A 72089-nucleotide genomic window follows, 5' to 3' on the forward strand; every position below is an offset into this window, starting at 1 on the left:
TTTGTTAGTTGTAAATGTAGTTGATTATAAGATACTTTCAGCCTTAAACACATAGGCTTACACCATTTAACACTACCAACCTGTAATACATCTGACTAGACACACACTTCGGAGTATTGATGAAAGTTGTGCTACAAAGAGATTTACAAGCGAGTCCAGTAATTCGCGCGTCCGGTAATACTGCGCAGCTGCAATAGCTTACTTCTGTATCGAAAGGTAAAATCGTCTGCTACCACATTTACGCTTGAAATCGGGACATTTCTACAAGGGACTGGCTTTTAATCACTAAAGGTAAGTAAATAACAGTAATTGACAGATAAATTGACAGTTTTATGAAAATTCGTTTTCTTCAGACTTTTAAACCTTTTTCTTCATTATTCATAATTGGATTTAATATGAAACACTCTTCCTTACATTGATGTAGTGATTTTTGAAAATAATCTGTGCCCTAATACGCTACCATACTTCGGATCTCCAGGTGGATGTTATGCGCATCAGTTGCTGCGCAGCAAGCGATGTCGTCAGAACGCCGGTAAGGTCAACCGTATGGCATAATGCCACGTTATAATCTTATAGTCGTCAATAAAACTTATATTTCTAGGTAAATATGATGCATATCAGCATGTTCAGTCACGTAAACCACACAAAAAAAGAGACGTTAGTTGCCGTGTTGCGATCGATGTGCTTAGGTGCGCGGAATTACGGACGGCATTGTAATATAACAACATATTTATCAGTGGTATAATTCAGGTTTCAACTTTCAATAGAAAGTTTCGAGGATACCCAAAAGTCTAAACTAAAGTTAAAATATTATATTGTTCCATGTTGGGATATTTCCAGAAAGAGATTATTCAAACTTACGATGGGCCCTGGATAATGCTTCAGTTTGGAAAACTTTCACTCAACCAATTGCATGAATTGCGAGAAAAAGGCTTCAAGCATGTTAATATTAAGGCTTACATTTTTACTGAAGACAATGACAAATACCTAACAAAGTAAGGACTTGAATATTTTTGACAAAATAATTCTTTCTTCACAAAGTCACTTGCCAAGAAACTTTGCTTAAAATCCTAATATCTCTATATGGCTGAAACAATGCTGATGCGACATTAAATTTCTAACTCACCTATATTCCTAATAAATTACAAAAGGTACAACTTAATAAGGAAACGGAAACTATGACTGTAAACTGTGTAAATAAAAATTCAGGTTTTTCCTGGATATATTCTCCTGGCAGGTCACATTTGGTCAACCCAGCCCAATCTCCTCCCGACGCCTCAAACAGGTTACCATGGTTACTCTCTAATATTGCCACAAATCTTTGCTTAAGAGATCTATGTTCAGTGTGAGAACAATGCATAAAAGATATTGGAATCTGAATATCATAAAATAGTTAAACAGAAACGGACTGATTGCGGTCAGTATCAACTGCCACAGGATTCCAGCTTGTCCTTCAGCTGTCCGGTCTGATACAGCGCCTTCGTCTCAGAGCAGCCTCCGATGCACTCCCCGTTGACAAACACTCTTGGCACCTGAACAAAAAGTATGTTCTGTCAGTGCTAGAAATAACAATGTCACTGGTTTGATAATACAAAGGCTTTTGAAAAAACCTTGAATACCTAATGTCATTAAGAATGTGGTCAAATGTAACATATGGTATACTTGGGATTACACCTCCTCATTAAAGTGTGGTACACAAAGTATGTCATCTAGTTATCTGGCTTGAATTTTTGATGGAAGCCATGGTGGTTGAGTGGGTGAGGTCGCTGACTTTGTGTGCATGTCATTAGGTGCCTGGCTCTGATGGTTCGAATCCTGGCAAAAGTGCTAGAATCTGTACTTTATTGAGAAAGTGTAATTCCAAACATAACATATCTTACTTTTGAACCGTGCAAACAAATTCTACCAATAGACAAAGTATGTGACAGGTAAATTTTGTGTTGGGCTGGTAGCTGCAAATATGTATAGGTACTTATGGCCTGCAGTGGATTTTACATGTGTGCTTGTTTGTTGTTTAATGCTGAACTCAGCAATATTCCAGCTAAATGGTAGCAGTCTGTATATAATCGAGCCTGGACCAGACAATCCAGTGATCAACAACATGCGCATCGAGCTACACAACTGGGATATGATGACATGTGTCAACGAAGTCTGTACGCCACCTGATCCCAGTATTCGCCTCTTACCACATGCATGGGCTGCTGAAAACCAATTCTAACCCGGATCTCTGCAACGAATACACTATGAGGCGAATATGGTAATTTGCCTGGGTTAGGTTATTGTATATGAAGGTTAATTCATGAATACTATATTATAATATCAAAGAATTTAACATAACAAACGACATGTTTGTTTGTTGTTTAACATGCAATCAGCAATATTCCAGCGTTCTGTAAATAATCGAGTCTGGACCAGATAATCCAGTGATCAACATCATAAGCATCGATCTATGCAATTGGGATACGATGACATGTGTCAACCAAGTCAGTGAGTCTGACCACCGATCCCATTTGTCGCCTCTTACGACAAGCATGGGTTGTTGAAGACCAATTCTATCACAGATGTTCATGGGTCCAGAGAATATGTGAATGAATTGTAACAGGATTAGTCTATACCAACCGTTCTAGCCTTGGTCAAGTATTGCAGTATATCCTGTAGCTCCTGTCCATCATGGCGGATATCCAGTTCCACACACTGAAAAGGCACATTCATGTTCTTGAAAATATTTTTTACTTCTTTGCAGTATGGGCAGTAAGTCTTAGAGAAAACCATCACGCAGTTTTCTGTGATGAGCCCTGCAACCTCCCTGGCCTCCTTCGAGTTCATGTAACGGGGAGGGTCCGACTTGGAGTGGGACCCACCCATTGTGCCAGATGATTATCAGCTGGGGAACTATGCTGGTAAAACTGTAAATAAGAAAATACAATAATTAATTACTGATGTCATGAAGGAAAAATGCTACAACATGTCAAACATAATATAGGATTGATCTTTGAAACAAGTTTGTTGTTTGTCAGTATTCTAGCTATCAATAGCTATATGACAGCGGTCTGTAAATTATCAAGTCTGGACCAGACAATCCAGTGGTTGACATTGAGAGCATCAATCTACACAAAAGGGAAATGATGACAAACATCAATCAAGTCAGTGAGTCTGACCACCCTATCCTGTTAGCCACCTCTTACAAGCATGGGTTGCTGAATGGGTAATGAAACAAGTATCCCAGAGAGTATTAACAATGATCATTAGGTTTGCATTTGTATGCCAACTAGGGCTGCGCAATATAACCGGTTTACCCGGTATATACCGGTTCAGAGATGAAAACGATACGTATTGCGATACGCTGACTGAAAACCGGTATTTTGACATGCATTCGAAAAGACTTTGTAACACTCGGAAATCTTCGGATATTTCCGTTTTATAAATTGTTCCTTTCCTTTTTTATTTGTGCCAAATATTATTTGCGCTTTTATTTTGTCATGGTTAAAAGTTTTTATTAAAGCTTAATCAAGCATGGTGATTTTGTTGTGGTTTTGCTTTATAAATCAAGCATTAACTCGATTATAAGTAGTTATTTGTTAAAAAAGAACTTCTTGCAATATATTGCAATACATATCGCAATATATGCTTTCGCATCGCAATATATTGCAATATGAAAATTCTCTGCAATACCCAGCCCTAATGCCAACAACAATTAATTCTGTTTTAAAATAAACATATTGACATGACTAGACTTGAAAGAATAGATATTTTCATGAGATGAGATATTTGTCAAACACACTTAGAAATGTTCAATGCTGGTGTTGGATTGGTCATATTTGGTAGGCCCATTTTGAAATCAAATACAATCCAGAGAAGGGAATATAATTGGAAGACTAAGTATTTGGAGCCATAAGAAAATGTTTTCATTTGAAATGACTGTGTCCAAAAAGAATAATGAACATTTGAAAACATGGTTTACATTAACATCTAAAAACATGTACAGGTTTTAAAGTAAAATTGGATTACTGAAGCATAATTGTATGAATTTCATATATGTTTTCAACCTGTTGACCCTGAACATGATGATTGTCACAAACAGAACTACCAAGCAAAAACAATTAGAATCCTTCTTTGGCATACCAAATACACAATCTCTACACCAATGTGAGACGGTGAATTGGCCCTGGCAATTCCTGAAATACTGCAATAATTTATTAAGCAATTGCAATTTGATAACTGATGTCATAGTGACCATACCATGGTGACATACTCTCAATTTCCTACGAGGTACAAATTGCAGTGTCATGATCATGTAGACATAAAATGAAAATTTGATCTCATTATATTGATCACTAAACTGCCAGAATCGATTAGTATGGATGTCATACATTTGCTTGCTTTAAGCATGTTAAGAGAAATATACACAGTTGAAATTTAGGTTTCACAGTATATTGTTCTCGGCAACTTCATATTGATGCAAATGAATGAAGAAAACAACCCGGTCGATATATAAAGCTCTCCACTGCTGCATCAGCTCAGACGTTACCACAATGAATATTTATAAGAACATTAAAAACACCATGCCCTTTAAGTCTATAGTCATACCAAACATGTAAGCCTAACAGTCCCATAGTGTCAGCTTCTGCGCTAAATGTACTAAACTTATTATTAATTAATGAGCATATATCGAAAGACCTAATCATGATGAAATTATGTATTATGTCATCGGAACTAACCTTCCAGAGAACGTGCGCCAGGGAACACCTTGGTGATGATATTTGACCTTTGCCTAATCGGTGTCTGAAAGCAGGAACTTAAACGATAGCGCATAAATACCCCGAAAGAATGCAAATATCGAAAATCGATGTCTGCTCGAGTCGGAAGTAAGGGCAGGTTACTCTATTATTTTAGCAAGGGAAATAACTGAGCGATGGCCTTCTGCTCAATAAAATCCGGAAAGATAAAATATATAATACTATTACCCTACCAACTATATTCTACCCAATTATTAATATCGAGAACAAACCTTACGTGAAAATGTGATTCATCCATTCACTCATTTTTTCATTTCATCAAAGACGTATCTACGTCTTTGATTTCATCTACACGCTGTAGTTTCAATGTAGTTTAGATCGATTCTCACCCATTTACAGCCATCAGCCTAAAGCATATGGATATGGAAATTTAATAACGAGATTTCCTTCATAACGGTAAGTCATGGGCTATTTAAAACGGAATCCAGTTAATAAAAGTGGGTTCATATGGACATCACTGGTTTTATAAGGCAGTAAGTTAAAAAGTCATTGTCACTAACTGATACGGTGAAAGAGAAGGGAAACTTTGATCACTTATACTGGTTTAAGAGGTAAATCAAACTGAAAGAGACCACTGCTAATTAAACATCGGACAAGTAGTCAAAGCAGACCACTGGTGGTTAAAATGCATTTCTGAAATATGAAAAATGAAACAAAGACCGTATGTCTTGTCATATACAAAATGTTTATGCAGCAGATTCAAGCAGTGTGCGAAATAGTTTCCAAATTTTACTAGCCAGTCGGGCTAGCTATGTCTGAAAGTTACTAGCCCACAAAATATTTCACTAGCCCGAAATTTGTATATAGACATGGGTTTCATCATTAAGCTGCTAATATAGTTAATGTTTTTCACTCCATAATCTTGCATGACAAAATAAAATTTCACCAGACAGACGGGCTAGTAACTGTGGAGATTTACTGACCTGACTGGATTTTTACTAGCCACGGGCTAGCGGGCCAGTGGCTATTTCGCACACTGGATTCAAGACAAAACCTTTTTGTCAGTTCGAGCTTGGTGATTACTGGATTACATAAGTTGGTTGGTTGTTTAACTCAGCATTCAGCAATATTCCAGCTATATGGCAACAGTCTGTACATAATCGAGTCTCAACCAGACAATCCAGTGATCAACAGCATGAGCATTGATCTACGCAAGTGGGATACGATCTTATGTATCAACAACCACCCGACCACCAATACGCCTCTTACGACTAACCCGAAAATCTCAGCTGGTTTTCTTGAATCTCTTTTGCAGACGGTCGATTGATTATCGATGTTTCTAATTGATTTGTAAAAGCCTTTCTCTTATCAAGACAAAAGGATGTATAAATGAAATAAGGAAGCAAATTTCATTATGACAGTTAATTGACAAATTCCTGACAAATGGGTAATAATTTCAGAATAACGCCTTTGGTTTCACAGGTTAGATTTCATTATAGAAATTGAGCGTTTGACTGGCGGTGTGCATTTGTAGGATATATTCCTTTCCGTTTGTATTTACTTTTCGAATAACATCCTAGACTCGCTGACTTGATTAATACATGTGGATTGTGTTGATTGGTACTCACGATGTCACTCATTTGTTCAAGTCAGGCCTTTTCTGACCGCTGTAATAAAGGTGGACTATTACTGTTTGTATTACACAAACAAACGAGCTCAACTTGGTCTACTGTCATTGATTTGCCATGGACTTGTCCGGTTATATTATCTCCCGCTAAAATACAAAGTTATATTTTTTATGTTTGGATACTAACAATAAATCCTTTACAGCCATATAAGATAGAATTTCGAAATAACTGAATTTTCAAAAAGGAGAAGGAACCTGAGTGTAAACGATACCACACTGCATAGCTTCTATAAAACATCATATGTTGTTAGGTTATACGTATTTGTATGCTGATCATGTGACCTTGTACTTGCCTCAGATGTAGACGATTATAATGATCGGAAAGAAGGCAAATTAGTTTATTAATTTTCTCAAGAATCATCTGATGTAAAGGACAGCTATTCCTTTGAGGAGATCATTAATAGTTGTCGTTATGTGGGTGAAACCAGAGGAAGTTCTTTTGGCCAACGCGCTGTGGTAAGAGTTTACGTTGCAATGTTTATGTGTCGGATGTCAGATAAGCCCACTTCCGGTTGTTTATGACATAAATAAACAGCTGTGTTTACACCTCACTCACTAGCTGTCATAATCACGCGCTTACATATTTAGAAAATAATCCGTCAGTTAATTCCACTGAGCTCTGTTAAAATATATCTGCTTAATAGAATATTGCTTGAAGCAGTATTTCACTTCCTAAATTCACGTCACGATAGTCACGAACTTTCGCACAAATTAAATTTTGTTGTATCATGATTCTTGTCATATCTGTTTTGGACATTGGTGTTGTTAACATTACTTATGACAGTCCTTTATGCTCGAAATTCAAATATATCGAATGTTTCTGAAGTGGTGACATCAGCCATTTCTCAACGATATCATTATGAATAATGTTAAAAGTCACACAAAACTGCACCAGAACTATTTTTCAATTTTCGTTTTTCCGATTAGGTCAGTAGAAGTAATCGTATGGGTAAGAGTTCCTTACGTACCCCCACCTAATTTAAAAAAAATACAAAGATATACAAGGAATGAAAAATACCTTATAAAATAGGAGGGGGTGGGGGGTGTTAGTAAAGAACTCTTTCCATCGTATGGTTATGAGATCAATGATAATGCCAAAAATGTAAATTCAGCATGGTATACTCACATAAATCTCCATTGACATGCTCTAAATGGTGCTCCCTCACACTCAAGTAACTGTTCACAGAACATACTGTCTTCCCTTCAGTATGTGGGGATATGTTTCTGTACGCATATTTCCTGCACTGATCATGATCAGGAATACAAATTTCCCTTAAGTGGGTTCTTTGTACATATTTGGGAGCCCATAATTAATCTGAGGCCATCTGACATAGGATACTCACAGTAATATTAACCCTTTTTAATTTTATCACAATTATCATTGAATAAATATTTCAGAATGATCAATTTAACAGTTTAACACCATATTTCACTTGCTGAATATGTTGATGTCATTCCTGCTAATGTACTTAAAATTATTTGGAGTGTCTATCAAGTTTATGTTTATTGGATTAGTTTATCACACCAATAACACCATTCCTTGTAAGGAAAACAATAATGGTGACACACGTTTAGGCTTGAAAAATTGAGATTTAAAATGTTTCTACATACATATTGATATAGGGTTTCATGTAATGCATAAATCCTTCATATGACTACTGATTATCATGATAATAGTTTTCATGAGTCATGTTTGATGCAACATATGTTTGAAAGCCAGTGAGCTCCGACAAAGTATTGAAGGAACATTTACATAAATTGCTCATTTTTGCCATTGCTGCATGTTTCTGTCAGCAGAATGTTGACGTTATTGCTTATCAATATCTTTTGAACATTTTTTGTACATTTTGTCACATATCCTATGAAAATCGAGAGTCATCATGACTGCATATTTTGGGCACAGTTTCGATGTGAAGCAAACTCAAACTATTTAGGATATGTCAAGAACTGTAAATTTCGTTGCACCACAAAGGCTGGGAAAGCTGCTCACAATGCATTATGTCGCTTGTTTGGCCATCCAGATGATTGTTTACATCTGCTGTCATAAACTGTTAGCTGAAATATAGCTGAGTGGTGTGCAGAAACAAACTTCCAGAAGATCCATGGTGAGAATCCTAGCATGGGCTTGATGAAAATGTGAAATGTGTGGTCACGACATTGGCAGTATGAGCCCATGCATTTTCATATCATACACGGGAGTTTGACAGACTTGTAGGAAAGTGGTATTACATATTGAGAATAGTTGCAAATAATTTATAGAACAAGTGGGACTAATGCTTAGTCTCTGAATGTATAGTAACAAATAAACTCATTTAAATTGAAAAGGGGCTTCAGTGAGATGGGAAATTGAAGAGAACATGAACATGAACCTGAGGAAATCTAGACTTGCTTCATTTAGGGCTTTAACATTGCAGGGATGGCTAGGGAGTAGGGAAAATAATGTGGTTCAGGGACTGTGAGACAGACTAAATACAAGACTTGAATGACCTTGGGATGCGAAAAGTGTGGCTCTTTGATCCTAAGGATCCCAGTGTTTGTGCCCTCAACCATGTCATCCTCCAAGTTCACAGTGTATGAAATAAGGCCTGTCAGACCGCCTGAAACAGGCTATATTTCTGATGGACAGTCTAAATTTACAGCCAGCCAGCCCGATGTTCTGGTACAAAATTTAGATAACATGTTCCATACATCTGAATAACTTTCTTTGGATTGTCTGGTCTGGTTAAATCCATTTTGGGCTGGCAAATGTCTGGCTGGACTTTTTGATTATTTCATACACTGAAGTTCATGTTATGGACCTCAGTATAGATTACAGTATAAAGAAAGTCTGTGCCATTATTTTTGTGGATATTGTTTGCAAGTCTTTTTTGAGTTCAATAGCAACTGCACTGAAAAGGGCATACCATGGATGAAATGTTTCAGGTGGTGAAGAAATGAAACAGAATTGTGGTTGAGATCTCACTGACTCATGAACCCACATATCCTACACTGACTCATGATAGTCAACATGGTCAAAGTTCGCTCACAGTTAACAGTCACGCCGAAGATCTGAGTTTGATTTCCACAAGTTGTGAAATGTTGTCAGAGGTTGTCAGCTCTTGATGCAGACATTTACTGTATCAGTGTAAAAGCCCCAAGATTCCATGTGTAAGAATATGTAGGTCTTTTCCCTGACATTTATGTTCAGTTATTATTATTATTATTATATGGGTATTTATATAGCGTTGTAGTCCATCCCACATGCATGCTCAAAGCACTTCTTTGTTTTTCTCTCAATCATTAGATGTCAATCTCAGCAGCACATCATATTATCAATCTCAACACCTGGGGATCATACAACTCTTGCAGCCACTAGGCGCACTGAGTTAATGTGATTTTCCCATCCTTTTGAGGTACCCATTCACAGCTGGGTGGACTGGGACACATAGTCACAGTACTTTGTCCAAGTCTACTGCACGTTACTGTATGGGTATACGCCACTAGGTGTTTGCACATGTTCATGTGGCCCCCATCTGGTCATATACCAATGGATTCGTGGGTTCTTTTAAGTGCACAGGGTTGTGTACTGTACACTTGGGGTTGTGACAACACTGAAAGAGTCTGCACACAAAGTTGACTCCAAGGTTTTTACACCCGGTCACAGGCGGGCTCGATCCCGACACCTCAACCTCGCTGGATCACTAGCCTGGCGCCTTAGCCAGCTCACCCACCGCGCCCACGCATTTCCATTGATTGTTCGTATTAGCAGTCATTTTTTGGGTGCAAACTGCAATAGCTACACATTCTAGCAATGAGTAGAACCATTTGCATTGAAAAATGAAATTTACAAGAATGAAATGAGATTGGCTGAAAATGTTATTTAAGTGTGGTTCCTAAAGGCCAATAATTAAGTATCATGTCATGCCCATGTTTGATTTTCAGTACTCAACGTTTTGTTCAAGCATGTTAAAATAGACAGCAATCAAGACATTATGAAATATACAAGGCAGCATAATTTGAATTGTTGTTTTTTATTTGAAACTGATAATTGAGAAAGAGTTTGTACTTAGTTAGTAATACATGATGTGGAATGATGGGACACAAGGCTTCAATTTTGAATGAATCATTGAATGATCAGAAATGTAATTTTGATTTTTTTTTTATTCTAAGCTGATAACTGAAAAAGATTCTTTGCTGAGTTAGTTAATATTTTTGTTTGTTGTTTAACGCCACACTTAGCAATATTCCAGCTATATGGCGAGAGGTAGTTATGAAAGAGACGGAAGTGTCAACATCAGTTCTAAAACAAGTCTGTGGTTGTGCACAGGTCCAAAGTGTTTGTCATGATAGAACAGCGGACGGTATGGTAGCCCGTAGCCTAGTGGTTAAAGCATTCGCTCGTCACGCCAAAGACCTGGGTTCCATTCCCCACATGGGTACAAAGTGTGAAGCCCATTTCTGTTGTTTTCTGAGCCATGATATTGCTGGAATATTGCTAAAAGTGGTGTAAAACCGTACTCACTCAAAACATAACAGAGTTAAGCTGGGTTGTGAGGCTTGCAACAAGCTTGATAACCCACACCACACATGCTTCAAGAAACACATGAGGTATGTATTGGCAATGAAATCATGAAATAATGTTCAGAAAAGATTAGCATTTGAGGAATAAAACGAAAACATGCTCTGAGATGCTACACAGACCATATGTTGCTGTGGATCAAGGTTGAGTTCTTTCCTAGCGTGAATAATATTCCCCTTGGGTGGAGTTGACATATTGTTGTCTAGACTGAGTGAACATGGTGAATCAGGTTTTGTGCTACAATCAGCAGTATTGTTAGTGATAATTCACTGAGCTGTTCAATACGTCCAGCTGTGGCATTGTCTGTCACTGGTCTGCTCCTTCTTATTCTGCTCTGTTCCACTTAATTCAACCAAAAACTGCTCTCTTCCACTCAATTCAACAAATTTCTAGACTTTTCAACAAAATTCTGCAATTTCCAACTAAAATGCACACTACAAAGTTCTGCTCTTTTCCTCGACACAAAATTCTGCTCCAATATTCTGCTCCACAAATTCAATTCTGGACCACAAAATTAAAGTCCAAAAATCAAATTCACTCCACAAAACTAAAAAAAACAAACTAATACTAGTCAGTGATTAAACTATTCCCAACGCTGCTTTGTACAACAGCAATCACTGCATGCATGAAGTCTCTCAACAGCGCTCATCAGAACAGTTCTGTGGGGAAAAAAAGCAATAAAAGTCTCAAGGCAAATAGTAGCCCAGAGGGGAATCGTGGGCTGAAATCAAGTGCATTCCAGTCACTGGGTATTTATTTCTTTTTTTTTAAATAAAACTCAAATTAAGCAAAAATAACTGTGAATCCATAGCTTTGACCTTTCAGAAAATTGCAAGCAAATGTCAAATGCTGTTTTGGGCATGTCTCCAAAGATGAAGTTAACTAGCCAGCCGTTGGATGTTGATTTTTTGTCGAGGACATGTCGATGTACGGTTTCCACACTAAGAGCAATAAACCTTCAGCACAGACAGCTACCACTTCAGAAATATCAGAATACGATATCCTATTGATTATTTCCTTCACTCGCCTGAAGTACGATTACCTCAGAGTCGTAGGGCGGAAAGTACTGCTTGTAACCCTTATCATGCTTATGTTTTGCAGGAAAAACAAATGTTACTTTGGCATATTTATGCTTCTACCTGCTTTTACAGAATTATTAGTTAATGTTTAAAGAACCAAATTTACAATTAAATTGACTTTTAGATGGAAACTACTGATTGTAGCCTTCAGCATGCTTATATTTTACAGAAAAAACTTGGTTACTTTGGCATCTGTTCTATATTTCTTTGGTTTATGTCTTCTACCTGCTTTTACAGAATTTTTTTGTTAATAAATTTAAAGAAACAAAATTTAGATTAAGTTTGAGTCCAAAAGACAGAATTGGAAACCAAAAGTTTGTTTTTATTGTCCCACTGCAATAACTTTGATGGTTTGGGAATTTAAAAGATGACAAGTATCATTGCCAATGTTGGGCCAACGTCCGAATGCTATCTGGGTACTGGACTCGCATTTGTGTGTCGCGTAATACTCTGATACAACATGTGCTGTTGAAACTATGATTTACAGTGAAAATATCAACCACTTGCATTTTAAACATATGTATTTTTACAGCTTACCCTACAGACCCATTTATTCCCAATAAAATAGAACAGTGTCCCGCTACAACTATAACATCAGATATACTATTATTAACGTTCACGAGAACCCTAACAAACCATTATGAAAGTGGTCATGTGTGTTCATAGGAATGAGAATCAGACATTATTAACTGATGCCATTGTATAACCAGGAATGGTATCCGTGGTAACTATGCTAAATGCATTGGTATTTTTACAATGTAGCAAAGATGCATTTACTGATATTTGAACATTGGCAAGTTTATAATCTAAATAGATATTCTTACATCTAGATTTAAAACATTGTACTGACTTTCTTATGTTCATCGTTAGATATTATCTTTAATTTTTTAAAACCAGCTTCTTGACATGTTTTATTGAAAGTTTTAAGTGCAGAAAACTCAAAAAGCTGGTTGTCAGGTGTTTATGCTTGTCAGATAATTTCAAGTCAACATTTCATAGTTTTTTGCTGCTTTAATGCTTGACATTTCCAGTGGGCCTTAAAAACTCTTATCTTTCCCCATGATGCTTTTGTGCTGTGTAATGTTTTTTTTAGTTCAGACTACCTAAGTTTAGCAGGCTTAGCAAACTATCTCTAAACCATACAAATATCTGGAGTGTGGCCTCATCCTGTTTAAAAATAAAATACTGATTGCCGGACAACATGTCTCATTATTGATGAAAAGGTCACACCTGTGGCAGATGGTAGGTTTAACCCTTTGTCTGTATTGATGGTGGGTGCACGTAGTGGTATATGTATAGTGTCCTTAATCTATCATTAAAATCTGCATGTGTTAACTCTTATATTTGACAGCTTTAACGATGATGACCTTCTGAACTTTCTGTTTTAACTTGAGGGAATGTGTCTATCCCTAAAAAGTAGCAATACATAATGGGGAGAAAATGGACTGTGTTCATGATGGTGATTGGAAACCTGCTGCCACACAAATGCACCCTATGATCAACGTTTCTACCTCTACTGCCACTCTGTCGGACTAAACTGTGTTAAAGACGAGCTCCATGGCCTACTTATCTGTAGAAGATATTCTGAAATAAGAAAGAAGTGTTTCACAACCCATCGAAATGTCTGTCTGTCATAATGGGGAAAAGATGGATTGTGATCATGATGATGGGACCCGTGCAGGTTTGGGTTAGAATTGGGGCGGTGGGGTAGCCTTGGAAGGTTTGGGTTAGAAGGCCGGGTTCGATTCCCCACCCTACAATGTGTAAAGCCGATTTCTGGTGTCCCCCGCCGTGATATTGCTTGAATATTGTTAAAAACGGCATAAAACCATACTCAGTCAGTCGGGTTAGAATTGATCTTCAGTAACCCATGCTTGTCGTAAGAGACGACTAAAGGGATTGGGTGGTCAGGCCAGCATGTCATCGGTTCCCAGTTGCGCATATTGATGCTCATGCTGTTGATCACTGGATTGTCTGGTTCAGACTCGATTATTTACAGACCACCGCCATATAGCTGGAATATTTCTGAGTGCGGTGTGAAACTCACTCCCTCACACTCATGATGATGATGATGGGAATACCCTGGTTTGCTGCCAGTGCTGCTGCTGTGTTGGTTTACTGCCAAGAACACAGCCCTTCTGACACTGGGTTACGCAGAAGGCTGCAGAGTTGAGGAGTCCTCAAGTTCTTGGTGGGTTCGACTAGGAAGTCATTTCTGGTGTCCCCCACCGTGATATTGCTGGAATATTGCTGGAATATTGCTAAAAGTGACTTACAAGCATACTCACTCGACTTGGCAGCACTTCCTTGGTCAAGTCTCATTCTCTGTCTGGGCTGCATCTAGAGGGAACAAAGGCCCTGAGCTAATGGAGAGCCTTACCAACCTGACTGTGCCAGGATCACAAGAACCCTTTTTGTTGCATATATTCATTTTTATATGTAAATAAGAATATTAAGGTCATATGTTGTGCTGGATTCCATTTAAGTGAATGGTCCTGGCACTATAATTATAACAGTCTTTGGGCACAGAATTTCGCAGGTAGCATGATCAAGATGGTGGTTACAGATAATAGTCAGATAGTATGGTGGTATGCTTGGTACTTGGAGCTTGTTTTTGAAATGTCAGTAACTATTGTCCAGTTAGGGTATTTTTGCTGAAATGCACAACTGCCCGGATACTTATCGATGGAAGCAGATGATGTTATTGATAGTTTTGTAATGGCTCACTGGTCATCTGCTTCACACAGATGTTTTCCAGTCTCACTGACATCAGATCTTAGTGCTAACTGTGGCTAAACAAAAATCTCAGGACATCCAATTACAGTCATGCCATAATCTCCTCTTCTGAAATTTGACTGACCAGTGAAGCGAGTAACTAGATCATGTAGACAGTGGACATTAACAAGTCAGGAGATAGACTTCTTGAGCTGTCTTGAGTTTTAAACTTGAGACTGTCTATAGGCTGGCAAGTTGTGGCGCACTCAGCTTTTATGTTGTCAAGACTCTGAAGCTCCACTGTACTTATGTACATAAGTGTTTTATTGTTTGAAATAAATAAGAGAAGAAAGTGCTTAAGAAGTTCTTAGGGCTACGAACGTTTCGAGAATAGCTAGCCTGATTCTGATTAAGCGCGGTGAGCAATCACTTGGTGTTCGGAGACTGGGCGATTGCTTTAACCAGTAGGCTGCCCCACTGCCCAGTATGTGTTAAGTGATACCCTGATGTGATACAGATTCTATGCATCTCGACCTCACATCGGTAGAGACCAAAAACATATTGTGTGAATGGAGTCATTTAAGCCGACACCATCTATACTTGTATACCGTCCTTCAATTCATCACCCATGAAGGTCCGGGTGAGAATGTTGATCTTCAGTAACCCATGCTTGTCATAAGAGGCGACTAATGGGATCGGGTGGTCAGGCTCGCTGACTTGGACACATGTCATCGTATCCCAATTGTGCAGATCGATGCTCATGCTGTTGATAACTGGATTGTCTGGTCCAGACTCGATTATTTACAGACCGCTGCAATATAGTTGGAATATTGCTGAGTGTGGCGTAAAACTAAACTCACTCACTCATTCACACTTTCAATTCTTTGCTGATACCAAATTACCATGAGAATCAGGTTGCTTCAAGGTTAATGGTTGGCTTGTCAGATTGAAAACTTGGGTTCAAATGCCCAAATCCTGTAATGTGTTGAGTCCCTCTGCCATGATGTATTTGGAATATTGCTTGAAGCCACAGATCAATAATTTTGTCTGCTCAGATTACCACGGATACCAGTGTCCATCTCCTGTGTAGTTGTTGTAGTATACTTTGAACCTAGTGTATGTGTTTTACCATTGAGTATTTACCATGTTTACCACCATTAATTATTATTTATTAATTGTTTAGTTTGTGTATTCAGTATATATTAACTATCATAGGTTCATTGTATTATTCTGATGCTGTTGATCACTGGATTGTCTGGTCCAGACTTGATAATTTACAGACCGCTGCCATATAGCCTGAATATTGCTGAGCGCGACATTAAACACCAACCAATCATTGTATTAGGTATTTTTGCCAAATAAGCAGGTATTTACCTCCAGTCCTGTATTTGAGGGTCCCTTGGACTCATATTCTTAATTTCCAGGGGTCCTTGACAACAATATGGGGGTTCCAGACACTTAAATATTATTATTAATACTGTTACTGTATTGTGTATCATGATCATCGCATTGTTACAGTAATTAAATTGCAAATAATACCATAACAGAGCTAGTTGCAACCGCAGTGATAACTTATTGTTACTTGATTGGTATTTTTACCAAAAGTATTTGGACTTTTTCTGCATCCCTGTGGATGTGCTAATAAATTTTGTTGCGTCCATTGTCAATTTTTATGTGTATAGGACGCATGAATTCCTATACGAATTCCTATTCGCGTAATTCTGCGCAGCAACTGATGCGCATACTATCCACCTGGAGATCCGAAGTATGGAAGCGTATTAGGGCCAGATTATTTTCAAAAATCACTTCATCAATGTAAGGAAGAGTGTTTCATATTAAATTCAATTATGAATAATGAAGAAAAAGGTTTAAAAGTCTGAAGAAAACAAATTTTCATAAAACTGTCAATTTATCTGTCAATTACTGTTATTTACTTACCTTTAGTGATTAAAAGCCAGTCCTTTGTAGAAATGTCCGATTTCAAGCGTAAATTTGGTATCAGGCGGTTTTATCTTTGATACGGAAGTACACTATTGCATTACCGGACGAGGGGAATTACCGGACTCGCTTGTAGCTGTGTAAGGTTGTGCGATGGTGGGATAGCCTAGTGGTTAAAGCATTGGCTTGTCACACTGAAGACCCAGGTTCGATTCCCCACATGGGTACAATGTGTGAAGCCCAGTTCTGGTCTTCAGCAACCCATGCTTGCCGCAAGAGGCGACTAACAGGATCAGGTGGTCTGGCTTGCTGACATAGTTGACACGTGTCATTGTATCCAAACTGCGTAGATCGATGCTCATGTTATTGATCACTGGAGTGTCTGGTCCATACTCGATTATTTACAGATCGTCACCACATAGCTGTAATATTGCATAGTTCTTGGCGATCTCACTGTCTCAGAAAAAACATCAGATTTTCCAGTCATGAGAATGGGGTCTTAATGACCTTCTTCACTTTCAGTCTAATGAAAGTAGAATTGAGCTGTATGTTTTATATACTACCCAAGAGAAGTAAAGGAAAACCCATTGCATGACTGTTTCACTGTACAGTCCGTTTGAGGCAAAATGATACCGATGAATTGCAGTCTAACACATAAACAAATAGACATAAAAGAATCAAACCAACGCGGGAGTGCAATAAGAACAACTTTTCGCGCTGTTCCTTTAGTTGCCACTGCACCCTTGTAACAATCTTTGAAAATGCACAAATAAATGATGACAAGTTTCTTAAACAACGTTTTTATTTGTTTCTAGAGTTGGTCTGTTGTTTTTATTGCACTCCGCGTTGGTTTGATTCTTTTATGTCTATTTGTTTTTGTGTTAGATTGCAATTCATCGGTGTCATTTTGTCTCAAATGGACTAGTAGTCAGTATTATTAAAGAGTTTAGTTTTTTAGATTAGGATAATATTTGGTGATATATTCTTGGGTATAAATTTCTGGGTCCAAGGCAAGCAAATGTTATATTAGATTGATTAAAATCAAGCGTTCACACCTTATACTTTAATTTACAGAAATGTTGGTTATATGTAATAGGCAATATTCGTCATATTCAATGTTGATAAATTTAGTGATTCAAACAGCCATATGTTTATGCATTCAGTCTCAATTTGTATGTCAATATATTGCGTCGGTGAGAAAAGAAATATACATTCAGATATAACATCTGCAGCTGATACATGCTGGAACTGAAGTAGGTGTTCATTTCATTCTATGATGATCTGTTTTGTCACGAAGGCATGAGTCAGGAATAGCATAGATAGACATGATATATTAAGTGCTTCAATCAGTCATATTTTCATTCAGCCATATTCATGCTACATTTGTATGTGCATAAAATGCAATGTATTATGTCTGATTTGGTTGACACATGTCATTGTATCCCAATTGTGTAGATTAATGCTCATGCTGTTGATCACTGGATTGTCTGGTCCAAACTATTATTTACAGACTGCTGCCATATAGCTGGAATATTGCTGAGAGTGGCGTAAAACTAAATTTAACTCACTCACTCACTCTTTTTGTCTCTGAGGCAAAGGAAAGAGCAGACATGCTTGTTATCATGTTGGGTACCATATTTTGTGAGTGAAACCTTTATCAATGTTCTCAGAAGTTTATGTGTCTGTATTGTCTCATTGGCTACTTGTTTTATGTACAGGGTCACAGAGAGGGCAAACCCATACTTCATCCTACAGAAGAGGAAGGGATATGGCGGAGGAGGTCTCACAGGGCTACTTGTTGGGACCCTGGATACCGTGTTGGATAACAAGGTATATATCCTAGGATAAGGGTGGGATATTGTGGTCTCACAGGGCTACTTGTTGGGACCCTGGAGTGTTGGAGGTCTCACAGGGCTACTTGTTGGGACCCTGGATACAGTGTTGGTAATGTCCTCTGGATTGATAATTGTGGAAGCGGTCTCACAGGGCTATATATACCAAGGATATCCTAGGATAAGGGTGGGATATGGAGGTGGTATCACAGGGCTACTTGTTGGGACCCTGGATACAGTGTTGGATAACAAGGTATATATCCTAGGATAAGGGTGGGATATTGTGGTCTCACAGGCTACTTGTTGGGACCCTGGATACAGTGTTGGATTGGGATGTATCCTAGGATAAGGGTGGGATATTGATAACAAGGGCTACTTGTTGGGACCCTGGATACAGTGTTGGATAACAAGGGATATCCTAGGATAAGGTTGGATATTGTGGAGGTGGTCTCACTGGGCTACTTGTTGGGACCCTGGATACAGTGTTGGATAACAAGATAGATATTCTGGGATAAGGGTGGATATTGTGGAGGTGGTCTCACTGGGCTACTTGTTGGGACCCTGGATACAGTGTTGAGTATGATAACTAGGATAAGGTAGATGTCCTAGGATAAGGGTGGATATTGTGGAGGCGGTCTCACTGGGCTACTTGTTGGGACCCTGGATACAGTGTTGGATAACAAGGTAGATATCCTAGGATAAGGGTGGGATATTGTGGAGGAGGTCTCACAGGGCTACTTGTTGGGACCCTGGATACAGTGTTGGATAACAAGGTATATATCCTAGGATAAGGGTGGGATATTGTGGTCTCACAGGGCTACTTGTTGGGACCCTGGATACAGTGTTGATAACAATGTATATATCCTAGGATAAGGGTGGGATATGGAGGCGGTATCACAGTGCTACTTGTTGGGACCCTGGATACAGTGTTGGATAACAAGGTATATATCCTAGGATAATGGTGGGATATTGTGGTCTCACAGGGCTACTTGTTGGGACCCTGGATACAGTGTTGATAACAATGTATATATCCTAGGATAAGGGTGGGATATGGAGGTGGTCTCATAGGGCTACTTGTTGGAACCCTAGATACAGTGTTGGATAACAAGATAGATATCCTGTTATAAGGATGCATATTGTGGAGGCGGTCTCACAGGGCTACTTGTCGGGACCCTGGATACAGTGTTGGATAACGAGGTAATGTCCTAGGATAAGGGTGGGATATGGAGGCGGTATCACAGGGCTACTTGTTGGAACCCTAGATACAGTGTTGGATAACAAGATAGATATCCTGTTATAAGGATGGATATTGTGGAGGCGGTCTCACAGGGCTACTTGTCGGGACCCTGGATACAGTGTTGGATAACGAGGTAATGTCCTAGGATAAGGGTGGGATATGGAGGCGGTATCACAGGGCTACTTGTTGGAACCCTAGATACAGTGTTGGATAACAAGATAGATATCCTGTTATAAGGATGGATATTGTGGAGGCGGTCTCACAGGGCTACTTGTCGGGACCCTGGATACAGTGTTGGATAACGAGGTAATGTCCTAGGATAAGGGTGGGATATGGAGGCGGTATCACAGGGCTACTTGTTGGAACCCTAGATACAGTGTTGGATAACAAGATAGATATCCTGTTATAAGGATGGATATTGTGGAGGCGGTCTCACAGGGCTACTTGTCGGGACCCTGGATACAGTGTTGGATACTTGAGGTAATGTCCTAGGATAAGGGTGGGATATGGGAGGCGGTATCACAGGGCTACTTGTTGGAACCCTAGATACAGTGTTGGATAACAAGATGTGGAGGATCCTGTTATAGGGGACCCTGGATACAGTGTTGGATAACAAGGTAATGTCCTAGGATAAGGGTGGATGTTGTGGAGGCGGTCTCACAGGGCTACTTGTTGGGACCCTGGATACAGTGTTGGATAACAAGGTAGATGTTCTAGGATAAGGGTGGATATTGTGGAGGCGGTATCACAGGGCTACTTGTTGGAACCCTAGATACAGTGTTAACAAGGATAACAGGATAGATATCCTGTTATAAGGATGGATATTGTGGAGGTGGTCTCACAGGGCTACTTGTTGGGACCCTGGATACAGTGTTGGATAACAAGGTAGATGTCCTAGGATAAGGGTGGTTATTGTGGAGGAGGTCTCACAGGGCTACTTGTCGGGACCCTGGATACAGTGTTGGATAACAGGTAATGTCCTAGGATAAGGGTGGTTATTGTGGAGGAGGTCTCACAGGGCTACTTGTTGGGACATGGATACAGTGTTGGATAACAAAGTAATGTCCTGGGATAAGGGTGGGATATGGAAGAGGAGGTCTCACCCTTACATGGCTGTTTGTTCAGACCTTAAACACAGTGTTGGATCACAAATCTGATACATGTGGAGCTGGTAAAGATGTATGTGGGGTTGGTTAGGATATTGAAGAGGTTGTCTCACAAGGATACATTTATAGGTACCTGGATGAGTTTAATCACTGTTGTTAGCAGATGAAGGTATAACCATTGCATTCCTTCTTCCAGACATATCCGTACCGGATTCTTCATCAGACACCAGGATCTGAAGTTAGTTACTGTGAGTAAATACCTTCAGTAAAATTACATTGATATGCTACCACAATAACTTGTCCTGTTGAAAAACTAGTTAGCTAATACTTGAGAACTTGAGGCAGTTCTAGGGATGTACCACTTCCTTACAGCAATGACACCATGAAGATCTGGGTTAAAATTGATCTTCAGTAACCCATACCTGTCGTAAAAGGCGATTAGCAGGATCAGGCTCGCTGACTGGGTTGACACATGTCATCATTTCCCAGTTGTGTAGATCGATGCTCATGCTGTTAATCACTGGATTGTCTGGTCCAGACTCGATTATTTACTGACCGTCGCCATGAACATGATGAAGCTGGAATATTGCTGAGTGCAGTGACTAAACTCACTCGCTTATAATGTTGTTCAATGAATATGATGATTCAGTGTAGATACTATTGTGATGAAGGTTAGGGGGCGGTGGGTAGTCTAGTGGTTAAAGCGTTGGCTCGTCACACCGAAGACCCGGGTTCGAAGTCCCTACATGGGTACAATGTGTGAAGCCCATTTCTGGTGTCCCCCGCCGTGATATTGCTGGGATATTGCTGAAAGCGGTGTAAAACCAATCTCAGTCAGTCAGTCAGTTCGTGATGAAGGTTATCAGTTATCCTCTTGCTCGATACCAGTGATCACATAGCGGCAAATTTCTTTGAGAGGCATTTAGAAGTTGGAGCAGTAAGGAAGGATAACAATATATTGATAAACAACTTCTTTATCGCTGTGAGAGCAACATTTCGATGTTAGAACCTACACCGAAACATCGCTCTCACAGCAATAAAGAAGTTGTTCATCCATATATTGTTATCCTTCCTTAGATGCAAATTGCTGATGCATTAAACAACAAACAGTTGCATCACCTTCCATAATACTGACAGGCCATGTTAAAAGAACACTATATCATTAAGTGCTGCTCTGTGTTCATGACAGATTCATGGTGATGATGCTGTAGCAGATGTTGGGTTCCATATAAAACTGAAACATGATATCGCCAACTGTGGACATGTAGGCTCTAATGTTGTTCAACTTTGCGTCTGCAGCTGTTGCCGTGGCGACCAACAAGCGGGAAATCAGCAAGGACTGGGAATGGCTGGAACAGCATCTAATGCAGACGCTTAGTAAATACCAGTGTTTGTTTATGTTGTTTTTAGGTTTACAGTGACAGCCATGAGACTGTATTCTAACAAAACTTTTAAAACAATCTGAAATCTTGTCATGGTTATCATGGTTTTTATGACTATCCCACAAAGTTGGAATTTTTTTTTTTAGATTCTGTCAAAGAGACATCTTTTTATTACATCTGAACATGCTGCAAAGCCTCTTTTTCAAACCCTGTATGAATACTTACATGTTCTCAGAAGAATGTATCATCAAGTAAGAAACTTTAACAAATATTGTTAAAAGAAAATGTGTCTGAAATGTGTATTTTATGTTTTTATTATGCCTCTTACTGTGCAGGATTTGTAAATCTGAAGTTGTTCAGATCAGTTTTGATCGAACTTGATAGTCAGCTGACCATGGCATATATATTTCCATTTTGCATGAAATCAGAGTTATTTCCCTTGTGTATGTCCTCTGTACATTAGAGTTACTTCCCTTTCTTATCCAGGTGCCTTTGAGAGTGACGAGGAGTCAACAGACTTTGTACGTTGCAAGATTGAGAGCTTGCTGGCCAACAGGGTTGTGCTCAAAGAAGGTCATTGTTTTAACCTTATATTTCCATAGGGCAACAGTGTAAACATTCTGAAGTCAGTTATTAAGTGTACCAGAAAGATTGCAATTTTCTAAACCCAGTATTAATGGAATTAACAGTTTGAATAAACCTATAACTGGATTATTCTTGAAGTTATATTTGATGTTTTGATATATTTGTTGATCACTTCTGTATTTCTTTCACAGATGAGGAAACTGAGAGGTTCAAATCTGCTACCAAGAAGTTCAGGAAATTATTCAATATGCCAAAGGAAGAAAAACTTGTTAATTGTAAGTGTATCATTATTTGTTTCATCTTTTGATTATTGTCCCCCGCCGCAACACGGAACAAGGGACTATGTATTCAGCAGCGTCTGTATGTACATACGTCCCGATTCTTGTTCAAGGTCACCATTACTGTTTGACCACTTTTATAACTCTTGTTAATGTGATCTCTCATGATCTGTTGTACCCAATGTCTTCCGATTTGGTGACAGCCTACATTGGGGATTATGCAGACACCAGTCGATTTGGGTGACCTTGACCTTATTTTCAAGATCACCACGACACGACCACTTTTCAAACTCTTGTTAATGCAATATCTCGTGCACTATTGTACCCAATGTCTTCAAATTTGGTGACAGCCTACATTTGGGATTACACAGACACCAGCTGAGTTTGGTGACCTTGACCTTATCTTCAAGGCCACCATGACACTTTGACCACTTTTCAAGGCAAGGTGCCGAGACAGGGCTGGATGTATCAGAGAGTCTATGATGTCTGTTGATGATATTTCAGACTATTCCTGCAGCTACTGGAAGGGCAAGGTGCCGAGACAGGGCTGGATGTATCTGAGTGTGAATCACCTCTGCTTCTACAGCTTCCTGATGGGCAGAGAGGCCAAACTCATCCTCAGGTGGACGGACATCACGGTCAGTAAAACCCAAACTCCACTGCTTGTAGCTCACCTGGTCCAAATGTTGTGATGTTTGTCACTTGCCTATGTGCCAACATTTATGTTCTTGGCATGATTCCAGAAACTAGATGGCTTGTTCATGATGTTGAAGCTTCAGATTAAATAATGGATTCAGCTTTGGCGTCTCTAGAAGTTTACTATGGTTGCCATGTCAGCAATATAAAAATTGTCATGTGTGCCTAATACGAAGAAAATTTTGTATATATGAACTTAAAATATGATATACGATACACATATGGCATGTGGAATTGCATCCAAGTTTGATTTAGGAGTGTATTGACTGTTGCCCCAGCTGCATATTATTATGACATATACAAGGGGGTGGTTGGGTAGCCTATTGGTTAAAGTGTTCGCTCATCATGCCGAAGACCCGGGTTTGATTCCCCACTTGGGTACAATGTATGAAGACCATTTCTGCTATCCCCCACCGTGATATTGCTGGAATATTGCTCAAAGAGGTGTAAAGCTGAACTCACTCAGTCACTGTGACATATTCATGCTGTTTGTTGTATATTATTCATATCTGTTTGATCTGTGTACTTGTTTACGATGAGCTATATCTTGTATTGGGGCAGTGGGGTAGCTATGTGGTTAAAGTGTTCCCTTGTCAAGCCTAAGACATGGGTTTGATTCTTCACATGAAGCTGCTTCTGGAGTTGCTCCTGCTGGGATTGAGTGACATACTGAGTGAGTGAGTTTAGTTTTACGCCACACTCAGCAATATTCCAGCTATATGGCAGTTGTCTATAAATAATCAAGTCTGGACCAGACAATCCAGTGATCAACAGCATGAACATCGATCTACGCAATTGGGATATGATGACGTGTGTCAACCAAGTCAGCGAGCCTGACCAACCGATCCCGTTAGTCGTCTCTTACGAAAAGCATGGGTTACTGAAGATCAATTCTAAACCGGATCTACATACTGATTAAAGTAGCATAAAATCCAACTCTCTCACTCTCCCACTCTCTCACTCTCTCACTCTCCCACTTTCTGCTTCCAGAAACTGGACCGAGGCAACAACATGTTGTTCCCCGACAGTGTCAAGGTGTCGACCCGCGAGGCTGATGTAAGTACACACTCACATATGGTAATCCAGGCAACTTTCCAGGATACAACACCATGTGCCACTTGTTGGAAATTGGGTGGGTGAATTTAGGTCTCAAAGAAAGGTTATATGAAGTCCCTGACATGGGTTATATTATATCCCTCACACAGGTGAGTGTAGGTCCCCATCATGAGGTAGATTTGGTCCCTAACATGGGTTAGGTCCCCTACACTCTACTGCTTGTTGGGGGCGGTGAGGTAGCCTAGTGGTTTGGTCCCGGTTTGAATCCCCACATGGGTTCAATGTGTGAAGCCCATTTCTGTCCCCTACGTGAAGTTGCTGGAATATTGCTTGTGGTAAATCCAAAACTCAGTCAGTCTGCTGCTTGTTGTAACAACTGACTTGGATGGGGTGATAACACTTTGACATTGTTCACTGCATGTCAGTAATATAACACAACACTGTTTCTGTTTTCAGCACTTCTTCTCAATGCTGCTTCACAGTAATGAGTCCTACCGCCTGATGGAGCAGCTGGCCAATATGGCCATGAGACAGTGAGTAGTAGGAACTGTTGTTAATATATAGAGGATATTTGTAAGTTTGTCTCAAATAACATGGTTATCTCAGTGGATGACCTGATAAATTTGATATTGTCATGAGTGGTGCAGCCATGAGGGAAAGTGTCAGCGTTGTCAGGTCACTATATATGACCAGGGTTCACAGGGCTTGAAAAAGCCTGCAATTTGGACTTTTTATCCTAAAAAGGCCCTCAATTTGTTTCAGCCTTGAAAAGGCCCTAATTGCCAGTTATTTGCCCTTGAAATGGCTCTATATTTATTAAAACATGTCAAGTTATGATTTTACAGGAAACTAATGCATAATAGAAATAGCTTGCAATGACAGTGGGTGTAATTAATCTTTATTGCAAAGTCAAACTTACCCAGTGCAGTGATGTAGCTAAGAATAACTTTCTGTCTGATGGTCGGTCCCACATTGACCAACCTTGTGTGTATTTAACTGCTTTTGTGTTATGTCCGTTTCTGTAGTTCCTTAAAATGGTTGATTGGGTCTTGAAAAGCCCTAAAAAAGCCTTAAATCTGATTGCTGATAATCTGTACAAACCCTGATGGTGGACTGAGGAAGCTTGTGATGTCACATCAAATTCTGTTTTGTCCAACTGCTGTACAGTCTGATAGCTAGAGATTATGACCAGTACTGAGATCAGTTGAGTCCAGCCTAGGTAATCACATTACCATATACTTTGTTCAAGGCTATGTAACAAATTCATTATACCTTTCATGCAGGAGTGATCTTCATATGTACACTCTACCTGCGTGCAGGTTGTGCAGCCCAGTGGTTAGTGTGTTTGCTCCTCATACCTAAGGCCTGGGTTTGAGTCCCAGTGTGGTACAATGTGCATGGTGTGAGAAGCTCATTTTTGATGACTCGACGTGATGCATCTTGACACATGCTGAACTGCATTTGATACACAGATATTTTTGTGGCAGTGCACCTCTAATTGCTGTTGATATTTTTCAGATTGATGCAAGAGGGTGGATTTGAAGAAGATACTTCCATTTCCACCAGAACCAAGTAAGTTGTCATGACTAGAAACTTGAAGATTAGGGTTAGAATTGGTCTTGTCGTTAAAGGGTATCAGTGGGTTGGGATTGTCAGATATATTGACTTTTTTATGCACATTTTCTTGGCATCATAATTCATGACCTTCTGGTATGTTTGTAGACGGAAGACCTCAAGGAAGATGTCATCGCTCAAAAGGGACCTTGATGCTAGAGCTCGCAGTGAGGCTTTCAGGTAATTCATCATTAGGAAATCTCATAAAAATCTCTCTGATACTAGTACAGCGCAATCATGCTTTTCTATAGGCTTCCAGTGTGAAGCATTCAGACTAGTGTTTGTGTGTCTTATCTCAAAATTTGGCAGTTCTATATGAAACACTATGAAGTACACATTACTGAATTAGGGGCAGTGGGGTAGCCTAGAGGTTAAAGTGTTTGCTTGTCACATTGAAGGCTTGGGTTGCATTCCCTGCATGGTTACAATATTTAAAGCCATTTCTGGTGTCCCCTGTCATGATATTGCTGTAATGTTACTAAAAGCAGCATAAAACCCAACTCAATCACACACTTACTCAACTCTTTGTTCGAGAATCAAGGTGCCCCAATATGGGCGTGGATCATTGATCAGACACTTGATTGTCTGGTCCAGTCTGAATGATTTGGCCGTATTTGGCTAATATACTGCCAAGTATGTTGTTAAAATAATTATCAAGCAAGACAGTTAATGAATCAGCTGATGTTGGTTTCAGACAAGCGCTCCGGCTGCCAGATGGGGACAAGCTGGATGGGGATGAAGAGTGTACGCTGTGGACGCCCTACAACAAGCAGCACGTGTGGGGACGGGTGTACCTCAGCAACAACTACCTGTGTTTTGCTAGTCGGGTTGGTATCCCAGTAAGTTGCACAGTTACCTCCCTTGGCTTTGGTGCTTTCCATCTGCTATTCTTAAACACCATTTCTGTCACAAAAATAACAGATATCTTTGATCAAGACTATTTCTTTTGGAATTAGAAGAGCAATAATATATTTTTGACATCGTTACAAATAAATAAATTGGTCATCATCCTTCCTTGCTTCACAGTTTTGTGCCCAAATCGCCATGTTTGATCCGTACTGTATGCAGTCCGACTGTGCATTCCTGCTGCACGTGATTCACATTTGGTAAAAGTTAAAAAGATCAGATGTAGCATATAAAGTTCCACCCATCTCACATTTCATATTTAAAAAAAAAATATGTTAAACCCTCGGTAAGGTTAATGAAGGCCGATTATCTTTTCAGTGAAAGTGGCTTTTTGAAATTGTTGTTTTATCAAATAGGAAAAAGAAAGTGAAGACTTCATCTGAATCTGAACGTGTTGTGGAAATGCTTTAAAATCAAGTCTGAATTTCCATTACAGAATGACTGGCAAATTGATTATATTTAAGAAAAATTGTTATTTTTACAATTGAACAAGGTAGTTAATGTCAACCGACAGCCAATCATGTTTAATTAAATCTGATTTTGTTGACTAAGCTGGTGGAGATGCATCTTTTATCTTCCTCTGCTATCCTGACTTTCTTTCCCATCCCACACTTTGAGCATGGTCTATGTATGTATGATTGCCTCTGTGACCTGGTGGGGTAGACAAGTGGTTAAAGCATCCACTCGTCACGCTGAAGACCTGGTGTAGCAGGCCATTCCTTCCCCGGTCTAAACTTTCCCCAGGGAGAATCTGGCCTAGGCCAAACTTTCCCCCGGGGAGGTTTTGTCATAGGATATTCTTACAGTGGGGAAAGATTGGGCTTGGCTAAAAGCGTCCCCCTCCTCCTGGCCAAACTTTCCCCCCTGTTTAAACTAGGATATTTTGTTCTGTTTAAAGTGGGGAGATTCTGGCCCAGCTAGGCTACTTCTTCCCCACCCTTGTTCTTAAATCAAAAGGGGAAGATGCTGGCCAAGCTAGGCAAATTCTTCCCCACCCATGTAAATTGTTAATGGAACTTGACGTTAACATGAATATCTTATCAATGTGTTCACGTGAAAATCTATGTCTTGTTTTCGTTTCTGACATTTTCAAGACGAACATAAACATGAAAACAAGAAATAGCCTAGCTTGGCCAGAATCTACCCCTTTTGATATAAGAACAACGGTATGAAACAAGTAGCCTTTAAAGTTGATTCAGGGGTGGGGAAAATTAAGCCTAGGGGAGGGAAAGTTTGGCCTAGGCTAAAGTTTCCCCGGGGAAGGTTTGGCCAGGGGAAAAGTTTGGCCCTGTTACACCGGGTTCAATTCCCCACATGGGTACATTATGTTAAGTCGATTTTTGGTGTCCCCGCTGTGATGTTGCTGGAATATTACTAAAAGAGGTGTAAAACCATACTCACACACTCACTCTGTGGCCTAGTGGATAGGGTGTCTGCACTGACTGGAAGGTCAGTAGTTTGATCCCCATCCATGTGATACCAGAAGATGGGAAAGATGGTACTTGTTGTTATCTTGACTGGTCATCAGTGGGATAAAACAAGGACTGGTTGGTGCGGAGTCAGTATCTCAGTGGACTAGCACTCACCGGCATTAGTCTGGACAAGTGCAAGCTGTCGTTTGTTGAATGGTTATTGTTTATTGTAGGATATTTATATAGCACATATCCACGCACTAGTGCATGCTCAAGGCGCTGGTGTTTTTTCCCTCGATCATTGGATGTCAATCTCAACGGCACATCTTATTATCAATCTCAACTCCCTGGGGAGCATACAACTCTTGCTGCCAGAAGGCGCACCGAGTTATTGGGGCTTAGCCATCCTTACGAGGAACCCATTCACAGCTGGGTGGACTGGGACCCATAGTCACAGGACTTTGTCCAAGTTTACTGCACGTTGCTATACCCACAACTAGGTGTATGCACATATTCATGTGGCCACCATCTGGTCATATACCAACAGATTTGTGGGTTCTTTTAAGTGCACAGGGTTGTGAACTGTACACTAGGGGTTGTGACAACACTGAAAGCGTCTACACACAAAGCTGACTCGAAGGAGTTTCACCCGGTCACAGGTGGGCTTGATCCCGGCACCTCATGCCCGCTGGATCACTAGCCTGGTGCCTTAACCACCTCGCCCACCACGCCAAGGTCTCCTGGCATTTGTTATATGAGTGTAATTTTGATGTTCCATTTTTTTATGCCATACTGACTAGTGGTGTTCCGATTAATTGAAATAATTGAAGATTGGTCACAGTGACCAAACGACCAAGCAATCGATCACATTTTCTCATAATCGAACATAAACGATTTTTGAACTACCTTTTTAGTCTTTGAAACATTTGACAATGGAACACATCGTTGAAGTTGTCAGTGCCTGAAAACGTGTTTAATTCACAGAAAACTCACTTCACTAACTAAAAAGCCATGACTGAATATTATTTGAAGACTTCAGGAAGTTTATGTTCATAATATATAAGTCATCACCTTAAAGTAGCAAGTTGCATCATGTGATGCATATCTGCAGTAACAACCTGGATAGGAAAATCTGAAAAATGACGCTAACCAGTATTTTTCGATGATTGTTCGTTGGTAATGAAGCAATCATCAACTGTGAGATTTCAACCAATTCCCAACACTAATACTGACACATAAACCTTCTTTGCAGGTACGTGACCTTGTGACTGTTATAATCCCCCTCCGTGACATCCTGGTGGTGGAGAAGGTAGATAACTCTGTGTCTGGAAACCTGATACAGAAAGCACTGCATATAACAACCAAAGGCAAGGTGAGTTGGGACTGGTAAAAAAGAAATGATCTTCAGCAACCCATGCTTGTGGTCAGGCTCGCTGACTTGGTTGACACATGTAATCGTATTCCAACTGTGTAGATCAATACTTATGATGTTGATCACTGGATCGTCTTGTCCAGAATTGAAATAATAAAGACTGCTGTCACATAGCTGGAATATGTTTGAGTGCAGCGTTAAGCAACAAACAAACGATGTCCTTGAATTATGGGATTCAGAGGCATAATCAAGGGAGTGAGTGAGAGAGTGAGTATTGCTTAACACCGTATGAGCAATATTGCAGCTATTCGCGGCGAGCATAATCAAGGGTACCAGTCCTCTAGTCTAAGGTACTGCAAATTACAAGAGTTTCATGTGCTTATATCTGAGATCAAAGGTTAGAATCTCAGATTCTTCTCAGTTATGATAATTTCTTGTCTGACATGCTGTTATACAACTGAAACAGTGTTCAAAGAAGCATTTGTTTGATTCATTTTTGCATTCACAGTGGGCAGAACTGATCGTCAGCATTGCAGAGTTCTGTTTTGAAAATGTGAACAAATAAAATGGTGAGGTTTAGGATATTCAGACTAATAAGAGTAGGATTGGATGAACTTGTGTTACTCCATCTTTAAGGTTTAAACAAGAAGGTCAACAGACAATGATAGAAGAAATAATGTGAGATTGATGAAAACTTGAACATGTTGTTACCTTTTCTTTCAGATGAATTTCACATTTGCGCAGTTTGACGACAGGAACTTCATCCTGGAGAAGATATCCGACTTCCTCTCGAAGCAGTCAATAAACAGAAGGTAATACTGAAAATATTCAGTGATCAAACAGGACAGCATTTGTGTTCTTTGATATTACATCAATAAATCCACACTAACGTTGGTATACGTTACGTCTGAAATATAAGACATTAGTTTTGTCTGACATCTGACTTTTGATCTGCACCAGAACACCTGGGCCTAGATTTTCAAAGCTCTCTTATTTCTAAGATAGTCGTAAGTTGATGTTAATGTATGGCACTTACGACTATCGTAGCGCTAAGAGAGCTTCAAAAATCTAGCCCAGGTGTCCAATCATTCACTCACCCTGTCTGACTGACTGTTGTCTCTCTGTTTGACAGCAAGAGGAGGAGTACCAGCACATCATCTGACGGGAAAGGAAGCATCTCTGGTAAGACAAAAAAACTTTACGCTGAGGTGGGAATGGTTGGTTGGTTGGTTTATTGTTTTACGCCGCACTCAGCAATATTCCAGCTGTATGGCAGCGGTCTGTAAATAATTGAGTCTGGAGCAGACAGCCCAGTGATCAACAGCATGAGCATCAATCTACGTAATTGGGATATGATGACATGTGTCAATCAAGTCAGTGAGCCTGACCACCCGATCCAGTTAGTCGCCTCTTATGACAAGCATGGGTTCCTGAAGACCAATTCTAACTCGGATCTTTGCGGGTAGAGGTGGGAATGATGCAATTCTTGTTCCCAACTAAATATTAAGTAAAAATAATGTCTGAAATGTGATAGAGTAAAAACACTAATCTTCTTGAATGAAAGAGTTAACCTGCTGCAGTTTACTTTGTACCCATTGACTGAAAGTGTGAATTTTAACCTCATTGTATCACCATGGTTACTGTAAATGTAGATTGTGTACAAACACCTTTTTCAGAGGAGCCTGCTGAGGAACAGTTTCAGCCAGCACTCATCAGTCTGTTTTGTCGCAGAGACTCGGATGAGTTGTCTTCCAGAGAAACAGTCAAACAACACTTGTGGGATGTGTATTTCTCTGAATATGGCAGGTGGGTTGAGACACCAATGTCAAGGTCAAATGAACCTTTGTCTTGATCCTATCCACAATATCATTTAGGAACTGCTGGAGCTCTTTTGGAGATTTGGAATCGCTGTTCCTTAAATTCAGATTGGCTTAGGTTATGGATCTAGTAATTCTTGCAAAATCATTGCACATGTCTGCAAATGTGTTCCTCCAGGGAATCAGGTGACACAAATACCTAATGGTCAATAAATCCAGTCTCCATGGTTAGATGGATGGAGGTGGTGAATACCAGACATGTGAAATATTGTTGAGGGTAATAGGTTGTGTTCAAATGTCAAAATTGCTGCAATTCATAATGTAGAGTTACATCCCTTAGATTTGCCAGGATCTTATATGGATGACTGACTGACTGAGTTTGGATTTACTCCGCTTTTAGCAATATTCCAGCAACATCACGGCAGGGGACACCAGAAATGGGCTTTCACACATTGTGCCCATGTGGGGATTCGAACCCGGGTCTTCGGCTTGACGAACCAACGCTTTAACCATTAGGCTACCCCACCGCCCCTTATTTGGATGAGGGTAATGGGTTGTCCAGTTGTCAAAATTACTGCAGTTCATTGTATAGAGTTGCATCCCTTAGCTTTGCCAGGATCTTATGATGACATTTCTCAGATTAAGATCAACACAACTATCGTAACCCTTCTATGCTTTCTGGGTACATCACAACCACGTGTCTGATAATGCCTGTTATACCCCTCCCCAGGGGCATGTGTTCATACCGCACCCATCGGACCCTGGAGCTGATCCTGAAGGGCATCCCAGACAAGTACCGAGGGGAGACATGGATGATCTTCTCTGGCGCCCTGAATGAGGTAAGGCTGTCTCCTTGGTGTAGTAGGTAGAGAGACTGCACAGAGAATGGCAGGCTGGTGGTTTCAATCCCTGTCATAATACAGTGGATGACGTCGTCTATGTCATAATACAATGGATGACATCATATGTCAATACAGTGGATATATGTCATAATACAATGGATGATATCATATGTCATAGTACAGTGGATGACATATGTCATAATACAGTGGATGACATCTATGTCATAATACAATGGATGATATCATATGTCAATACAGTGGATATATGTCATAATACAATGGATGATATTGTATGTCATAATACAATAGATGACATCATATGTCATAATACAATGGATGAAATCTTATGTCATAATACAATGGATTACATCATATCCCAGCTAACATCACGTAACTTGGCTATTACTGGCCCAGTAAAGTCAGAACATCAGGCCCATTTGAGGCATTCCAGAACTGGGCCTGTACTATTTTGCACATTGGCGTTGAACTGGACCAATACAGGCAAAGTAGTATGGCCCAGTACACAGCCGTAACGGTGGCAAATTGGCCCTTTACAGTATGGCCGGCACTGGCCTGGTTAAGTTTAACACAGTTTCTACTATTTAAAACAAGCTGCTGATACGAAAACAAACTCTGAAAAGAAAAAAACCAGAAAGTTTATCTGTATGAGTTTAATTCATGAAAATAGATGAAAACATGATGCATGATTCTTTCATTGATTCAGAGTTCCTTGTCCTTCTGGATCAGCTTGTTCAACAGAAGTTTCAAAATTCAATTCACCTGATACAGTCTCTTTTTTAAGTATTTTCAAATTTGATTTACTATTCAGTCTTTCGATTTGTCCAGTATGACATGATTATCAAACAATACTATAATATAGTCCATATTTTGAATTTATGTTTTTGAATAAGGCATGTCAACAGGTTTTCCATGATCTAACAACATGACATAGATACTGAATGTTTCAAAATGTCCTTGTTCCTGCGAAATTCATACTGCATGTGTTATTGTTCAAAATTTAGCTCAACACTTAACCTTAGTTGAAAAAGTAGTCTCTATAAGTGATTCACAACAAATACTGTTACATTTTAGTGTCACTGTGATTAAGTCAATTTACATTCAGAAATGTGGGAAATGCCACACTCTACCTTTTGGCCACCTCTCTTGAGCAGACGACATGGTCCTGAGATAATCCCTCACAATTCACCAAACAGGAAGTGCACTGCCTGTACTGGGCCAGTACTGGGCCGGCACAGTATTGTGGTGCAGTATTTACAGTAATCACCCATATGGGGCCAGTACTGGCTCTATGCTGTCGTACATTATGCCAGTACCAACGGAACAGGCCAGAGTGATGTCAGTACTGACCCAGTTATGTGATGTTAGCTGTGATGTCATAATACAGTGGATGACATATGTCATAATACAATGGATGACATCTATGTCATAATACAATGGATGATATGTCATAATACAATGGATGACATCATATGTCATACAGTGGTTGACATCATATGTCATAATACAATGGATGACATCATCCATCATAATACAATGGACGACATATGTCATAACAATGGATGACATCTTATGTCATAATACAATGGATGACATCTTATGTCATAATACAATGGATGACATCTTATGTCATAATACAATGGATGACATCTTATGTCATAACACAATGGATGACATCTTATGTCATAATACAATGGATGACATCTGTCATACAGTGGTTGACATCTTATGTCATAATACAGCAAGTGACGTCTATGTATTATATGTTTGTTGCTCAATGTTGGATGTGATACCACTCAGTGATAGAGACATGGTTTTGTCTTTAAGATGAACACCAATCCCGGCTACTATGCAAATATTGTGAACCAAAGTAAAGGGAAATCCACCATTGCCACTGAGGAGATTGAAAGGGACTTACACAGGTACAGTTCTCCATGGGAGAGACAGATTGTTCATTTGTAGAAACTAAACACTGTCTATGTCTGTTTTTTTTAAAGGAAAAACTATCTTGTTGAATCAGAGAGTCTTGGGAACCATAGAAATGTCAGTAAATTATTATAAAAATGTAGAATGCTGACAAAACATGTCTAAGATACAGTCGTGCCCCGTTTATCCGAACCTCAGATATCCGGAAAACTCGCCTTCCGAACGAAAATTCATTAAAACCAATTCACAACGTTGTAAAACTACTCACTTAACCGGAAATCCGGTTTCCGTAACCGGATGGTCATTTTCACATACCAAATGCTAAATCATATGCATTTTTTTCTCGTATATCCGGATGGCTGAGCACCTGTCAGTATGTTTACACGCGCATTTTACCGAGTGGCCTTGCGTGCCCTAACATGAAACAAGGGTTACAAGCCGGCATTCTTTGAAGGGTGAGAGGATTAACTGCCCTTAATTAGCAAGGTGACACTGAGTTAATCTTGAGGCCTGTCAATTGTTAATGGCAAGGCTAGACGTCCCCGTTGTTTTGGCAGTGATTTCAATCCGGAGGTTTGTGTTGGGTACAGGAACAATGCAAAAGCGTGGATGACATCAGAACTGATTCGTGATTGGTTGCTAGCATTTGACAGACAGATGAGATTAACTTCTTACTGTATATGAAGCTCTTTGTGATTTCAAACAAGCTGGGTTGTTGTAAATGAGATGATTGAGTGTTAAGTTACTATTTGCTTCATGATGTACTGGTAAATAAAATCTTAATGAATAAATAAAATACTGCTGTATTATTTCTTTCCGAAGTCGCTTCATGGTAATCTGTTTTGTATCAAACCATCTGTCATGTGACCAATTTCCATGGCGCCACAACACACATTGCTGTTTTCGCTAATTCGCATTGGATTTGGCTCATTATTTAATTATGTTTTGGGAAATCCATTACAGTTTACAGTTAAGTATGATTCTTTATGCTACTATCAGTCGTCATTTTAAGATTCCCGTAGATTTCTGTCTTCAAACTTGATGTGTTATGGTAACAACTCAGGGGCGAGCGTGGCTAGACTGAATGAATGACAGGTTTATTCGTGGTGTATTAATTTTCGCGCTAAAATGTTTTGCGCGAAAATAAAACCTGCGTGAAATATAATACGTTTACAGTATTTGTTATTTGTTGATCAATCAATCAATACAGAATACGTCTGAGGCTTATTATGTTCGTTTGTTTGTTTGTCTTTTTCCATATGGTCCTCGGTTCAGATATCCGAAAATTCGTTTATCCGAACAATTTCAAGAAAAACACAAGTGTTCGGATAAACGGGGCACGACTGTATAACACTTTCTGGTGATTTGATAAAGACATTGTTTGATAGGCATTTTAGAAGTTGGTGAGTCAATAAAAAAGCATACTCCTTTTGGATATCAACTTTCTGTTTATTGCGAAACATCGGTCTATGCAATAAACAAGAAGTTGTTATCTAGAAAGTCGTATGCTTTATTAAGGTCTAGACATGGTCAGTGTGTCGAACCAGACATTGTTTTTGAATGATTTGGTATTACTGAAAAATCGACAGATGTAAAATGAAGTCTGTAAACAAAGCAGGTTTTGAATTACTATTATGTTGCTGAGACAGTCGCCCTGAGTTTTCCTGTCTGTACATCTCCCGGACGTTCTGTTGACCAGATCCCTGCCAGAGCATCCAGCCTTCCAGACTGACCTTGGCATAGGGGCGCTGCGGAGGGTGCTGACGTCGTATGCCTGGAGGAACCCCAACATAGGTGAGGCTGTGTATATGTGTTTGGGAGGTGACACTTGGGCTTAAATCAGTTCTCCTTCAGCAGAAACAGTGTCTGGACTAACCGTCTCCTGGCTATCCCATAGCTGGTAACATTTCTGGTGTGATGTTTCTGGCTCATTGACTTTGGAGAATAACATGATGCTCAGAATACCAACCACTGTTTTGTTTGGCCTGGACACAATAATTTTGAGTTACGATGGTATGGCTGGTGATGATGAACGTTGAAATGAGCTTGTTGCATCTTTGTTTCAGGCTACTGTCAAGCTATGAACATCGTGACGAGTGTGTTGCTGCTGTATACAAGTGAGGAGGAGGCTTTCTGGCTGCTGACGGCAATCTGTGAGAGACTCCTGCCGGACTACTACAACACTAAGGTGGTCGGGGCGCTCATTGACCAAGGTATGGCTGGTTGTAGTCTGAACACACTCACCTCTAGTAGCACTCAGTCTCAGACCATGGCTGATTACAAGGTTATCTGTTGTGGGAATGACAATGTGGTGTTGACTGTTGCAGGTGTGTTCGAGGAACTGATCCGTGACTACATCCCTAGCCTGTACCAGAAGCTGGACACCCTTGGATTGTTGTCGATGATCTCCCTGTCCTGGTTCTTAACCATCTTCCTCAGGTACTGTTACTGGTAGCCGTGATCAATTCCCTTAGTAGACATCTGGTTGTGCTGGTTCTTAACCATCTTCCTCAGGTACTGTTACTGGTAGCCATGATCACCTCACTTAGTAGACATCTGGTTGTGCTGGTTCTTAACCATCTTCCTCAGGTACTGTTACTGGTAGCCATGATCACCTCACTTAGTAGACATCTGGTTGTGCTGGTTCTTAACCATCTTCCTCAGGTGCTGTTACTGGTAGCCATGATCACCTCACTTAGTAGACATCTGGTTGTGCTGGTTCTTAACCATCTTCCTCAGGTACTGTTACTGGTAGCCATGATCACCTCACTTAGTAGACATCTGGTTGTGCTGGTTCTTAACCATCTTCCTCAGGTGCTGTTACTGGTAGCCATGATCACCTCACTTAGTAGACATCTGGTTGTGCTGGTTCTTAACCATCTTCCTCAGGTGCTGTTACTGGTAGCCATGATCACCTCACTTAGTAGACATCTGGTTGTGCTGGTTCTTAACCATCTTCCTCAGGTACTGTTACTGGTAGCCATGATCACCTCACTTAGTAGACATCTGGTTGTGCTGGTTCTTAACCATCTTCCTCAGGTGCTGTTACTGGTAGCCATGATCACCTCACTTAGTAGACATCTGGTTGTGCTGGTTCTTAACCATCTTCCTCAGGTACTGTTACTGGTAGCCATGATCACCTCACTTAGTAGACATCTGGTTGTGCTGGTTCTTAACCATCTTCCTCAGGTGCTGTTACTGGTAGCCATGATCACCTCACTTAGTAGACATCTGGTTGTGCTGGTTCTTAACCATCTTCCTCAGGTGCTGTTACTGGTAGCCATGATCACCCCACTTAGTAGACATCTGGTTGTGCTGGTTCTTAACCATCTTCCTCAGGTGCTGTTACTGGTAGCCATGATCACCTCACACTTAGTAGACATAACCATCTTCCTCAGGTGCTGTTACTGGTAGCCATGATCACCTCACTTAGTAGACATCTGGGTTGTGCTGGTTCTTAACCATCTTCCTCAGGTGCTGTTACTGGTAGCCATGATCACCTCACTTAGTAGACATCTGGTTGTGCTGGTTCTTAACCATCTTCCTCAGGTGCTGTTACTGGTAGCCATGATCACCTCACTTAGTAGACATCTGGTTGTGCTGGTTCTTAACCATCTTCCTCAGGTGCTGTTACTGGTAGCCATGATCACCTCACTTAGTAGACATCTGGTTGTGCTGGTTCTTAACCATCTTCCTCAGGTGCTGTTACTGGTAGCCATGATCACCTCACTTAGTAGACATCTGGTTGTGCTGGTTCTTAACCATCTTCCTCAGGTACTGTTACTGGTAGCCATGATCACCTCACTTAGTAGACATCTGGTTGTGCTGGTTCTTAACCATCTTCCTCAGGTGCTGTTACTGGTAGCCATGATCACCTCACTTAGTAGACATCTGGTTGTGCTGGTTCTTAACCATCTTCCTCAGGTGCTGTTACTGGTAGCCATGATCACCTCACTTAGTAGACATCTGGTTGTGCTGGTTCTTAACCATCTTCCTCAGGTACTGTTACTGGTAGCCATGATCACCTCACTTAGTAGACATCTGGTTGTGCTGGTTCTTAACCATCTTCCTCAGGTGCTGTTACTGGTAGCCATGATCACCTCACTTAGTAGACATCTGGTTGTGCTGGTTCTTAACCATCTTCCTCAGGTGCTGTTACTGGTAGCCATGATCACCTCACTTAGTAGACATCTGGTTGTGCTGGTTCTTAACCATCTTCCTCAGGTACTGTTACTGGTAGCCATGATCACCTCACTTAGTAGACATCTGGTTGTGCTGGTTCTTAACCATCTTCCTCAGGTGCTGTTACTGGTAGCCATGATCACCTCACTTAGTAGACATCTGGTTGTGCTGGTTCTTAACCATCTTCCTCAGGTGCTGTTACTGGTAGCCATGATCACCTCACTTAGTAGACATCTGGTTGTGCTGGTTCTTAACCATCTTCCTCAGGTACTGTTACTGGTAGCCATGATCACCTCACTTAGTAGACATCTGGTTGTGCTGGTTCTTAACCATCTTCCTCAGGTGCTGTTACTGGTAGCCATGATCTGGTAGTAGACATCTGGTTGTGCCTCCACTTAGTAGACATCTGGTTGTGCTGGTTCTTAACCATCTTCCTCAGGTGCTGTTACTGGTAGCCATGATCACCTCACTTAGTAGACATCTGGTTGTGCTGGTTCTTAACCATCTTCCTCAGGTACTGTTACTGGTAGCCATGATCACCTCACTTAGTAGACATCTGGTTGTGCTGGTTCTTAACCATCTTCCTCAGGTGCTGTTACTGGTAGCCGTGATCAATTCCCTTAGTAGACATCTAGTTGTGCTCTGGGGCGGTTGGGGAGCCTTATGGTTAAAGCGTTGGCTCGTCACGCCGAAGACCAAGGTTCGAATCCCCACATGGGCACAATGTGTGAAGCCCATTTCTGGTGTCCCCCGCCGTGATGTTGCTGGAATATTGCTAAAAGCGGCGTAAAACCAAACTCACAGTTTGCAGATCAGTAATCGAAGCTGAGTAATCCTCTTATAATGTGATATCACTGGAACAATTCTAAATGTGACACAAAACAATACATATTAACTCACTACAGCTCAAGAGGGAAAGGATAATTGTAAAATATGTCTATGCCAACATTTCTTGATATGTGATGAGATGAGGTTTGTTTCAGTGTGATGCCATTCAACTGTGCCGTCAACATCTTGGACTGCTTCTTCTTTGATGGCGCCAAGGTAAAGCAGCATATTTAAGGTTAATAAGAACTAACGTCTGAAATAACAAACTGTTATTATAGTTGCCAGATGAGAGATGAGTCGCCCCTGTGAGAACCCAGGTCAAAATAGGTCCCCATCTGATATACATGGGGTGGTCACATGACATGGTTAATTGTGTTATATCACAGCCTGTTTGGTATTGCCTGTAGTATCATTAACAGCTGGAAGGCATCATTGTAAATGTAAAGTGTATCGTCAGTATACCACAGTACAGTCGCTATATAAATTTGAACTCACTTCACAGGGCTGTACACTAGGGCTGCAATGAATTCATTGCGAGAGATAAATATGATACACATAGTGAATATAGGGTAACGGATATGATTAAATTACTATTACAGGTGATATTTCAAATAGCTTTAACCATCCTGGACAACAAGAGCAGCGAGCTGCTGGGCTGTGCGGAGGACGGAGAGGCCATGACTGTCCTCTGTCAGTATCTGGAGAACGTGACAAACAGAGATTCCACCATGCCACAGGTCCAACACACCTCCAACATGTCACGCTCACAGGATCAGGTAGGAGTACTCTCTCTCAGTGGCTGCTACGTTTGTTAAATTACTAACTCACTTCTGTTTAGGCTAACAAAATTCATAGGTGATCATCTGGAAGGTCCCAACTGTCTGGTAGTTACCTGTGTAATTGAATGACTTGCGTTATTGGGGTCACTGGAATGATAGAGGATCATCCAGACAGGCCTGTCACTGTAACATTAAACCTGTGATGAATTTTGGTAAGCATTGCTTGTCTTAGGAGGCGGCTGACAGGATCCTGTGGTCAGGCCTGACAATATGGGTGACATTGATGCTCATGATGTCGGTCACTGGATTGTTAAGTCCAGACTAATTTATTTACAGGCCACCGTGAAATAGCTGAAATATAGCTGAGTGCAGTCAAACAAAAGGAAAGTAGGTGCTCAAGCTGTCAACCACTGGTTTGTCTGATCCAAGCTGGATAGGTCCTAATGCTTGTGAGTCCTGGGTTCGCAGGTATCAGTTTCTGGGGTGTGATACGTATCATACGTATCCACATGCTCTTAAACACACTTACACCCACACCCACACTTTAACCACCCGACCATTAATCCACTAACTCTCTCTGTATTTCAGTCGTCTGTTGATGTGACAGATTTGATTGATAGCAGCTACAGGAAGTTTGGCATCATCACCAATCAGGACATTGAGCGACTTCGTCTCAAGTACAGACTCAGAGTTGTACAGGTAGGTGGCCCTTCAATCATTAACTAATAATTCACATGGGCAATTAGTATTGTTTGTCCTGTCTAATGATAAAAACTTTGAAGTGGATTTTGAAAATAGTGTAGAATTTGTGCATTGGCATATCCAGGAGATTGTCTTCGTTCATGGCCCCATTTTATTCAGTGCTTTCAGCAATGTCGCCCAGTTTTTCACCAGTAAGAGTTTAGTGAGAAATAACATTGATAATCACTGATTGTTTCAGACAATTGAGGACAACGTGATGAAGAACATTGTCCGCAGTGTGTCATCTGATACGCTGTTTGAAGGCAAGGAGCTGGCTGACCTCTACATTCTCTTCAAGGTCAGTGATACACTCATGATGATGTTGATATGAAGTCACATGGTAATGCATGCATGAGGTGGGAAACCTCTTTTTAATGTGTGTGCAGAAGTAAACATGATAAGCAAGGAAATATTTCCCTGTATATTTAGCTCACAATTGGTTTATCTTCCCTGTGAAACTATTAAAAATGTTCTCACAGTTATTCAGCATATTCACCAGTTATGAATCTGCTTTCTGAAGTATTTTTCATGTAAGTAGGGAGGTTCCTTGCACTAAGTCCAGTGAGATTCCTTTGTGTCCTCATCTCTCTTGTTACAGTATAGACAGGTGTTATACTGTGTTAGAAACCAGTGGTTTTGGTTGCCATGGAAACATGTAACATTGTATCTTGACATCACAGCTTCCAAGAACGATGTAATGATGGTTCCCATGGAGTGAATGCTGTGCCCAATTCCTTGAAACTATTGTAGCAAAGTGTGGGATCTATGATCACTTTAGTTCTGTTAATGCTTTGTGGAACAGACCCCTGACATCTTAGTGCCGTGAAGATCCGGGTTAGAATTGGTCTTCAGCAACCCATGGACCGCCTCCGTGGTGTACTGGTTAGAGCGTCCGCCTGGAGAACGGAAGGTCGCGGGTTCGATCCCCGACCGCGTCATACCAAAAGACGTTAAAATATGGTACTTGTTGGTCCCTGCCTGGCGCTCGGCATTAATGGGTACAACAAGGACTGGTCGGCTCGGAGTCAGTCTAATGTGTCTGAGTGGGGTATTCATGCTTCACTGCGGCATGGTATCTCAGTGGGCTAGCACTATAAAACCAGCTTAAGTCTGGGCTAGTGCAAGCAGCCGTACATACACATACACATGCATGCACGTCATCATATGAGCGAAATATTCTTAAACGCGACGTTAAACCCAATTTCACCTCACCTCACCTCAGAAACCCATGCTTGTTGTAAGAGGCGACTAACGGGATCGGGTGGTCATACTCGCTGACTTGGTTGACACATGTCATGGTATCCCATATTGCGTGGAATGGTGCTCATGCTGTTGATCACTTTATTGTCTGGTCCAGATTTGAAATATTTACAGACTACTGGCATACAGCTGGCCTAGATTTGGAAGCTCTCTTGGCGCTAAGATAGTCATAAGTTAATGTTAATGTCAAGATAGCTTCGAAAATCTAGGCCCTGGAATATTGCTTAGTGCGGCATAAAACAACAACCAATCAACCTGATATCGTAGACTCACTTACACCTGTGTGTCTAAACAGGAGGAATACCTGACTTCATGCTACTGGCGCACCAGTCAGCAGCCTGTGGACACAAGCGACAAGTACGATCCTGCCAGACCCTACTATGAGCAGTACAAGGTGGACTTCGACCAGTACAAGACCATGTTCCTGTCTCTGTCACCATGGGCAACAGGATCACATGCTGGAGTTGTTGCCCTTAGATCTTTCAGGGTATGTAGAGGCAGGTCTTAGTTTCATCTTTTAGGATTTCAGAACTGAATATTTGTTTGCTCCAAGTAAATGTATAAAATCACTCAGCTCAGCTCAGCTTCAGATTCTGAATCAGTCATTGATAATTTTTATGAATTCTCTACCACAATTACATACTTGCCGTGTGAAGCCCATTTCAGGTGGTCCCCGCCGTGATGTTGCTGGAATATTGCTAAAAGCGGCATAAAACCAAACTCACTCACTCACTCACATACTAGCCACAAAACACACAATCATAAGATCTTCACAATTTTCAACGGAAGTCCTCTTCACCGTCCACTACACTCTACTAGGTGTCAAGATAATAGTAGCACCAATCAGCATCTAGTGTAAAAGTGATACAGGCTGTTCCTTGTTCTCCTCATCTCGTCAAAGACCTGAATCATGCTATGAGGCAAATTTGATATATGTTACGAGTATATAGTGACAAATACAAAAATATATTCATGAGTACTTCATGTTTGTAGCCTTGTGGCTAAATCAAGACCCGGTTTAAATGGGTACAATGTGTGTCACATACATGTCAATGACTCATATTCTTTAAGTCAAAATGTCAAGATATATTCTTTAAGTAAAAAGCAGTACTTTGCTGACAATACAGCTTATAGCCTAATGACTTACCATACCATAATGAGCCTTAGCAAAATAACACAAGTTACACTACTGCCTGACTTGGATGTATTACATTTTGATAAATAACAAACTAGTTCCAAGTAAAAACACTCACTTCAAAATATCTGTAAATCTTTGATTCCAGTCACCATGAATAATAAACCAAATTCATGAAGGGATACAGTTTAATTCACCGAATATGCGTGTCAATAGTAAAGTAAATAATACCATCCTCAGTCTCAACCCCACTCTGTCCATCTCTCACTTCGAGGTGCGGTGGGGTAGCCTAGTGGTTAAAGCATCCGCTCATCATGCTGAAGACCTGGGTTCGATTCCCAACACGGGTACAATGTGTGAAGCCCAAGTCTGGAGTCCCCCTGCATGACATTGCTTGAAAATATTTATAAAAGCGGCGTAAAACCCAACTCACTCCACGAATCGGGAGTGAATCGTAACATGACTCGTGTCAGTAGTAAAGTAAATGATGCCATCACCATGTCTCAACCCCTTCTCTCTCATTATTCTATACTGGGGGCAATGGGGTAGCCTAGTGGTTAAAGCGTTCGCTCATCATGCCGAAGACCCGGGTTTGATTCCCCACATGGGTACAATGTGTGAAGTCTATTTCAGGTGTCCCTGCCGTGATATGGCTGGAATATTGCTAAAACCAGTGTTAAACTAAACTCACTCACTCACTCTCCCCTGCAGTATCTGGACAGCAACAAAGACAACATGGTGAACTTCAAGGAGTTTGTCCACCTGCTGGGTGTGCAGTGTAAGGGGGACTTCAACCAGCGCCTCCGGCTCATCTACATCCTCCACCAGCCCCCCTGCCTGCTGCCAGACGAGAAGGACGAGGAAACACCTACATCACCTCAGTCAGGTGAGAGGGAGGGGCAGCCTCCTCGATGAAATAACATCTTTTATTTTGAGGAGACGTCGTTCTGCATGAAGATCTGACAAACCTTACACAGTTCATGTAAACGAGCTTCCAGATCAGCCAATCAGGATCTACTCCTCTATATTCTTTGTTCTAGTGAATCATTTAGAGATGCATATCTCATTTCTGTATCTTGATAAATGACCACAAGCGGCCATTATCCAGTTGAAGTTATGAAAGTTGCACTGTTGTGGACATTATTCCTGTAGTTTCTGAGTTCCCTGGTATCTGAATCCATATTGGAATACAATCGAAGTCTTATTTTTGTTTTGTGTTGGATTTGTTTCTGTTTAAATCGAAACATTTTTATAGCAGGGTGTAGAGTCATCACAAAGATGGGGTTACAGATGGGGTTAACCTCTTTAGTCATGTGGAAAAGGTGTCCAACTTCAGATCAGAAAGTCCATGGTTCAAATCCCAGCACGGGACTCAGAAATTTTATGGGTGCTAAATATGCATTGAGTTGGAAGAAAGTTTGCGCTCTATTGTTTTAGAAACTAGGCATTTGACTTCCTCAATAACCTATACATCCTCAATATTGACTACTGGGTGTGGGTTGTATGATGAAGACAATTACAGTGACCTTAAAGGAACTGAACACTTGCCAAAATGGCTTCACAAGACTTGCTCATTGTTTGATGTTTCAGACTCAACAGAGAGTGCTGTGGAGGCGACAGACTTCTTCGATGACGATGATGCAGCGAATGCACAGAAGGAGTGTGATGGTGCTGATGGTGAGTCACGGAATCGGTATCTGCATCCTGTTTGTGGGGAAGTAAAGGGACATGGCTGGATTACAAGCACATGAAAAAATAGAGCGCCAAATAATACAAATTTTCTGTTAATTTTCAGCAAATTTCAAACATGAATAGAGAAAATTATGATACTAAGCTTGTAACTTTTAGCTTAACAATTGTCATCTGTTATCTTTTCAACCTGTGAAGTGTAGAAATCAAATTGGGAAGTCACACCAGGTCTATATCGAGGTAAAACTGTCTGTTTTATGTAGCCATTAACAACACCAGGTATCTGTTGAGGTCAAACCATCTGATGTACGTAGCTGGTAACCACACTTGGTGTCTATTGGTGTAAAAACATCTGCAACACACAGGCATTAACAACATCAGGCCCCGATTTCTCAAAACAAACTTAAGTCTGAGTTTTGACTTAAGTTAGAGTTTTTACTCAAATTTGAGAAAACGCATTTCCCAGAATGAAATAAAACCGATATTAAACTCAAACATAGGAGACAATTTGTGTTTGGTGAATAGAATAATTATGTTGTTTGGGCTTTTATATTTAAAAAATGCAGCTGAGATAAAAATCCAGCTGTTTCAAATTGTCAAACTCAGTTTGAAATTTGAGTAAAAACTTAAGTATGTTTCGAGAAATCGGGGCCAGATGTCTATTGGGGTAATATCATAAATTTGGTGTAACTATTAACACCAAATAAACAGAACCTCCTTTGTAGATGTTGCTGTTGTTTGTGTTCGCAGACTTGGAATTGCCAAGTGTCGCAGCAGTGAAGGCCACTGCCCCCAGAGACATTCCTGCCCCTTCTGCGGAGAAGGCCTGCCCCCCAGGGTCCCTGCCCCTGGGGTCAGTGGAGAGGGAAGCCTCCCTAGGGGAGAGTGTGGGAGAGGAATCCAGTCAAGACCCCACAGAGAACTACAGCATTGATTCGCCTACAAGTGAGGAAATACTTTAGAATGTATTGTGTTGGAAATTATCATTGTTGGGGAGCAGAGGTAGACCAGTTAGCTATGAATATGGGTTCAAATCCCATTTTTGCCATCAATTTATTCCTGGGCCCTCACAATACCCGTACCTGTGAAGGTCCTGGTTAGAATGAACCTTCAATAACCCATGCTTGTCGTAAGAGGCGACTAACGGGATCGGGTGGTCAGGCTCACTGGCTTGGTTGACACATGTCATCGGTTCCCAAATGCACAGACCGATGCTCATGCTGTTGATCACTGGATTGTCTTGTCCAGACTCGATTATTTAAAGGTTGCCGCCATATAGCTGAAATATTGCTGAGTGCAGCGTTAAACTAAACTCACTCACTCACTCACTCACAATACCCGTGCTTGTAGGTTTAACCAGTGGTGAATGTTCAGAGTTACATCCCTTAGTTGTGCCAGGATCCTGTGGTAGCTTGTTTGAAGGCTTGCCTTAAACTAAAATAAGATGACAGTCAGGGAACTATCAGTTGTGCTTGTTGATGTTCAGTCATAACTGACGCTTTCACTTCCTCAGGAAGCATCAGTTCCAAGTCCAGCTTCAAGAGGTTTGAGTTGAAAAGGATCCGCGCTGACAGCAAGGATGACTTCAGGAGCATACCGAGGATGAACCAGGTCAGCACACATTTCCAACTGGTTAACCTCCACATTAGGAGGGAAAGACAAATTAATTTGATTATATTGTGATTATCTTGTGCTTGTTATCTCAGTTTTTAATTTAAAATATTTGTAGAGAAACAAATAAAGGAACACAGGAAAATTCAAGCATTCCTTTATTATTTTCCAGTTTTCATCACCACAGCGCTATTCAAAGCTGGTGATGAAAACTAGAAAATATTAAAGGCACACTTGATTTTTCCTGTGTTCCTTTATTTGTTTCTCTGCGTATATTAGGGACCCACAATGGCCAGGCCAGGATGTATATTTGACAATATTCCAGACATTGCTTCAAAACAGTTTTGGGGCTATGAAACGATCTGATACAGTTTTTCTGGACATCTAGCTTGCCCAGTTACAATTTGGAGTGGGGAGGAGGAGGGAGGCTAGGTATAAAACCTGGAACGCATCTGTTACAATTTGTATTAAGTTTGAAATAAAGGCCAGGAAAATGCTATTGTTTCACTTTAGGTTACAGATTGTTTAGGTGTAAATAGCACAAAAAAGCTCATGGGTAAAACAGTAACACTAGAAATTATATTTTTCCTTATCCTGACTCATGCTCTTTTTGCTTGTCTCCTTCCTCTTGCGAACATAGTGGAACACTTGTATCTCCCTAATTGAAGTTCCCTTCAATGTAAAATCACTAATTAGTACACCACGAGTTACCTCCCTTCCACAAGAGCGGGAACGGAGGGCGCCACCTCTACCCATGTGCCTCACTCTCTCCTTCTTCGCCCAGTGAGCTGGACGTGAGAGCGCCTGTGTCTCCCGACACACTATATCCTTTGATTATATTTAGTTAGTTACCTCGTATAGAGATCTATAGAGGTTTAGCTAGTATCTTTCAACAATTATATATTGATATTTAGTCGTGTTTCTACTGTTTATGCACGGGACGCCGTGCTGTTGCAGTGGATTACGTTGATAAAAATTCTGTACTGTTGCACATTACGTTTTTTTATTCTGCTGCTGATCTGCATTTAATATGCCCTAGCTGTACTGCGCCATGTTTCATGTGATTCACGTTGCAGTTGCGATACTAATTTATCCAATTCTACCTTTAATAAATAATTACTTTGCGTTTGAGACGCGCAGCAGATAGGTCGCGTATGCAGAGTCTAGCCATGACTGATACACCTGAACCCCTCGCCAGGCTACTGCTGTTGGTCGACCCCCCCTCCCGTCTGGTGTTCCGCTAGAGTGGTAGAGAGGCGTGGGACGTAGTCCGCCGCCTCCAAGAAGCGTCCTGCTTCCCCAGACATCCCATCGTCGCAGCCGAAGACTAGAGGGTTTCTACTGCATCTCAACGCGACCTCTGAGGGGAAATCAACGAAGTCTACTTGAACTTTCTCAGCCGAGATTGTTCCCGTCGCAGATTTGGGCCTGTATGATGATCATACCTGATGTACATCAAAAGAATGACCGATGTCGACAACAGTGATGTCAGCGCAGATCAACATGCAGCCTGATGTACCAACGCTGATATTCTATGATCTTCCTGAGGGTCCATTAAGCTACCAACACTCAGCGCAGACTTAGCACCCCAGGGCAGCGTCGACCTCTGAGGAAATCAGCGAAGTCTACTAGGACTTTCTCAACTGAGATTGTTCCAGCCGCTGAACTGGGCCTCTACGATGATCAGCCGATCATCATCCCGGCGATACACCACAAGAAGCGACCGGAGACAGCTACAGTGACATCAACAGAGATCGCCATGCAGCCTGAGGTCTCTACACTGGCGTCAGATGACTTCCCTGAGGGCCCGCGCTAACATCGCAGAGAGAGGGCGCGGACTAATTCGTCGCCAGACCATCCCAGATGAACTGTTGCGGCAAATCATGATCATGATGGAGGGCCACTACAGACTGGGAAGCAGCCAGCCAAGGCCTGAGCCCAGCGAAGGTTCCAAGCGCAGAGCGACACCCCAGAGGCACCCCATCAGCGTAACAGCCACGGCGAAGCCACCTTCAGCGAAGGAAGTGCGCAGACCACCTCCACGAAGGACCCAGATGTACAGCCTCCTGGCGGCGGGATAGATCATCACCTTCCTCGGCTTCATCCTTAGATGCGGACTCAGACCATCAGACCTCACGGAAGCCTTCGCTGAAGGTCAAATCGCCCGTTCCCCAGGACGGGCCTTGAGAGGAAGCTTAGCGAAGGCCTTAGCGAAGGACACCTGACTACACAAGAGCTTAGCGAAGCTATCAACATTCTCCTCACAGGTCTCCGAGAAGGTCAACCCATAGACGCAGATCACCAACACGATCTCCGCGCCGTTAACCGCGCCGATCTCTTCGTACATCACCACGTCGATCGTCTCACAGGTCACCACACAAGTCTGCACACAAGTCTACAGTCAGGTCACCCGACATAGAGATAGAAATACACAGTCCACCATCAGAAGAGCATCAACATCTCATCAGCGATGCTGGGATAGAAAATGATGGAGGCATCATTTTCTCAGACACTGAGATACGATATTGGATGGTAAACAACCTAGATCTCTCTTCACCTTCCAAGAGTGGCAACTCGGCGCAGACATACCTGATAAAGGAAGACGAGGCAGACGCCATCACCTTACCTCCGATCGACTCGATTGCTGCGGTGCCACAGTATGTGGACACAGCCTACCATAAAGCCATAACAGTTCAAAGCGCCAGAGGCGTATGTTTTTGGCATTAATAGATCTAGAACGATCAATGAGATTCTTATCACCAGATTTCGCGGACACGACTTCAGAAGATGATAGGATGATCTACTCGGCTCTACTTATGCAGAACCAGCAAGAACCACACCCTGTATGAAGCTAATGCTCATATATTGATCGGATTCTAGACACTTCGCTAAGGAAGTCCCAGGCCACCTCCAGCGAAGGAGCTAGAGCCTCACCAGTTACAAGGGGCGTCCACGGAGGAGTAGCGCTTCACCGACCCACATATTGCTGAGTGCGGCGTAAAACAAAACACTCACTCACTCACTCCTGTTGAACACAGAGGTCGATTCAGCGAAGCAAGCTCATATATTATATATATACTGATCGGGCTCTGACTCGATACCTTCGCGAAGGTCGCGAAGGCTAAGTGGCTCCAAGTCTACCTCACACAGGAAATCTAGAATGGATACTCCGAGCTTAGCGAAGTCTCCGGCGTCCACCGAGGAATTCTCCTCCAAGGTCTCCATATATTAGCCACTTTCGTCATATATAGCTACTTTCGTCCAGTCCGTTCAAGACATCGCGCATAAGTTGTCTATCAACTGTATGCCATATGCCGTCTATAAGCCTACGCGAAGACAATTGCACAGGCTATTTACAACACAAAGCGTCGCTATATTAATTAATCAGCGGCGTTGCATAGATCTTCACAGAAATCAACCTTTCCGTATAGATTGCTAGAATATGCAATCCCGGACTACGATACGATTATCTACATGCGTGACCATTACGCAGATCTGCAGACAATTCAATATCGAAATTGAACAGCAGCCTTGTTACAGCGAGTATAACTCATAATCGTCAAAGTTTCTGAGAAGAAATATGTACAAGTTCAGCTTTAATTCTACAATTATGACGATACATTCATGTATACAGTCTACAAGCTGACAACTTGCAAGTTTATTGTACCTTTATATAAGGAAGTCGGAATTATATTCAAAACTGAAGTTACATTCACGACAGCCAGGAAAATAACCTACCCAGCATTAATATTACAGAGCGAGGTATTTCGCGCCGGAGGTTTCGTAGCGTTTACCTTAACCCTCGAAACGTGGTCACTCGGGTAACCGGGGAAGCTACGGTGAAGACCGGACGATTATGCTAATATCAACGGACGGCAAGATTTTATACAAGGTTTTTCCTGCTACACCGGTGACATCACAGCGGGTATTCTACAGAATCAAAATGCCTTGTTCTGATTGGACGGCGTTGGACAGCGACCTACGCAGAGGTCGATCTTAGTTCACAGTTCAAGACTTACGTTACAAGTGACAACTATATATCAGTGAGCGAGCAAGCCTCCTTACAGTCCAGTTAATCTGAACCTTCATGATTGGGCTGCTTTCTTCAGGTTAGAGACCTCCCCTGTCAAGTTAGGACGAGGCACGGCAGTCAGGCAATTTTACATAAAGTTCAAGCGAGGACAGACACACCTGGTTGTGCACCTACATCGTCAAGGACTTCTTAGAGCGAATAACCTAGGACGACGGGATACAAGTGGATCTAAATCCACAGCGTCTCAGACTACAGCTGAATTTCATAATCAAGCTACTAACACAACTAGATGGTTAGTAAACCTACTTAAACTTTCTGATTGGAGAATTAAAAGCGGAAGTTTCACCCTCCAACTTGGGGATCTGAATATAGTGCTCCAACACCTCACAAGTGAGGTTTATGAACACGCCTGGATGACATACTTGGACTCCATGATACGATGATTCTATCACGATGGCCAGCAAGAGCACTGTAAATTTATCTCCACCGAAACAAACAGAAGGGAATAATACAACAGATTATTTCCTCTATCATCAACTTACGCAGAATGAAATCTCTCATTACTATATCTCCGTTTGGATCAGAACTGTCATACTACGTGCATACAAGACGGATGGACCCAATCCGACCCTCCATGAGCTTTTAATACTCATGATATTAGAGCTAACTTCTACAATTGATCTACACAATATTATTTGAAATAATGGAGGGTTTATTTTCTGGAGATCCGATATGGTGGTTGCCAACCATTATCTGAGAGATATCATCACCGAGGGCGTCTCAGGTATCCACCAATTCGATCCCATGGTCCTCGCACAACAGTTGACAGTTCCTCGGAGAAGATAAGTCAATCTTACAGATTTCTACTTATCTTATAACAGTACTAAATAGCTACATGCTATATATAATTTGCTTAAGTTCTTTTATCATCACAGTACTATGATTATTACATCATACAATATATAAGTTAACAACTCTACAGAGTTGGTTATTATATATTTACCTTAACTTTATTATATCTTAAGCATAGTACTATACTCAGATTGTAAAAATATATAAGCTAACAAACTCTACAGAGTTTGGGCTATTATATAGGTAGCTTAAGCTTATTCATATCTTAAGCTCAGTACTATGTTTATATCATATCAGTATATTAGCTAACAAACTCTAAAGAGGTTTTGCTATTTGGCTTAAGGCTCATCATATCTTAAGCAATATGGTTACATTATAACATGTATTAGCTAACAAACTCTACGGAGTTTTTACTATTATATATGTAACTTAAGCTTATTCATATCTTAAGCGCAATACTATGTTTATATCATATAGGTATATTAGCTATCAAAACTCTAAAAGAGTTTTTTGCTATTATATATTTGGCTTAAGTTTCATCATAATTTAAACTTTATGGTTACATTATAACTTGTATAAGCTAACAAACTCTATGGAGTTTTTGCTATTATATATGTAGCTTAAGTTTTCCTTCAAATCTTAAGCTCAATACTATGTTTATATCATATAAGTATATTAGCTAACAAACTCTACAGAGTTTTTGCTATTATATATGTAGCTTAAGGTTTCCTTCAAAGCTCAATACTATGTTTATATCATATAAGTATATTAGCTAACAAACTCTACGGAGTGTTTGCTATTATATATGTAGCTTAAGGTTTCCTTCATAAACTCAATACTAGGTTTATATCATATAAGTATTTTAGCTAACAAACTCTAAAGGGTTTTTTGCTATTATCCAATTAGCTTAAGTTTCATCATATCTTAAGCAGTATGGTTACATTATAAAATGTATTAGCTAACAAAACTCTACGGAGTTTTGCTATTATATATATAGCTTAAGTTTAATTATATCTTAAGCTCAGTACTATGGTTATAACATAAAAGTATATTAGTTAATAAACTCTAAGGAGTTTTTGCTATATACATTTAGCTTAAGTCTAATCTTATCTTAAGCTTAGTACTATGGTTACATTATAAATCTATAAGCTAATAAACTCTACAGAGTTTTGGCTATTATATATGTAGCTTAAGTTAATTATATCTTAAGCACAGTACTATACTCATATTGTAAAAATATATTAGCTAACAAACTCTACAGAGTTTTGCTATTATATAGGTAGCTAAAGCTTATTCATATCTTAAGCTCAGCACTATGTCTATATCATATAAGTACATTAACTAACAAACTCTAAAAGAGTTTTGCTATTATATAATTAGCTTAAGTTTAATCATATCTTAAGCTTAGTACTATGTTTATATTTAAAGTAATTTAGCTAACAAACTCTAAGGAGTTTATACTAGCATATTAACAAGCTTAAGTCTATTAGTCTTAAGCATTGTATTAATGTTATATATACTTTATCATAATAAGTACATTGTAATAACCTTTATATGGCAGCTGATAAGTTAGCAGCAGGAATTCATCAATTCAGTGCCTTTATGAAGTTCCCATAGGGTTATTACAATCATCACAGTTCAAATCACTAATTATTAAAATCCAAAGTATTATATATTCCCACCTCCGCTCTGTTGGATTCTACAAGCAAAAAGAGCATGAGTCAGGATAAGGAAAAATATGTAATTTTTTGAGTAAAATTGATATTTTATACTTATCCTGACTCATGAGGTCAGCCCTCCCATCCTCCCCAAATAACACTTTGGATTTCCCTGTAAATTCAAATGTTGGGCTCAGTATATGAGGAGAGAGTGAGGCACATGGGTAGAGGTGGCGCCCTCGTTCCCGCGCTTGTGGAAGGGAGGTAACTCGTGGTGTACTAATTAGTGATTTTACATTGAAGGGAACTTCAATTAGGGAGATACAAGTGTTCCACTATGTTCGCAAGAGGAAGGAGACAAGCAAAAAGAGCATGAGTCAGGATAAGTATAAAATATCAATTTTACTCAAAAAATTACATATTTGTGTGAACCAACAGTCATAACTACAATTGATCTTAGGCACTTACTATCATCTTTACAATCACTGTACAATGGTCGTATTTCATTTGAACTGACCGATCATAAGGTGATTGCATGACGTTTTTCATTTTCACATAAGAATGTTTGTAGCTTACAATGCTGTAAGCCAACAATTGGATTCTGACTCGTTCCTAAGCCTACGATCATGATCATGATTGATTTACAGTAATTGTAGCCTGAAGATTGTTTCGTGTAAGTTGGTCCGGACTACATATGATCAGGAAGGGCTTATTCTGGAGACTAAAATATGAGTAGACTCAAAATAAGTCCAATTGTTCAAGTGGTTATGCATCTCATTTTGAATTCAGATAGTGTATACTAAAGTTTCCATTATTTTCAATTTCAGTACCAGTTCATTCAGATGTGGAAGACCCTGTATGACATGTTCAACGAACACGAGGAGGAACAACAGCTCTATCATGCAATTGCCACCATCGGCACATTACTTCTTCAGATTGGGGAGGTTGGGAAACGATTCATGCGGAAAAGTGAATCTGGAGACAGCAGCCTATTCACTGAATCTGACCTTCCTCTGTCCTCTAGCATCGACAGTCAGAGTGACATGTCCATTAGCCCAAGTCAGAGGACACTTGAGAGCAGTTCGCCGTTTGAAAGTCATGTAAATACACCAACAAATTCATCCAATCCTCCTGCAGATAAAGACAATTTGACCAAAAAGACATTAGCAGAAGGGGATAATGTTGCAAGTGTTAAAGATCCTAACAGTAATGTCACTGATGAGCAGAACAGTGTCACCAAGGGAGACAATGCAGACAAATCCAAGGGAGATAATTCTGATGTAAAGGGAGACAATTCTGTCAAGTCTAAGGGAGGTAATTCTCAGAAGGAACTGAAGACTGAGGACAGTTTGAAGGAGAATGTATCTGAAGAAGAAAATGGCAACTCAAGTCAAAAATCAGGCAACAGTGTTGATGCTTCTCGGGAAAGTCGAAGCAGCGTCGCCTCTGAGGGTCAACAGTCGTATGAAGAGTCTTCCCAAAACTCAAGCAAACCAGATTCAGAATGGTCGATCTCCTTTGAACAATTTCTTGCATCCATGCTAACTGAACCTGTACTAGTAAAGTATTTTGAAAAGCAATACAACGTATGCGATTCTGTCTCCAAAATGAGAAACAGAAGATTACAAACTCAGACGAGTACGTTTAGTCAGGCAACAGCTCAGTCAAACTCTTAATATCTGTGATCATAATAGCTCTGTGTCTTCTAGAGTGTATTTTCAAATTTGTTAGCTCAGATGTAGAAAATGTTGATGAAACGCAGAATTAAATAGTCATAATGCATTATGATGTTGGATATTTGGGGTTATGATTAGTTTTGGGGCTATAGTGTTTGCAACATTGGAACACCTCCATGTAACTGCCTTAGGAGTCTCGTCAGAATGGAAGCTGAAAATATACTCCTTTTATTTTGACACTTTAAAGAAGTAGACGAAATAGTCCCAGATCATGCAATAGCCTTCATTTTATTATATCACTGTGAAAATAATTCAGTTGAAATAAGCATTTGTACAAGTTGAATGCACACAACCTCCCATATGTTAATGAAATCACTTCTGTCAAAGACCACAATTATTGAAGTTATATTATCTCTTAAAATGTTGTTGGGTCATAAATTGTATTGAGATTTGTTTATATATCAACCAAAATATGTTTAGGTGAAAAGATTTTTAATGAAAGACATCTGTTTGTGTTAGTATTTGCTTGAGAACATGTTATTTGTTGTATATGCTATAGACTACTGTATTATTTCACAATGTTAAAATCGGATCCTTCCTTCGACTTTGATACTTTCTGCATCATGATCTGACCTTTGAGGTCATGCCAGGTGAACCTGAATGACCTTTGTTGGCCAATCAAACTAGGAGATGTATTTGGAGACAGTTATCATGTAGTATGTGGTCTAACACAATTCAGTTTCATTTTGGTGATGGATGTGATGATTGGTTTGGGGATATGTAATGATAGTCACACAGAATCCTTAATGGTCCTGAACGATGTGTTAGAGACAATAGGGTTAAAACTACCTACACCAAATCTTGTTCTTCATTTGGAACTGCCTGTTTATGATTAATTCCAAGATGCAGCAGTCAGATATGCTTCTGAGAATGTTTTGCTCCAAGAAGTTCTGTTTTGATTGGCTGATGACAAAGTTCACCTGATGCAATGCCTATCGAGGGTTTGTCTTGATGAAGTATTCAGGGAGACCGAGACGTCCGATTTGAAGGAGATTTGAGAAGTTGTATATGTAACTATTTTGACCAGTTTGTTGGTTAATGGTTTCAACCTGGATAATGTATGTATGTATGTGACCACAGTGTGGGCATTCATCATTCTATTCATTGTTGACGATATTACTTTCACTTTATTCATTGGTTTTGTGGGTTTCTCATTATGCATATTAATTGAAACATCACTTTTTGGTGAAAATATAGCTTCTTAAGAAAATATGAAACAAAAACGAAGTCATTATGTGAATTCAATCACAAACACACTGTGGCTGTGTTTTCTAATCCTGCAACCTTGAAAAGATTAACATGGAGTATTCTGAATGACAGTCATTGGCTGAACAACAAATTCCACAAAACACATTGTATGTCTTTTGTTTCAAACATTGAAATGAAGGAGAGAAAGTGCCCATTGGAAAGACTGCCAGACAATCTCAGCCATCTACAGACTATAAGTTTTCAAGTTTTAAATTAATATATTTCAAATCGTAGTCTGGGATTGAAGTTGCTTGGCTAATGGCTACATCTTGTTAGTAACATTTTGATCAGTCGAAGTTCAACAAGGTTGTTCCGGGACCTATATTGGGATGTCCTCAGATCTCAGTGAAGCGGCAATGAGCACTGAAAACGGATTTTCATGAGATAGTTTTTTCATAGTTATGACATGGAACTTCATTCTAGAAGGTACATGTATACAATTTGTTGTTAAAACACTATTATGACAACACAAGGTTGATGTGGGTCAAAGTTTGTTGAAATATGAAGATTAAATATTATTTTTGCTTCAGATAATGTTACTCTATTTTCTATGCCAAATGACTGCATGTTAGTGCTTCCAGGATTTGTATGCATGTGTAGATGTCAGAAAACTGAAGGATTTCTCGAGATAGTGCCCAGCTGCCATGGTAACAGCCAATCTATGCCTTGTTAAATAATGATTTTTGCGACAATACAGACAAAGACATAATCATGAATGTGTGTTAATGTCTGTAGAAGTTTTTTCTTCAATCTTTTATGCCCTTATTTCCCTCAATCATATTAATTGCTGACAGTTTAGATGTATAATTTTACAGTGTCATGATGTAGTGTCTTCATACAATTTGTCTTGATGCAGTGTCTGATACAATGTGTCATGATGCATTGTCTTGATACAATCTGTCATCATGCAGTGTTTTATATGATGTGTCACAGTGCTGTGTCTGATACAATATGTCACAATTCAATGTGTCCTGATGCAATGTTGAAACAATGTGTCCTGATGCAGTGTCTTGATACAATGTGTCCTGATGCTGTGTCTGATACAATGTGTCACAATGCAGTGTCTGATACAATGTGTCACAATGCAGTGTCTGATACAATGTGTCACAATTCAGTGTCTTGATACAATGTTTCACAATGCAGTGTCTGATACAATGTGTCTTGATTCAGTGTGTCACAATGCTGCCTCTTGATACAGTGTGTCAAATGCAGTATCTGATACAGTGTGTCACAATGCAGTATCTTGATACAATGTGTCACAATGCAGTATCTTGATACAGTGTGTCACAATGCAGTATCTTGTTACAGTTTATCACAAATCCAAGAGAATATGAGTTTTCATCACATGGATTGGCATTGAGTAATACATTGGCATTGAGTAATAGATCTTACAAGAAACTTGACTTAGCAAACTCTCAGTGTAATGGCACACATCCATGGGAACGTGCAATCAAACTTATTGTTAGATTTTGTTGTCTTTCATACTTTCAAATAATGAATTGTGCATTAACCATGATGGTTAAATATTAGTGTTATTTTTACTTCATATCTTTTCATTAAATAACATACAAACTTGATTAGATTTGATTTGAATGAATCATTTATTTACCAATAGTTCTTCCATTTCATTATTTGCTGATATTTATACATGTGACTGATGTGATCTGTTTTTCAATTAATAGATTATTCTCATATCATTATTTCATGATACTTGACTTAAGATAGGAATACTGGGCTAGTGATGCCTTTCTGCTTAAAATTTATGTCATATATACTAGAGTGAGAGAGTTTGGTTGTACGCCGCTTTTATCAATATTCCAGCAACATCACGGCGGGGAACACCAGAAATAGGCATCACACATTGTTCATACATACTAGAACTTATTGACAACCATACCTTTGTACAATGGTATTCCTATCAATGGTTTAGTACATGTTAACAAAAAATGGATTAGAATCTTGAGGGTATTGGTGTAGAGCTGAATACACAATCTGATAAACATATCTCAAAGTATTTATGTTCCCGAACTTTATTGTTTAGTTCATAAAAGATTCTCAAGTACTATTTCCACAATAAACACAACTGCCTCCAAGAGATAGTACTGTTGTATTTTTGCACGTTATAGTGTATAAATCCCACTCATACTAAAAACAATATGGACACCATGGAAGCTATACTTACCACATATATTTTATTTTCTTGTTTCCAGTGTTGTGGATAGTGCAGTGAGTTTGTAGTTGTATATGCGTAAAATCAGGATGTGCTGTAAAAGGGTCACTCCCAAAAGACAGACCACCCATAAGACAGACTCAATGAGTACACTAATTAGCTGAGCCATGCTGTCCACCCCTATTTAATTAATGAGCTGACCCAGAGTTACTACAGAGTATAGTAACAACACTCTCCTATCTCCTTCTCTAAACATATTACTAATCCTTTTACTGAACAGAACCGAACCGAACCAGAATTTTATTCTAAAAAAATCACATATAGTGACAGAGAAATTTATATATAAATAATTTATTTATAGTTATATTATTGTTTTTGATAATATTCACAAGTAAATGTGATCTGGCAAATATATGTTGATGTACATATATATGTTGATGCAATATGTCTTTATTTAAAAATCATAATTCATTACATGAATTGACAAAACTATAGTTAATACCTAATGTTGTCTTTTTTATCTGGGCACATACCATTATTATCAAGGGTACAGCTTAATTAAGCCTTATACAATCAACCATAAAATGTGTTGTTTTAAGCGGTCTGTCTTTTGGGAAGATACCCTGTAAAACCCTGTTAATTTGTTACCCTGCTGATGTAGACATGGAGAGAAGTTCAGTTTAAATTTTAATTCACACAGCTCTGGATTAGTTTAATATTGGCACATATATCTTTTTGGTTGGTTTATGAGAACAACAGAAAAACAAATCAAATTACTTTTGACGAAAAAGTTTGGGGTTTTACTTTTATAATTAGCTGAAAGGAAAACAAAAACATACAATAATATCATAAGATGTAGAGAAATATATGTTCAGAAATCTAAATTTCAAGTGAAATGAAGTCAATTTTGTTTCTCATAATCTTACTATTGATAAAATGTGTTCTTTTTTTAGCATTTGTACCGTAGTATAACAATTGGAAAGGGAAGGTATTATGTCAATATGTTTTCAACCACCTACATAGAAATTAAGGCGAAAATGTTTGAAAGCCAACTAATACAAAATAAAAGGCCTGCAAAATTTGAATCAGAAGAGTCAAATTTAAATGTAATTATAATGAGTAGCGTACTAATGGATATGTTGTTACAGGTTTATCGATATATCTCTTAGCAATGAAACTTTGTCAAGTCTCAGTAATATAATTCAGAGATTAACCTACTGTGTTTTGAAATTAGAGGTAGCATAACAGAATTATAATACCTCTAAATTTAATGTAAAACTGAATGCGTCTCCATTCTACCATGACAATTTTATGAACAATTTCAGTTAGAACTCTTTCTTTGGTTACACCATTTATCATAAACTGATTCTGAATGCCTGTATACATGTTGGTTAGTATGTGTTAGTTCATTTTGAGTATTTCACATGTTTGTATAGACTACAATTCTTCATCAGCCGTAAATACATGCGTTCAGTGCACAGTACATCCTCGATAATCTCCAGGGTATATGTTACACTAAATCTCCACTATTCCATGGATACATCTACGGCTCGGCCCGATAATGTTATTACCTCCCTTTGCTGGCTCCGCACTCTAACAGTAGCTAATGAGGTAAGCTGCTGTTACAGGCGAGCTTGCCAGAGCCAACAAAGATAGCGGTCGCAGCCACGAAGGTTTGTTCGCCGTGCGGCTCAGATTTTGGGGGAAATCATAGAGACAAATTGAAAGATCTGAAACCTTAAAAAAATATATGCAAGAACTCCTTCTACCTCTTTCAGAGTACCTCTGCAACAATTATGTTACCAAGTTTAATTGGTTAGATAAAAGAAGCGAAAGTGACTTGTGATTGGTATGCTCAACTTCCCAGCGTAGACACCTGATTGGATAAAAAGCCAGCCAAGGGAGGTAATAAAATCATTGGGTCGAGCCGCAGATGCATCCAGGGTATAGTGGAGATTTATTGTAACATATACCCTGGAGATTATCGAGGATGTGCACAGTATAACGGTGATGTGTCTATTTTTACGTCAAGCAGTGAAGCAGGTGGTAGTTAAATAATTCCAGCTTCTGGGCTGAATGTGGTACCTGACCCTTACCTCATATTGAAGCAATGTATGTACAGGATTTTTGGATTAAACGCCAAGGCTCGAATATACACCAGATTCTAACACTGATATACTTCAGCATGCCGTTGTACAAAGCAACCTTAGTGGTACGCCAGTCGTAAGTCTATGTTAAGGTATGGGAGTTACGGTTACCTTAGCGCTAAGACTACCTTAAGTCTATGTTAAGGTATGGGAGTTACGATTACCTAAGTAATAAGATCGCTTTTGTACAACGGCACCCAGGTCATATGGTTTGTCCAACATGTAGGAAGTAGGCTTCTTCTGGACTCAGGGCATCTAATTCTTTGATGAATTAGTGATTGATGTAGAGCATTACTTGACATATGGGGTGGTGTGTGGTCTTGTGCATATAGTCCAGTCACAAATCAGTTGAAGTTGAGCAGCATTGGGCGTGAAAGTCCTTGGCAGCTTGACTCTAGAGAGTTTCTAGTACTTCTTCCAGCCCCACAATGAAGCACATGTGATATATGTGGTCCCCCACAATGAAGCACATGTGATATATGTGGTCCCACAATGAAGCACATGTGATCTCACCCTAGGCAAGTGAAATTGTTCAAAATTGCCTCGGGTTCACCCAGCAGTGAATGGGTACCAGGTGGGATAAATCATATGACTATTATTCTAGTGCCTCACTGGCAGCTTGGGTTAACCTTGGTAATAACGTCCATTATGTTGCATGTGCATAGAGCAAGCAAATACAGCATGGTGTTCAGGGCCATATAAGTGGCCTTGTAGTAAATCTGCCCTTTCTGTGACTGTAGAATTTGGGATTCAGTTTAGTAGGGAGTTGCTCCTGAGTGAGCACTGAACAGAATACATGCTTATAAAACATATCAGCCACAAATATAAAAGAGTAATGTAATAGATGAAATATGTCGTGGATGACCTCAGAGCTATAGAACATGTTCACCTCGATATTCTTGAGTGAAGTAAGGCTCCTGCATTGTGTCCGCATGTTGACACAGGTGATGGAGGAATGTAGTTTCTGTACACTCTTGAAGTAGTTCTGTCTTGTTAGGTATAGAAGATTTCTTAATGAGGCCAGACCAGTTTTATTTCTTGTTTTATGGATTTTTGTCCTCAGAAAACCTAAAGGCAGGAGGAAAAAAAACCAAAAAATAAAAATAACTAATCAAAGTAATATTCCTTTTAAATACTAAAAGTATTTTACTTTTGACAATTTTCGAAGTGTATATGGGGCAAAAAACAATAAAAAAATTGTTTTGTAAGTTTACATTTTTGGCCAATAAAACATTAGGATTTTATTTTTTGAGCAGGGAAAATTAATTATTTTTTTATCCTTGAAAATATATGACAGGAGGATCTGTAAAACAAGAAATACAATTGGTCTGGCCTGATATTGTTTTGTAAATATTTCAAAATATGCCTGAGTCAGTTTATATCTTCAAATCTGTATAGTCATATCATTATCTGCTGTTATGCATGATTTGTTGTTGTTTTGTTTATCTATCTTCTTGTTTGACAGTTTTCTTACAATATTAGTACTTAAACACTGTTAAGCATCTAATTTGGTTTAATTCATGATTTAACAGTGATTTAAAGAGAACTGTCAGTAGGATAGAGTGAAATGAATGAAATGAGAGAATGGTCTGTTGGATGTGATTTACAAAGAGTTACTTCCCTTCCCACATTGATCGCCTGGTTTTAATACAACTGATGGCAGTTTGATGGATGAACAAAGGCATACTGAAAATATTAGTTGGATGGTGATTTGAAAACACAGTATTATGATTATCCTACCTTGGTCAGCTCAAAAAGAAATTATGAAAATGAATTTAACCAGAAATGAGAGAGGGCTATGTAACTTCTTTGATGGGCATATTAGAAGTTGAGTTGATGAAGAATGATGACAATTTTTATGGATATACAACTTCTTTTTATTCTGTGAAGGGCGACGTTTTGACATAGACTTTAATGTTGTCAAGCAAGTGATACATGGTCTATGTAAGTTTGGAAAACTTTTGTTCCATCCTTTTCCTTGTTACTAAAACATGTTTAAATAAACTGTGGCAGAGAAATATCTTTCTTTCTAGCCTTGTCCTAACCAAGACACCAGTTTCACACCTGCTATATATGTACAGTACTGATGTGTAAATCTTCTTTTGTTTACAGGAATTAGAATGAGTGATTAATGCATTTGCTGGTACTTCGGAAATGTTTGTGTACAAATTATGGTTGTTTATTAAATTGGAAAATATTTCCTTTTGAGAAAATGGCAGGCAGGTCATATCTAAAATACAATGTGTAGATGCTTTTAAAAAATACCACCAAAAATCTACCTCTTATTTGTAAGCAGGATTTTCATGCAGCTTTTGACATTATTCCAGCCATATTTGAGTGTGTGTGTGTGTGTGTGTGTGTGTGTGTGTGTGTGTGTGTGTGTGTACCTGCATGTGTGTTTCTGTGTGAGAGTGAGTGAGTGAGAGAACGGTGTGTGTGTGAGCAAACATGTGACCGTGTGTGTGTGTGTGTACCTGCATGTGTGTTTCTGTGTGAGAGTGAGTGAGTGAGAGAACGGTGTGTGTGTGAGCATGTGTGTGCATAGGCAGAAACGTGCATATGGTAGTAAACATACTCGATTCTCATCTTGATGAAACTCAATGTTTGTTCCTAATGGCTACTTTACTACAGTTATATTCCCCCAATAAACTGGTGTTTTCTGTTGTAGATCTGTACTATACACAAGAAAATACCTGTAAATGTGTCAAATAATATGGGCACTTGTGAAGAATACTAGCAGACTGTTGAAAGGGACACTGCTTGAGGCAGGATGCTCAATACATCAAATACACTACTTTCTTCCTTGTGTTTAACATGACGGAAATGTTCTGATTGTCTCTCTTGCAATGAAATAACATTATAACGAAATATGGTAGCTTTAACTTTAACATTTAATATCTAGCATTTAGTTATTTCTTTGTTTACAGTTTTGAATATTTTCTATTTGGTGGGTAAGAAAATTATGAGATTGAAAGGAAATATCAGATTTCTCCATCTGTTCTTTTAAAAGATATAGAGGATACTAAACGGCCTTCCGTGTAATACCATTTTTATTAAATGAGTTAATGATTTGGTATCAAATGAGCAAAAGCGAGTTTGATGCTAAATCTTTCACGAGTTTAATAAAAATGGTATTTCACGGAAGCGAAGTTTAGTATTCTGTTTATTACTCTCCAACATAAATTGATAGAAACTGCCTACAGTGTGATGACTCTCATGTCAATTTTCCGCGAGTCAAGCAAGGTCTAATACCATTGCGACAGAGGCATTTGCATTGTGATGTCATAACTGTAACCATTATGACGTCATATGTCTAGCGGTATTACACTAGTGTAATATTGCCGCATAAATATTACACTGCAGTATCTTCCACGGGCGAGTAATAAATATGAATATCTTGTTATGTCTTGTGTTCTAGAGTTAAGTTAAAATTTTACAGAGCATCAGCATTATTTCAGCCATATAGCGACTGTGTTCAAGATGAACTTATCAGCATTATTGTTAAATGTATGGTATTGTTTTGCAAAAGTTTGCTGATTGGTGGTAAAATATCATATGCTTTTTAGATATGAATTTCCTTTTTAGGGGCTCAATTTAAAAATAATAGTTTGGCACTAGTAGAAATTATTTTTATGATAACAAATATGCAATATATTGGTAGTGGTGGCTGCATTGTAATGCTATGTGCTGTCTCGCATAGTGTCGTACAGTATCAGGTGAACAAGTTATTACCTTTTTCTTAACTTAGATGACAATAACACGGTTGTTTCCATGGGTTATTTTCATTTGATTTTGTTTCATTTGAAATTGGTATGAAATCATTTACATTGTGTTTGTAATAATCATTTTATGCTGTTTCACATGTACAAGTAGTTGACAGGCAAACATGACACATCTCATCATCAGACTTGAAACCTTTACCATAATAACTCTCTTCAGGTTCTTCCTTGTTTTTCTAAAAAAAGTAATATTCAATTGTAATTAGCATAAATCAGTTTAAGTTGTGTTTTAAAGACCACTTCATCCTTAAGTGAAAAACACCCAAATTAAATCATTTGCCTTGACAAAAAAATGAATTCTTTGTTTCTGGTCTGTTTTCATTTTGGCAAAGAAATTAATTATACTGGTTTGGACTTTGAATGATTTCCAAGTGATAGAAAAGTAACTTTAGCATAATCTTTATCATGACCTGTTAGGTAGGAGCTTTCAAGTCTCCTCATATTGGCTTGGCATAACATTAACTCACATAAAAGTGGTTAAGGCGTTTGCTCGTCACACTGAAAATCCAGGTTTGGTTCCCCACATGGGTACAATGTGTGAAGTCCCTTTCTGGTGTCCCCTGCAATGATATTGCTGGAATATTGCTAGAAGCGGCATAAAACTAAACTCACTCACTCACACAAAATCAAACGCTTAATTCAGATACAATCTCCCTGTGTGAAGGCATGACTACATCTTGTTCTATAAACTTTGAGGATAACATCGACTGCCAAGTCTAAATTAATATTGTGTGGGCTCAGTAGCCAATCAGATTTTCAGGTTATATGGAAATTTGACTTTAAGAACAGAAAACCAACATTTAGAGAATATCACCCAAGTGTCTACTGATATCAATTACATATGTATATCAACACGAGTTGATAAAGTTACAAATATCCGAGGCTCGTCGAGGATATTTTTACTTTTATCAACGAGGGTTGATATAATTGATATCAGTAGACACGAGGGTGAGATTTTATTTATCATCAAAAATCACTCTTCATTAGTTTTCAATGAAAAATGTACATCATTGAACTCAGTACTGCCATTAGACTTGCAGTGCAGCGATGTCATAGCATTGTGACGTCATTAAGTTCATGATGTCATAGCATTGTACAAAATCTACTGTCAAAACCATATCTCCTAGGAGATATCGTTTGATCTCACAAAAGCAATATCTCCTGTGGAACAAAGTTTTGGATGATAAATTCCTTTGTTAGTTTTTCCTTTTGGGTGTTAATGCTGTAACAGTGGGAACACAACAGGGCACACAAAATATCCACCACAGTGTGCTGACACAGACTTTGTTGTGAACATTTAAAACTATAAAGATCTGTCACATGACAGCTAAATATTTAAATAATTGATCCAGAAATTGTGTTTGTGAATGATTAGGGTGACAGTTTGAGTTCTTTTTCAGAAATGTTTGAAAATTGCTTTTCCTCAAATTTACCAAAGATGGTTTTGTTTACTAGACATGCTGAATATCCCCTCAACAATCTGTTGTGAAAACATTTTCCTTTTTGAGAACACATTTAATTCATATGTTCCATCCCATACTAGAGGTGTGATGATACATTAATTTCATGATACGATACATATCGCGATATCTTGAAACGATACGATTAGATTCGATGCATATCACAATATGCTTTCTTTAGTTATTTTCTTTAAAAATTTATATGTTGATAGCAAGACATAACCATCAATATTTAATGAAAATTAACAATTTTAAGGTCAAGGATACATATCACGATACCAAAAAACGTATCTACATATTTATTGTGTATCGTCACAGCTCTATCCTATACTGAGGTTATTCCTTGTGACTGTCACTGACACATCTGTACACAACATTCAGTGTTGTTAAGCTCTGTGCACAGAGCTCAGGTCAGGAATCAGTTGAAGTTAAGCAACATTAGGCACATACAATCCTTGGATGGATGGCCATGTTTGGTAGCTTGATTCCTGAGAGTTGCGAGACTCCTGCCCCACAACGAAGCACATGTGATGCATGTGGTCTCACCTTAGGCAAGTGCGTTTGTTCAAATTGCCTCTGTTCACCCAGCAGAAAATGGGTACCTGGTGGGATAAAGTCATGTGACTATAACCTTCTAGCGCCTATTAACAGGCAGCTTGGGTTATCCGGGATAATACTAATCAGATTCTGATTAAGCACCTGAGCAATCACTGGGTGTTTGGAGACTGTGCGCTATAGAAGATGACTTATTATTATTATTATTAAAAGTGTCATTACATGTACCATCACATATATATAAAATTTATATGTAGACTGAGAAGATTATAATTATTTCCATCAAGTATTACTTCATCAAGGTGAAAGAGGCAAATAAAATGGGATATACACAAACATAATGGGTCTGTATTTTGTTTTTGTGAGTGAGTAGGGTTTTATGCCACTTTTAGCAATATAATTATTGCAGCAATATCAAGGGGATTCCACTATTTTGTTTTGACCATAGGAACTGATAAAAGTTCTTGAGAAATGTTATTTTTGTAACTGTAAGGAATACTTTTTATGCAGGGCCTGTCTATCCATCAGTAATTAACTCTTGAATTTCTGACATTTTTAAAGAAACCAGATTGCCTATGAAACTGAAAGGTAATAAGAATGATCCAATATTGTTTCTTTGAAGTTAACTTACAGGAACTTATCTGATTTTAATCACTGAAAATGTCATTTCTGTAAATTAACCAACCAATCAAGTAGCATTATGACAATTGAAATGCAGCAGGACAAATGATTCTGCTCCATCACTTCCAAGACTTCTGACTCCTGATCAGAAATGCTCCAGGTTCTTCATCTCTAGCTAGAATTTATCTTTGATCTACCAGTAGTTTGATGCCAGCCGATTTCTTCTGAGAGTCGTTGTCTTGAAAGGGTGCTGTCTTCGTAGCACTACGTTTGTAAGCCAATATACCAGAGAGGATCTGGTTAGAATTGGTCTTCAGCAACCCATGTTTGTCGTAAGGGCTACATTTTTATTTTCTGTGTTTCTCATCGCCCAACCAACCCTTCTAATTTTATTGCCGACAAAAAACAACAACAAAAAAAACCAACCAAACAAAAAGAAACCCCTATTTTTTTCATTCCAACACCACCGACTCGAACCTAAAACGTACCGCCTCGTCATGTAAAATGTTTATCTATCTAAAATGTTTTAATCAGTCGCGGGGCGGTGGGGTAGCATAGTGGTTAAAGCGTTGGCTCGTCACGCCAAAGGCCCGGGTTCGATTCCCCACATGGGCACAATGTGTTCAGCCCATTTTCTGGTGTCCCCCGCCGTGATATTGCTGGAATATTGCTAAAAGCGGCGTAAAACTAAACTCAGTCAGTCAGTTTAATCAGTCGCTGCCATAAGTCCAAAGAACGCGAGGAAGTGTAATAAGAATTACAATAAGTGAGAATCAAGAACATTATTCGGATGATTTTGTCTTTATTAAGTTTTTTTTATTAGTTTTTTTTTTATTTCCCCCCTACCGAACGACCCATGTTCAGAAATAGGTGGCTACGTGAAACATAAAACAAATGATGCCCTAAGAGGCGACTAACCGAATCGGGTGGTCAGGCTTGCTACATGTTGTTGTATCCTATAGATCGATGCCCATGATAACATATGCTATATTTGGGATTACACTTTCTCAGTAAAGTACAGATTCTAGTACTTTTATTGGGTTGAGTCCCATCCGGGATTCGAACCCACACCCTCAGAGTCAGGCACCTAATCGCCAGCACACAAAGTCAGACGCCTAGACCGCTCAGCCACCGCGGCTTCCAAATAGAAGTTGGACAACTGGTAGTCTAGACTGCGGACTTTGTGTACCATGATGTCAATCACTGGATTGTCTGGTCCAGTCTGGATTATTTACCGTCATATAGCAGGGAAATTGCTTATTGTGGCGTTAAACAACAAACAAAACAGTAGTTATGGTAGCTCGTAAGGTTCCACGCGCTTGGTTGGTAGGGTCCTGTCAACTGAAAAGCAGTACAAGCTATGGAATATCTAACTTATCTTCGTCCCAAGAAGGAAAATCTATTCCATTAGCTGACATAGGGCTTCCTTCCGTTTTGTAGGATTGCAGAGGAGTATTAGTTTTGGACTACCGCCTGAAAGGTGAGATGGGATACCACTAAATGCTACTGCAACCTGACGTCATCGTATTATTTCCATACATTGTAATGGTCGCGTACCGATCCGTCGAATATCTGATTTCAGAGTAGTAAAATGCATTCGACGGATGAGCACTGTGATCTTAGCTATTAATTAGTTATCAAATCAGTGGATCATACCTAAAAAAGACGCAAGGGATGTTGGATGCTTTGATTCTCTTAATTTTTGTACTTTTGTACTTATCTTTGCCTACTTATATGATACAATGAGAAATTGATGCATTAAATATATGTTTTGACTCTCTTTAATTTTTTACTTTTGTACAAAATTGAAGTTGATGCATTAAATAAAATGCATTCATAAGGAGAAATATATAGGAATATACATTGTAGGAATGTTGCACACGTTGCATCACAATACTCCGAGCATGTGTCCAACACAATCAATGCAGCCCATTAATCCGATGTCTCCGCTCTGTAAGTTTAAATCCTTTTGGCATGAGTTGACCAAATTATGAATATGGGGTGTCCATGTCACGTGGTGGTCGAAAGTTACTCCTAAGAATTTAGCTTCCTTTTTAAATTTAATTTCTTGGTTATTTAGGTGCAGTTTGGGGGATAATTTTGCATTCGCTGTTTTGAATAGAATGCACAGGGTGTTTTCGACGTTAATATGGAAACCCCATTTTTGAGCCCATTTTTGGATATGATTTAGCATAGTTTGGGCTTTACTGCTGATTTGTTTTACAGACGTGGAGGAGGTCCAGAATGAAATGTCGTCTGTAAATAATGCTGTAGAAATTTTGGGGTTTGCTTTTTCTGGGAAAATGTCATTAATCATACAATTAAATAAGGTTAGGGACAACTCTCCGAGTATAATGGTGTTGGGACCTATGAATTTTGATAGTATATCTAAATCATGGATAGTGAGTTTAATAGGTGGTTTTTTGTATACATTTATAATGGTAATTTCTTTGTTATTAAGTTTAATTTTTATTGCCAGGACTTCTCTATCTTGACTTGGAATTTCGAAAGTGTGAAATGCTCCACATTTGACATGTATTTATATATGAACAGAGATACTTAAGATCAATTTCAAGTTGTACTAATACCTTTACTCACAGTTTTATAATTAACTAATACAACAAAAAGATGATAGTTCATTGCAAACATCCGCTTCCTCATCTGAGAAAACATGTAGTCTAAACCAATACAAGCCGCCCCTTAAGTAATGAACTTAGACTCTCCCAGTGTGTTAACACGGTCTGAGATTAGCACAGAACCACTCAAGCATGATTCGACGGATCGGCACTGCTGACTTTTCAAAATTCGATGGATTAGGCCGTTGTAATAGCAATCGCAAAAGGTGTTTTCTCGAATCCTTATCGAACTTTACTTTCGATGGAACAAAGTATACGTTTTGCGGAGTATACTAAACAAGAGATATGCGAAATATATTTTGGATTGTAGCTAGTGATAGGTGTAGAAGCATGTTCTAAGTCCTAGGGTAATGTAGGGACAATCCGTGGCGTGAGTTGTTACTGATAGACTATCTTGCATTCAACGAGCAGGAGAGGAACCGAATCTACCGTGTGGAGCTGACAAATCTAGCTTGAACTTGTGTGTGAATCTGAGATTCAAACCCACGACCACAGGAATCTGTCAAACATGCTGGCCGCAGTACTTCACGGTGAACATATGCGTCTTAGTAGATTGGACACACTTGAAGCAAGTGAAAAACCCCCAACACAACCTGCCAACAAGCTACGATATTTGCAAAACTGGTTTGTATAGAGAGCTTTAAAACCGGAGCCTAATAAACATTGAGAAATAGACAGATAAGGTAAACATACTTCTACATACCCTAAAGCGAGAACACACAGACATAATATATCTATCACGAAACAGGTGATTCTTTAAGTCATAAGTCTTTTTAAGTCTTTAATTAAGGATCGGCATACTTTTGTTTTAAGAAAAACGGTAATTCCGTATCCAAATTGCGTAGATGCTCACCATCTTGATCACTGGATTATCAGGTCCAGACTCGATGATTTACACCGCCGCCATGTAGCTGGAATATTGCTGAAAGCAGCGTAAAACTAAACTCACTCAAAACCTAAATATGTTCTCTTGCAAATTATTATTGCTGAAGACATTTCACATTTCCCCATGTTACACATTCATCATCTCGGCAAATATGTGTTATTGTATCCTCCTTGGGTGAGCTCGTTTGAAACACGGTAAGGTGAAGTCAGTACACCTTTATTAATACATCACGACCCAGGCAGTTTTAGTACCAGGTACTAAATTTATAGTTGGTTGGTTGGTTTGTTGTTTAACACCGCACTCGGCAACATTCATGGCGGTGATCTGTAAATAATCAAGTCTGGACCAGACAATCCAGAGATCAACAGCATGAGCATCGATCGACGCAATTGGGATGCGATGACATGTGTCAACCAAGTCAGCGAGCCTGACCACCCGATCCCGTTAGTCGCCCCTTACGATGAGCATGGGTTACTAAAGACCAATTTTAACCCGAATCTTCACGGGTCTAACTTTGGGGTACACGAGATCCTGTGTAGAAATTACAAAAGGAGGTGTTTGAATTTTGATTGCTTGTTTACTCATGTGTAACACTGCACTCTGCGATAGCGGGCTTTTAAATAATTATGTCTGCTTGGACCAGAGATGGCCATTATTGGCGTTGAACCACGTAGTGAGGATACGAGGCCATGCAAATCAACCGATCTTGGTCACCCGTTTGCTTATACTATCACCCACAGGCTTGGCTTTATACGCTCGGACTTTGGTGTAAAACAACGGGCGATTTAATAATAATAATAATAATAATAATAATAATAATGCTAATTTTTGCGCCTAGAATCCAACGCGATGCTGTTCTCTTGCATTACATTGATTTACACCAGACTACAGAACCTTCTGATGGCGAGGACTCGGAAATGAGACATGCATAAACAGGTCTTACATGTACATCTTCTATTCATAAACAAGTAGTACTTAAGTGAGTGAGTTGGACTCCATGCTTCTTTAAAGGGGGCATATTTTGGACCCGAAACCCCCAGAGCTGCAAAAAGATTGGCGTTTTTTTTATTGCGGTTCTTTTTCAATGTAACCTTTTGTTTGTTTGATTATGGTGTAAGGTCGCACTCAGCCATATTCCAGCCATATGACAGCGGACTGTTATTTTTTATTTACCGTTAGCCTAAATTTCTATAAGCTTTTTCGTACACTACACTACACTAACACAGATTTCTACCTACAGACCAATCACTTATCAGTCGATACTGTAGGCATTTCTCAACATTTACTTGCA

At 39.5% G+C, this 72089-nt stretch overlaps 2 protein-coding genes across 5 annotated transcripts; one reads left to right on the forward strand and one right to left on the reverse strand.

Moving 5' to 3' along the window:
• Nucleotides 1-992: 992 nt before the first annotated feature.
• On the reverse strand, nucleotides 993-4889 carry LOC124254038 (glutaredoxin-like). Its single transcript, XM_046687908.1, has 3 exons — nucleotides 4719-4889; nucleotides 2620-2906; nucleotides 993-1532 (listed from the first exon to the last, which is right to left on the reverse strand). Exons 2-3 carry the CDS (start codon nucleotides 2863-2865, stop codon nucleotides 1425-1427), a joined length of 354 nt encoding a protein of 117 aa, XP_046543864.1. The 5' UTR covers nucleotides 2866-2906; nucleotides 4719-4889; the 3' UTR covers nucleotides 993-1424.
• A 1813-nt stretch (nucleotides 4890-6702) lies between these two features.
• On the forward strand, nucleotides 6703-58637 carry LOC124254026 (TBC1 domain family member 9-like). 4 transcript variants are annotated; one of them, XR_006892366.1, is made up of 32 exons: nucleotides 6703-6879; nucleotides 18432-18543; nucleotides 21085-21136; nucleotides 22188-22265; nucleotides 22757-22843; nucleotides 23047-23130; nucleotides 23638-23771; nucleotides 24820-24885; nucleotides 25342-25418; nucleotides 26404-26457; nucleotides 26608-26679; nucleotides 27194-27338; nucleotides 30070-30189; nucleotides 30913-31001; nucleotides 31322-31371; nucleotides 31866-31995; nucleotides 32737-32845; nucleotides 34694-34788; nucleotides 36492-36586; nucleotides 36859-37005; nucleotides 37120-37231; nucleotides 39958-40018; nucleotides 40402-40578; nucleotides 41170-41280; nucleotides 41522-41620; nucleotides 42878-43069; nucleotides 44429-44603; nucleotides 45308-45394; nucleotides 46157-46351; nucleotides 46920-47017; nucleotides 54388-57717; nucleotides 57769-58637. XR_006892366.1 is itself a non-coding variant. In XM_046687891.1 (32 exons), the coding sequence occupies exons 1-32, from the start codon at nucleotides 6836-6838 to the stop codon at nucleotides 55234-55236; spliced, it is 3996 nt and encodes a 1331-aa protein (XP_046543847.1). In that variant the 5' UTR covers nucleotides 6703-6835; the 3' UTR covers nucleotides 55237-58637. The 4 variants fall into 4 exon arrangements, 3 of the variants coding, with proteins under 3 accessions (XP_046543847.1, XP_046543845.1, XP_046543848.1); XM_046687891.1 differs by adding an exon at nucleotides 19269-19318 and having other exon boundaries at nucleotides 18432-18493; nucleotides 54388-58637; XM_046687889.1 differs by having other exon boundaries at nucleotides 54388-58637.
• Nucleotides 58638-72089: the final 13452 nt, after the last annotated feature.

The sequence above is a fragment of the Haliotis rubra genome, unplaced genomic scaffold, assembly GCF_003918875.1.
Source record: "Haliotis rubra isolate DU_JTF1 unplaced genomic scaffold, ASM391887v1 Scf560, whole genome shotgun sequence".
Lineage (NCBI taxonomy): Eukaryota > Metazoa > Mollusca > Gastropoda > Lepetellida > Haliotidae > Haliotis > Haliotis rubra.

Excerpts from the sequence above, each read along its gene's own strand:
- LOC124254038 (XM_046687908.1), bottom strand. The coding sequence starts at position 2,865 with ATGGGTGGGTCCCACTCCAAGTCGGACCCTCCCCGTTACATGAACTCG. Across the intron at positions 1,533-2,619 it reads ACTTGACCAAGGCTAGAACG|GTGCCAAGAGTGTTTGTCAA; the intron begins GTTGGTATAGAC and ends CTTTTTGTTCAG.
- LOC124254026 (XM_046687889.1), top strand. The coding sequence starts at position 6,836 with ATGTGGGTGAAACCAGAGGAAGTTCTTTTGGCCAACGCGCTGTG. Across the intron at positions 26,458-26,607 it reads TCCATTTCCACCAGAACCAA|ACGGAAGACCTCAAGGAAGA; the intron begins GTAAGTTGTCAT and ends GTATGTTTGTAG. Across the intron at positions 47,018-54,387 it reads GCATACCGAGGATGAACCAG|TACCAGTTCATTCAGATGTG; the intron begins GTCAGCACACAT and ends TTTCAATTTCAG.